The sequence below is a fragment of the Dysidea avara genome, chromosome 2, assembly GCF_963678975.1.
Source record: "Dysidea avara chromosome 2, odDysAvar1.4, whole genome shotgun sequence".
NCBI lineage: Eukaryota > Metazoa > Porifera > Demospongiae > Dictyoceratida > Dysideidae > Dysidea > Dysidea avara.
In genome coordinates, this window is record NC_089273.1 from 37,252,475 (window position 1) to 37,324,563 (window position 72,089).

Here is a 72,089-nt window from a genome sequence, read left to right on the forward strand (position 1 = left end):
TGTCTCAAATACAACATTTGCTCAGGTGTGTATGTGACCAGCATGTACACTGGTTCACATATGGTGTGCATATAGTTGACTATATGCACTACATATGCACTGCTTAGGCCTGAGCCTATTATACTTTTGAAATTGCCTATTATGCTTTTGAGCATTGCTCCAGAATTTTCCCTATTATGCTCCAATTATGCCCAGTTGTGTTCCAAATATGCTCATATAAAATTGTGTCTTGACTGCTCTATTAGAGTACCAAATGCACCTGTGAACGTTCTAATACAATATTTCATTATGCGGTGACTGTTCTATTAGAGTATATCGATCTTTAACTAATCTTTTTTCACAACATGGCTGTAAATCTGATTTTTACCATGTTTGCACACTATCCCACTCTGCATCATGCAAAATAGGCAGAGTTTCAGCTTCTCTGATAATCAATGCACAAACATTTTGCCTATAATGCTGATGCCTTTGGTTACCTATTATGCCCCAAATTATGCTGGCATAATTGGCGCAGGCCTAGCTCTACTGTAGTGCATAGGTGTAAATATATATTTTTTTCGTGGTGCATCTATATGGGTGCATTTGATACCAAAATATTTAATGATCAAATCACAAACTTTATATAGTGCAAATCTACTTGTTGATTATTTTAAGCCATTCTCAATACCTTAAATTACAAGAAAATCATTGAAATATTTTCAAAACTGTGCCCTGCTCTAATTAGCAACCCACTAAATTTAAAATGACAAAGCCACATAACTATAGGGTATTAGGCCACTCCAATTGGTAATAATGTTTCTGGTCCTTTGAAAATCAGTTTTAGGTGCGGGCGGGTGGAATTCAGCAACAAAGCAACAATGAAGTGACTGCTCAGAGAATTTTTGTGATTCATTGACTGTTCTATTAGAGTATATCGATCTGTACTATACACTCTACCCAGGTTTTCACTGATAAGATACGAATTATGACACTTAGATAGTTAAATTTAGCAAACTTGTTGCAGCCCAATTATTTGTTTTTAAAATCCAGGTTTTTCAAAAAGTAGGGACCCGCCAATTATGCTCATAATTTTACCTATTATGCTATGCTGCACTGCTAAAAAATTTACCTATTATGCTAAATTTTTTGCTCAATACTTACCTATTATGCTCAAATTATGCCCAATTATTTATGCCTCAGTTCTCATGCTCTGCTAATAATTTCCAGTTTATGGATAAATAATAAGTGGCCGAAGTACAACCTTACTTGTCAAAATGCATATCACAGAAAAGATCGATATACTCTAATAGAACGGTCAGCTATGTGATTGTTCTATTAGAGTTACTGACTGTTCTATTAGAGTATATCGATCTTTCTGTGATAGCTATTTTTATAAGCAAGAATTCGTACTGTTACAAAATATTCTACCTATTATGCTAACATTATGATCAATGCTTTCAGGTACCTATTATGCTCATAATTATGCCAGCATAATCGGCGGGTCCCTATCGAAAAGCTGATGCGGGCACTTTACCCATGTATTTCTGAAATTTCACATTCTCCAAAAAGGATGCGGGCGGTGGACCAGAAACATAATTACCAATTGGAGTGGCCTTATTATAAGTAAGTTATCTTAATAACAGTCGGTGTCTTTCACTACAGCAGGAAGGTGGCTGTTTGACATCATTTGTGGAACATGTTAATTTTTTTTTTTTTTTTTGCAAATTACAATGCAAACATTATCTGCTTGGACAGTGAGAGTTTATCAGTGAAGCATAGAGATGCTGGATGCATGGTGCTTAATGTTGAACACATTATTATGAACATCGTGGATTGAATTTCCTGACATTGCAGCATGCTAAAATTTGTAAGCATATATATTAAGACTGATGGTTTAGAGTAATATTGGTTAAGCAGTATAAAGCTGTCATTATCATTTGTTTACAAACAAGTCATTTATGATACAAGAAAAATATAGCAGGTACGTATAATGGTTCAAGTCTCAACAACACATTCATTATATTGTAAAACCATTTTATGAAGTGTTTACGATTTATTTTCCATGATTATGTACTGTTGATGCAGATAAGATAAGAAAGTTGTAGATTTCTGCACATCAAAAAATTCAATTTAAGACATGCAAACTTTGTTGCAAATACTAATAATGGTAAGCTCCACCAAACATATTATGTGTTGTCTATCACTCTATCTACTGTTGCATTACACTGATAAAAATGTATGTGTGAAATAACTACCCTATGAACATCTAACTGTATACCTATCCTTTACTGTTTGTATATAGGGATGTAGTAATTAAATAGTGCCATCATTCATCATCAGAATCTGAAGTGTCTGTATCTTCTGAACCAGACTCAGTTTTGAAACAGTGCCCTGATGAACTAGTAGTTTCCAACTGTGGTGTTGATGAAATTCCTGTAATGTATATAACAGCACAATAGTTATGACGTACCTATGCTTAATTTAGGTGTGACACTTTTACTTCGTGATAACTGTGTTGAGCATGTTGTATGTTAATAAATAAAAGTGTAAGCATTGCAAGAAATAAACATCATTCAATTTGGTAGCACTGAATTAGGGGTTGCTTACCACATAACAGTTCTGTATGCATAGCCAAATGTAGACGATTGCATTGTCAAACAAAGTACTATACCTGTGAATTTCACTTCAATCTCATCTGCTAAAGCATTGTGTGCAATGCTTGGTTCTCTCAGTGCTTTAACTAGTTTAACCCAGCTTGCTGTGACATCCATCCGAAGCCACACTCGGAACATTTGTGAACAACAAGCTTCTACATGTTTGCCCTCATCACGTTCAATAATATTCAATCTATCATCACTTATCAGTTGTGCTCCTAGATCACGCCACTGTGCTGCTACTTTAGGTCTCACATGATTATTGAGATCAAGAAGTTCTGGTTTGCCTAAAATACAGTACAGATGCTTTATAGATAGACAAGTATATTATGTAATAATTAAGACACACGATAGTGTGTTATGCAGCCAAGTACAGCCAGTGCTAGCACATTACACACAAGTGCATATTTTACAGGAACCAAGTAAATACTATTTTCATCCATTTGTAGCTCAATAGTGTCTAACCCTTTGTTGCTGGTGGGACTCCCTCAGGCTAGTGCACCTTCTGTTCCAAATTTAAAGGGATTATGCACAAATACAAAAGTGATTTGTTGTCTTGCTTACAGGGTCAACTTCATGAAGGGATAGCTTGAAAATTGATTTGTACATGAAGTAAGGTCATACATACTGTAGTGCAAAGTTTGAAAGAAATAGAATTGATACTCATGGAATTACAACAAAATACTCCAATTAAGTGTTACAGATACAAGCTAGTTTCACGAATGAAAATAATTTGTATCGTCACACCTACTAGACAAACCACTGAAAGGATTGAGCTGAAAACTGGAATACAAGTAAATTAATCACTGTAGAAGAGCCTTGCAGTAGTTCAAAAGAAGTTGTATTAAACACTGTGTTAAATAATGTGAAAGCTAACTACGTGTGACCAGTGTGCAATTAAGATACTCTGATAATGCAGTTAACCTACTAGAGAATGCAGTTTTGTTTAAAGTCATCCTGTAAAGAGTTTAGTTACTTAATCTGCAGAGTTCAGCTACAAAAAAAGTTGCACTAAAGAGTTCAGCTGCGTTACTAGCCACCCTGAAGGTGTTCAACTACATTGCAACTCATCCTGTAGAGAGTTCCGTTATGTTGCAAGTCATCCTGTAGAGAGTTCAACTATGATCAAGTCACACTGTAGAGATTTCAGCTACAAACAATTCACTCTGATGAGAGTCCAGCTTTGCCAAGTACATGTACATAAATTTCAGCAATGTACAATAACCCTGTACAAAATAGTGATCCTGTAGCAAGTTCAGCTATGATACAAGTCACCATGTAGAAAGTTCAGCTATGATACAGTCACCCTGTAGAAAGTTCAGCTACAAACAATTCACCCTTTGCTAAGAGTTCAGCTATGTCATCTATATGTTCTGTTTTACTTCAGCTATGTTATCTATGAAGCTATGAAACTAAGTAACCATTTTACTTCTCAACAATATCACACAGATGTAACTAAATATTCCAAACAGTCCATATAAATCAAATTCTTTTTCTTTTTCCTGTATGATAAGATGGCAAGTAATAAAAAGGAAGTAATAAGAAGAAAGGTACAAAGTGAGCCTATGGCAGGCTTTGGGGTTTATGAATACAGAAAGAAGTAATATGTATACCAAAACAGCTAAGTTGTGGTGTATAGCTCTACCAAAATAGACCAGGATGAAAAAGTTGTGAAATTGAAGGTGCTAGCCAAGAATATTTTAAACATGCTGTAGGACCAGGTGCCATCAGCTTGGTGTTGTAAAACCTTAATAAACAAGTATAATTTTTTGACGCTAACTGTGTTCATTAAAAAATTTGCATCATTTCACCCATTTCAAGGCTTCCAGCTTTGATTTCACAATATTCTTACCAGGACAAGGCCGTAATTAAAAAAAAAAAAAAACTTGACTGTTATAGTATCAATAGTAGTTATTGCATGCAGCATTCAATTTATGTTATGCCATGTGTATTATGAACTGTGGCTGCTGAAAAAGCTGTTGAATTGATAGAGGCCGACCAGGTATATTCATGGGGCTATTGAAAAATCATAAAGTAAAGCACCAACAAATACACAGTTGAATTTGAAACCCAAAATTAACAAAAATTGGTATTTGTATGACTTTAGTGAAATGGTTATAGAAATATATAATTCATATCAATGAATAAGCTGATATCAACACTATCACTAATCTAAGGTAGAAGCTGCATAAGTACACTTTAAATAATAGTTAAACATCGAAACACAGGGTTCTATGGAATTTAGAAACCTGCCGAAAGGCCCTGTGTTGTGTCGCACAAGTAAAGCAAGGGTGCTACTACAGGGCCTGAGGGTTCTTAAATTCCATAGAACACTGTGTTTTGATGTCTAACTAATTTAGACCACAGCTCGTTCATGTACCTTCCTGGCTGCTTGTAACATGAGAAATGTAGCGTTTATGAGTAGAACAAGCCCCTGTAACTTGTAACAGCACTTACTATCCAGTGAAATGCCCATGCATTTTCAATATTACAGGTGTGTAATTGCTGTGTTTTGTATCGCCCCAGAGACATGCAGGGATCTATTGAGACATAAACAAGGGATCTACAGGATTTAGATATTTGTAAGTAGCCAATGAAATTCGAGTATTTCAACTTGCTGTGGTCTACTGACTTCTCATAGCATTAAATTCTCTAATACCAGACAGGTTAACAAGACATTATGGCTTATGAAGAGTGTTGCTACAGCACTTGTTTTGAATTAAGTCAGCTAACAATAAGGTGAAACACTATTGTGGACTTGGAATTCTGTAACTTACAGGTTTCTTATACAGAGATGCTGACAATAACAGCAAAGGAACTTAGTAATATCAAGCTTGAGGTGAATATAAGGTCATATACAAAAAGGTCATGGATATGAGGAAGATCTTCTTAGTAAGCATTGTTGTGTTTTTTTTTGTTGTTTTTTTTCTCTCTTAATTTACTTTAGACCTGTGCCAAAATAGAATAGAACAAAGTACTAAGAATAATATGAAAAGAAACAGTTAATGAAGAGTGTTGGAATTGGGAAGGTCAGGTGGACAATAGGCCCCAACTATTTTGAAAAGTGAATTTTGGTTCGCACATTTTGTGACCAAGTAGCTGACATGAAATTTTAGCCACACACAACATGCAATCATTATACCTCCAACAAGAAACCATACAACAGTTTTGATGGTCACATTGTAAAATGTACTGTATTTAACCTGGCACGTGATATCTGTAGTTAAAATTAATTCTAGGGTCGGTGCTATGAAAAGTTTAAGCAGTGTACCACATCCATATTGTTGAAAAATTTTGCTCAAAGGTGGCAACTGATATAGAAGACAGTCTCGCTGTAGAGTATACAGGAGCTGCTAACAGCTGACGATTAGAAAGATGGTGTTAACACTTTGGTCATGTTAGTAATAGTAGATACTAAACAAGCAAAATGAGAGTCAACAATGGTGAATACAGTGTAGTATTTGCCATAATGGGGAGTACCTACAAGGGAATGCATCATAGAAGTATGATGTCTCGCTCTGTAGATAAAAACTTTAATCCTTGTAATTTACAGTAAAATAGATAAAGAGAAGACCATCACATGATCAATATTTTGCAAGTGATAATATATATTGAGCACATACAGTAGGTCAGAACAACAATGAAGAGATAACCTATGCACTGTAGCTGTATGGCTATAGCTGGTGATACCACTTTACAACATCTTTATATAAACACACATGAATAGTATCCCTATCAATAAGACCCTACTAGTTGTGTACATGCATGAATGTTGATCAGTTTATTGCCAACTTTGGTACCCACACCCCAAACATCATTGCTACGTCCCTGATCAGGCAACCATTAACATGGCCTGGCTGTATTAAAACTGACTATATATGTAACCTGACACATGTTCATGGTTGTTAAACAACCATGGCCACAAAACATTCAAACATATACCAGGTTCAAAAAGCAGATTGAATTATGTGGTGTTGAATTGAATTAAACGCGTGATTTGAGTTTTAAAACTTAGATGTCGCCAAAAGTCTATGGAGGCTTGGTGTTGTATATCAGAAGTTTATCAATTTTTTCAAACAATGACCTAGATAAAGTGACTACACATCATAATGTAATTAACATCATTACGTATTATAAGTACAGTGAATGATCATAATAATAATAGTGAGCAAATTGATCATTCACTTACAATACAGTGTAGAACTAACCTTGTTGACAAAGAAGCTCAGGTTTCTGTGAAACAAAGAATGAAACATGTGACACTTTAATCTAAAACCACGTATAAATTAATTTTGCTACATTTAGAAGGTTTTGGATTATTAAGTCATTTCTGTAATGTGACATTGTACAATATTAGAAATCAAGACACACGTTAGTGTGCCGTGTGGCCGAAGAAGCTGATACACAACAGTTAATACATTGACAGGAAGAAAGAAAATGTGATTTTCACACATATGTAGCTCCATGATCTCTTATTCAACTACCTAGTGTAGTGTAAATTATAGGACTAGGCCAAGTAAAGCGAATGACTTCCATACTTACAGCCAATTCTTCCTTTGTGAAGTAGTCCTGCACAAACTGACTTATTCGTGTGAAACTTGCTGAAAACACTGTTCACTCGATTTGATGGCACTATTTTTTATACAATTCACAATGCTTTGTTTTTTGCTCCAGCAAGCAGCAATATGCTCATAAACAATCTATCATCGGTTCTAGGGATCTGCAATACATATCAATACGGTAATATATATCGATATAGCAAATAAGTATCACGATACGATACTGTACTATTGATACATCGAAATGTTCTAGTAGAAACAGTCAGTGATTGCTCTATTACTGTAACAGTGATCTAGATGCTCAAATAGAAAGCCTCTCTATTTACCTGTGCTATAAAATTCAATGTTACGAGAAGCTATACAAGAAGGGGAGGCATGTAAAATGTCCTTTGGAACTCTATCTTTTGGACCTTGATAACAAAACTATTTGTTTACATGAAAAACAATTAAGTTTAAAGGCTGGATCTAGTATTAGACCAGTACAAAGCCTGCAGCTGTGACATGATAGCCCATTAAAATGCCACATGAAACAAATCGTTTTCTCAGCCTGGCAGTAAACAAAATGATATTTCAAGGAGTTCTATTAAAGTTTTGCATTTCCAATCCACACAGTTCTGTAGAATCATGTACTAGAATCATCCTAATGTGTATTGTTTCTTTATTGAAGGTGTATAACAAGGTTATTGAATGATGAAGTTTTAATTGGTTACAGATGGACATAAAATCATTGGAATATCAGAAGGTATCTTTACAGTACTAACTAGATTTGATCAATATTGCAAAGATAATTGTTTAATTTATGTATATACATAGGGATTTTAATGATTTTGTGTCCATCTGTAATCAATTAAAACTTCACCATTCAATAACTTTTATTATACACCTTTGATAAAGAAATAATACACATCAGGATTATCCTTGTACATGATACTATAGAACTGTGTGTATTGGAAATGCAAAACTTTAATAGAACCCCTTGAAAATAGCATTTTCAGTTATTTTTGTCAACATCCAGGCTGAGAAAACGATTTGTTTCATGTGGAATTTTAATGGGCTATCATGTCACAGCTTCAGGCTTTGTACTGGTCTAATACTAGATCCAGCCTTTAAACTTGATTGTTTTCCATGTAAACAAATAGTTTTGTTGTCAAGGCCCAAAAAGTAGGGTTCCTTCCAAAGGACTTTTTACATGCCTCCCCTTCTAAAATCACTTAGTTCACGTGCTACAAACCACATAAGAAATTTGGTGCTTTTATCAAAAGTGAACGGTTTTGTGGCTTAGGCACTGGATACTTTGGCATTGAATAATTGTTAGAGCTAATGTACCAAAGGAGGGACTTTCCCACTGAGCTATGCTGTAATACTATTATTCATATCTTGCTTCACTACTTTTTATGGCATAGATCCCTACTTCATTTTTAAATCAACAATTTAAAAAAAATACTAGTTTGTTTGGTTTTTGTTTTATAGCACAGCTAACTACAGTGTAACTTGTGACTGTTCTATTAGAATATCATACATGACTGTTGTGTTAAAGTGACTGTTGTATTAGAGTATCTTGAGTCTGCAAAGGAGTGTGCAGCTAGCTAGACCAATAAGTCGTGAGGGAATCTTGTTTATTGTGATGTAAATAGCTAGACTGTTAAGAGGTATGCATGGTCTCCATACTCTATCACTATTAGTTCACCTAGATCTTTATTTGATGGGTGTGACGCCAGCCTGTCGCAATCGGATCCCAATTGCAAGGTTGCAGCTAGTATACCACTTATAGCAGTGTCAGGACTGAAGCACTTCCGAAACCCATTCTGAAATAACTCTGTGGTGTCTAGCTAAATATTCAACTGAAGTAAAGTGTTGATATGGAAAATTAATGCCTCAATATGGTTTTGTTGGATGAAAAAGAAGACAAGCAGCCTGATTGAAGATAAAAGAAAAGACAAGGCGCAGAGGGCCTACACTCATCGGAACCCAAAAAGGCACATCCCACTAGTGAGTTTGTTATTGTGGCATAAAATGGTGGCCATGCACTGCTTCATTTGGCCTCTAGCTTTGTGACTGTAATTACATAGTCAGGCATTCAGTCTAAAACTCAAGTTTTGGTGATTTTTAAAAATTCTATATCATAAGTCTTTTGTTACAATTAATGCTGTATTATACATTATATGGACTAGTAATGCAACACTTACTAAATGTGACCGTCTCAGCAAAAACCCGACTTGTTCGCACAAGGGTTTTACTCTTTTCACCACCTTTCATAACCCTTACGTAATATTAAGCTCAAAAGCATCCAGACTTCCTACTGTAGTTGTTGCTCTCTCTCTTCGACTTTAGGGCACGCATCTAATAGTTGCCGTGAGTAGTCGACTTTAGGGGATGCGTCCAGTAGTTGCCGCGAGTAGTAGACTTTAGGGGAAGCGTCCAGTAGTTGCCACAAGTAGTAGACTTTAGGGGAAGTGTCTAGTAGTGTTAGCGTTAGGGTTAGGGTTAGAGTTCAGCTTTGGTTTCTTCTTCACCTTTAGGGTTAGGTTCTTCTTACTATATACAGCTTATTTCGTTAGTCACATTTATAAGATACAAAAGAAGGGAATCAAGGGAGCTAGCAGCGGTAGCATAATCGGTAGAACACTTGACCATCACACTGGGATCCTGGGTTCGATCCCCTTTCAATATAGCACTTTTTTTTCCACCTTTTTGGTTCACCGTTTTTTGTCTAAGTTCTGTAGGGTTATGAAATAGGGTGAAAAGAGTGATACCCATTCGCACAAGCTTGCGTATTGAGAAAATTGAAATTTGAAAAATAATTCGTAAAATTACGCATGCTACAAAATAAAACTACGCAAGTTTTTATCGGGCCAGTACTTGAAGAAGGAAGACTCAAATCGACTAAAATGATATACCATCTTATTCGCCTGCTCATGGAGAGTTCGAAAAGCTTTGTTTGGTTTCTCTAGCTCAAACGGTATGCGTGTCACGTGCATTTGTTTACGATGCGGTAAACGTAAACAAGATTGTCATCATTTCTTCTACCAAACCGCCTTCATATCCAATATGCGCAAGTATCTACAGACATAATACTATACCTTGGCTGATGTGCGGAGCCATGATGAACATTTTAAGCCAAATTGCAACATTGTAGACTAATTCAAACGGAAGTTATGGCTGCGAACAGGGCCGCCCAGAGAAATTAAGGGGCCCAGGGCAAAGAGTTAAAGTGGGGCCCTTGACCCAAGTTGTAGGGTGAAGACCAAAAAAAAAAAAAAAAAAAGGTCACAACCTGCTGGCAATGACAATAACTACCCATCACCAACCATATCTTCTTATCTATAAGCTTGCTACACTGCTCCTCTGAAGAATACTGTGACTGCTCTATTAGAGTATTTATATCTGACTGCTCTATTAGAGTATATCGATCTTTTAAACAGGTATTCAGGGGGCCCTTCATGGGGCCTCCTGGGGCCCCTTTCAGGCTGGGGCCCGAGGCAAAATGCCCCAGTTGCCCCCCCCCCCCCCCCCCTGTGGGCGGCCCTGGCTGCGAATGTAAGCGCCTGTAGTTTATTTCCAGTATAGTCGCTGTACAAATCGATTACCTTGCTCTTCCTACTGTCTATTGCTATAATTCCAAAACTACACACCACAGAAGGCTCAAACTTTGGTGGTCCATTCCTTGGACAATGCTGATATTGCTGAGTGGATAAAAAAATTTTTTTTAATTGTGAGAACAAGTCGGGTTTTTGCTGAGACGGTCACAAATATCAAATTATATCTTTACATACTGTATAAATGTAGTCACAACACTATGCTAGAAATTATCCACATGTACAAGGTGTGTTGGAACCATTGGTCATAATTGCAATAATATAGGATTCAGACAATAAAGATTAAGTATGGCATGATGAATATCATTTACATAACAAGCATTATACCAAATAAAACTTGTCATTTACCTTCAATTTATCTTCAAACCAAATTTTATGTGATTCGTTCATCGTGGTAAGCTTTTTAAAGACACAACGTGAACAATCATCTTGTGCTGAATTCATCAGTTTAGTCATGTGTTTACTTCCATATTCACACACAGAACACCAAAATCCGTAGCAAAGTGTAGAATTCTTCAAGTCAAATTTCTTACAAACTCTTACCAGTGCCTGAGTTATTTTGCTTCAAATTTGGTAATGGAATGAAGGGTTTGATGGATGCCTCAATTGAATTTCCAAATACAAGATTCTGTCCAGTAGGGTCACGTACTGATTAGAGTCTGTGAGAAAGGTAATCAAACTATCAAATATCTCTTCTTTATTGTTTAAAGGCTCCCATGAAGAGTTGTCTTTTAAAAGTTGAACAACAAGACAGCAAAATACTCCTCTTGGCAGTGTCCCAACTTCAAATTGCACAAGCAATGGATGCACGTTAGTGTTTCCAGTAGATGTCTTTCCATACTGTTGTAGAATTGTCATTTCATTACATTTAATGGCTGGAAGAGTAAATGGCATAAAATAAGCTGCTTTTTTCTTAAGTGTTGCAATGATTCATAAATGTTCCAAAAGGTCCAAAAATGACTCATGTGGTATGTCTTTAGCCTCATCAACACTTATTTCTTTAATTAATTTTTCACTCAATATGCCAGTGGTATTAAATTGCTCTACCAGATCATAATTTCGAAGTACTTTGCTCTTTAATCTACAGCACATTAATTTGGCAAGTGTTATAAACAGCCAGTTTGGATCAGCAATAACATATTTTCTCATGCTCTTCACTTTGTGGAAATACAGCAACATGCCATGATTGTGATGAAATTTTAAGGCAGTTTCAATTTCTTTTTTATCCATCTTCTTACTTCTTGCCATCATCTTATCAGAAACCATCAAAACCTCATCAAAAAGGAGATAACATCTGTTCTGTTGCTTGCACATTGTACGGATCTCTAATTCCAACAGGACCCATGGCAAAGGAACTAAAATTTCATCAACTTCATTTTCAAGGCTGTCGTGAATATTTGAACGAATTTCTTGGACTGGTACCAAACAGTCAGCTTCATTAAGTGCATTGACCTTGAATAAGATTTCACCATTATGGGTCCAAACTTTTAAATGTTTGCTCAAATTCATTTCTTTTATCAGATCATGTATTGCTTTTTCAATTTCATTGATACTTTTGACTTTAGCCTGATCTAAATGTGTCCCCAAAATGCATAACTCAGACTCAAAACAAGATGCTGAGTTTTCTTTGTTAAACTGTAAGCCAGCAAGAAGTGTATCTTTGCTAACTGCTGAATCTTTAAGAACAGAGAGCAAGCATTTAATCAAATGCAAATGCGTATATTGTGTTGTACGTGTCTCATACTCCTTATTACTGTGATGTACTGTAACTAGTTCATTAAGATTATTGCACATATTAAGAACTATAAATGTAACTTTAGACAGTTTGTTGATTGCAGGCAACAGATTAATAAACTCTGGCTGCCCACCTGAGTCCATCAGTGTAAGGACATTCCACGTAGGAGAAACTTGTTCACCAGGTGTAGAGTACACTGGGTCAGTGGAATATAAACAGGCTTCCACTCCCAGTTCACTGTGTTTAGAGTAACGGTGTTCAGAGTAAGTGGATGATGAAAATGTTGCAAATGATGATTCAGACAATGGAAAATGGTGTTCATGAATGGGAACATCTTCACCTTTCTTGAGTAGTTGTAGATGTAAACGAGATCTTAGTTGGCGAATCTCCTCAGTTTCATCGAGTTCTAACCACTTTCTTCCACTGACATCAATTTTGTTAGGTATCACTACTTTTTCTGTAGTAGCAACTTCAGTGGTATGGTACTCAAGTTTTACTTTCTTTCCTTTGAGCAACTGAACAAATGTTGATTTTCCAACTTTTGAAGCTCCAGCAAACAAAATTTTTAAATGCCTTAACCGTACAGAATAACCGCCTCTCTTAGCATCATCAATGTATTTTCTGAAGTCTGTAGCAAAAAACATTGTATGACATGTCTTAGCACAGAACAGTACCACCAAGTTCATTACATCTACTTTAAAATACAAGGTCTGCAATAACTGTGGAATTAGGGTAGAAAAATATCCCATCACATAACGGGTCATATCTCAAAACCGAAACACAATAATATCTATATTCTGTAACTTGTACTGCAAAGCAAAGTAAACATTTTACAAATGTAAAACTTCATGGTCATAGTACAACAGCATGACAACTTGCAAGTCATGAAAATTGAGAAGTGTATGCAATTTTATGTGCTTACATAAAATAAAATAGCCACATTTTGCAGACCTACCACCTGTAGTATAAATATATGTTAATGCCATTAGTGGTATAGCCAAACTTTTAGCCATGCCCGGGCACTGGGCGGGCAAGCCATTCTACTATGTGCAACAAACATACACAGGTCCATCTTCATATTGACATCAATAGACGTTTTAAAATGTGTCATGCATCGCTATCTACATATATACTCTACCTACACTAAGATAATAGCCTTACTAATGGCGAATGCTAGCTACCTATTGTCTTTTTATCACATGCATACAGTAGTGTCTTAATACCAGACAAGCAGGGTATTTGAATGAAGGCACGGAGCGCTTGTAGTAGACTACTCGCATCAAGTGATAACTTTAAACTGGAGATAATCAGTCTACAAACAGGAAAAAGAAATACATGCCAACTATAAACAAGCACTCCATACCACCCAAAATATCAGTCTAACCTTCAGTATGCATACATGAAGCTTGAATGGGTTCCCACATTTCATAGCATCAATTTAAGTTTTCATCAAGGATTTCATTCACATAGTCCACACTTCACCACAAACATGAAGACACACTGTCCCTATCTGTATAGAAATTTTTCTTTCTTTTGTCCTTTTTAACGATGCTGATTGTGTTTTAGTCATGTAATCTCATTCCTATTTATTGCTTTCATTCACCATTAATATCACAATCGAATAACTTACAGTAAAATCCCAGGGGGAAACCCGGTTACTGCTGACCAGCCAGAAAGAAAGCATTAGCGAAGTGGACACACAGTAAATTGTGTTAGCTATTCTTGTTCATCTGTGATTCAGCCCACCTCCTTAATTACCCTGGGTAGCTGATGGTAGGGCAAAGTGACTTAATGCCTGGGTCTGGCTATGCCACTGTGTTACTGCAGTTTATTTAGTACATATTATTTTCTCAGCTGTTGACAGAAGTTAAATATATAGGGGGGGTGGCAGAGGGTGTTCCACTCCCCCATTAATATTAGTGTAAAATACAAAGCCACTTGCTCCAAAGCCAGCTGGATGATCATGTTTCCCATGGTGATGGCAACTAAGCAAAATCTCTATTAGCAAACTTTTGAGGAGAAAATGTGAAAAAGCTAAGAACAATGTGGTAATGATTGATTCAGACTCTGCAGATGAAGAAATGGTATGCGAAGAAAGCTTTTCAATGACAAGTCAATTTCCACTATCAGTGAGCTGCCATGTGAACACTGTTAGCCACCACATGGCAGACACTAGTTTGAATGATTCTATAACAGTAAGTCCATTGTATTAGGTATTAATAAACATAGCTAAATGGCTATTTCTTCGTAGTGTTTCAATGGCAAATTGTATGGAAGCCCTGAGAGTGGACCAACAGAGCCCACAATTGTAACGGCTGAACCCACGCAAACACTGCCAACTACTAGCAACCACTGTGGCCATGTAACTGATAGAGTGACTGATACAAGCGATTCTGAATCTACAGACAGCGACACCATGGAGCCTGTCATGGACTGTGAAAATTTACAAGCCTCACAGAGAACAAGTATAAACAGACCTTTTGAATTAAATTCTCCCTGCAACTACATAGTGTGCACCAAACCAGCCAATCAAAGTAGAAGGTTCTAGAGTTTTGCAACAAGAAAAGCAATCAAAATTTTACAGCAGGAAAATTCAAACTGCTTGGTACAAGAAGTATCAATGGATAACAGTCTGTTCTGTTCATCACAGAATATTTTGTAGATTATGCTGTAGTGCAAAGCAACATAGTTTATTAACTAGACCTGATCGTTACTCTAAATCTTCATTTCTCAATGGCGGGTTTAACAAATTGGAAGAAGGAATTGCAAAAGTTTTCAGAACATGAGTGTAATGATACACATCATGAAGCTACAGACATATTGGCAGCAAAAAATTCAGGCGTGCATATTGGAGCTATTACCAGTGACCTGAAAGCTGCAGAAATGGCATTTCACAGAACCATGCTTATGAACGTTTTGTTAGGCATAAAATATCTAGGGTTAGCATTGTGGGGACATGATGAAAGAGCTGACAGCTTTGAAGGCAATATATATCAACTTTTATTGCTGGAAGCAAAAGGAGATTGCAAAATGAAAGCCTGGCTATAGACAGAAGTGGGTATATCTCACCAGAGGCAATGATACGATCAAACTCATGGGAAAGGCAATATGTGATGAGATATTAGCTGAAATTTAAGGTCCAAGGTAGTATGCAGTTATTGCTGATGAAGCAACGGATATTTCTCACACTGAGCAAATGTCTTATCTATCAGGTGGGTAAATTATATGTACCAGATTATTGAGGATGCTCCAGCTCTTGCGGAGTTGCCAAACACAAAAACCTTAACAATTTACAAGGAAATAAAAGGAATTCTTGGTCAATGTGTCCTACCTCTTTCACAATGTAAAGGACAAGCCTATGATGGTGCAAGTAACATTAGCGGAATCAGAAATGAGTTTCAAGCACTGTTTAAACAAGAAAAGGGTAAGCTTTATCTGCCCACTGTTTGGTGCATAACTTGAATTTATATCTTCAAGGTGCTTCAAGAAAATGCAAAATTCTAAGAAACACCATGGATTTTGTTCATGAGCCTGTTCAGCTAATCAAATTTTCACCAAAGAGGTTACAGATTTTGAAAGATTTAAAAAGGATATAACACTAAGTAGCGGGGAATATACTCCATCTCTTAGTGTGCTGCATCAAACAAGTTGGACTGTGAGGCATGCATCAATATCTAGTATACTATAAAACTACAAGGTGTTGCAGACTACTTTGGGGGAAGTACAGGATGGGCATGATGAATATGCTGCTAAAGCCAGTGGGCTATTCAGTAAATTGGAACAATTTGAAACATATTTGGATTACAGTTGGCCCATGTTTTATTTGCCCCTGCTGAGCAGCTTTCCTTTAATGTCCAGGCTGTAGATATCACTGTAAGAGAGGCAGTTAAGGGTTCTGTGCTGTTGGTATCACATCTGAAATCACTAAGAACAGACACAATGTTTAATCAATTTTATGAAAAAACAATAAGCAAATTTCAGTCATTAACAGATCAGCCAAAGCTTCCCAGAAACCGTAAATTGCCAAAATGGCTAGAGTCTGGAACACCAGCTCATCAATATCAATGTGCAAGAGATTTGCATCATCAGGCTTATTATGAGGCATTGGATTTTGTGTCTGAGGAAGTTAATAGAAGATCTGAACAAGAAGATCTTTTTTAGTCAAGGAAATTGAATTGTTGATGCTGAATGCTGCAAATGGAAATTTTATGGATAGCATTCCTGACAATATCACTAATTTCTTACAGAATCAGTTTGATCTGAATCAATTAAAAGTTCAGCTTTGTATGATACCAGATATGATAAAGACTGCATTTGACAGTTCTGTGAAGAAAGTAATCAATGTAAGAACTATTTCAAGTGCTATCTTACAATCAGGTATTTATCTAATTAGGGTTGTTACATAACTGTTCTGCACAACTGTACTGTATTTGCCCAAGTGTGCTGTATTTGTCCAATTATTTGCATAACTGTACTGTATTTGCCCAAGTGTGCCTTATTTGTCCAATTATTTGCACAACTGTACTGTATTTACCCAATTAGCTGCATACTACAGTTATGCAGCTAATTGACACTATATGGAAAATAGAGCACATGGCGATACTTTGATTCTCCCACACAAGGTACAATAAAGTTACAGATTAAGTTTGTGTGGTGGTAATGTTGAAGTGGGTAAGAATTAAACATTTAAACCTCATTGATGTGTGTCGGGTTGACTGGGTGACACCACATTACCACTGCAGGAGGCAGCAATGAAGGCTTACTGAGGCCTAGCAGGGAAATGTGGTCTGGGTTTAGGTTGCTCTTTGGAGCTACGGTACAGATTTAATCCAACATCGCTATCGCGATGGCATAACTCGAAAGCATGGCACCACTCGATATCAAGTGATTTAGTGCCATGCCCCTCAATGCTCTAGAGTTTTGTCGATTCAAAGGTTTCTAACTCGCTAGAAAAGTGACTTGCACTCGAAGCTCTAGACCTAGCCTAAATTTTGCCGTAGCTCCCTAGTTTAATATTCCTACCATACATGCAGCTGACACTGAACTAGCGTACTAATTAAAACAAGCATACTATTACGTTACTTACTCCTGTTAATTTTTTCTTCATTTTGTAGGTGAACACCCTCAACTGAGAAAGATGCACTGAGGAAAGAACGTGAAACTCTTCAACTACTAACTGCTGATAAACACCGATCCCACCCTAATTCTACAAACTAATTATATGGTGTATGCCAACATATTCATGCAGATTGTTGTAAACTCATTTTATTGTTGTAATATTATTTCAACTTTCTATTACGTATCTGAAAGGTATAAAATATCAAGGCGAGTGTTTTAATGTTTGTAAATATGTACGACATCTTCTGTGGCTTGGCTTTATTTCACTGTCCACTTCGATGGCTTTCAGTCTACACGTCTGACACCACTAGGGCCATGCCTGCAAATAATATACACATCAGCATTCATGTACGTACATCCCTACCACTTACTTAGCAGCGAATTTGAGCGTTTTGTGTTTGCCCAACTATGTTCAGCACCTTTGGCTTTCACGTCGGCTTTTGTTTCGTCTTCAGTGGCTTTCTTAACACATCCAACACTACCAACCAGGCCATTCCTACAATGTCAGCATTCACGTACGCACATAGCAGCAGTTGGCACTTCTTAATTCCACCTGTAGCGAAAATACAAAAGGTTAATATCAGTAATAACGACCTTAAATATTCAGTTCAGTCTTACAGAGTTGGTTTTCTACAGATTTCAGTTCGAATGTAATTGTAGCCTATCAAGCACTCATACAAGTTTAATCGAGTGCTCGATTGACAAAAGCTAGAGTCCTCGAGAAAAAGATCGAGCGAGACTTCACGAGTATTTGAGCAGGATCAATCACACTCGCCTGCGAGTGTGACGTTGGATCAAATCTGTACCGTATATGGTCTCCTGAAACAATCGTGTGGAAAGAAAGAAAGGTCATTTACATTATATATGAACACCTGGTACATATATGTAGGTAGAAGTACGTACATCTGGTCAAGGGAGCATGCAACTCTGTAAATGAAATTATAACATGGCTGTTTTGTACTATAAAAGTACATTTTAAAATTAGGGCATCTTATGGAGGCAGATGTTTGAATACACCGTTTACCAGCACAACAAAGCAAAGTTATGGAGGACAGCCTTTTTACATTTGCTAGTGACATGAATTACTCCGGTGGACTGTTACTTTGGCTCGACAGACATCCTATTGCAGTGCACTTCAGTGTATATCTGTGTTGCATATGTAAGAATGATGTAACAGATGATATCTAATCCAAAACAGCCAAGCTGTGAAAAAGGGTGTGGCTTTGAAAAATATAGGCAATGCTAATGTATCACTACATGTTAAACTGCTATCCACATGGTTTATGTAAGTCAAAGCTACCAAGCTGTGAAAAGGGCCTGGAGTTCCAAAAAGACATGGTGTTTCAAAAGTGGTGGCTAACTGCAATGATCTTCATGTCAATCAATTAAATATGACAGTGTGATTTGACATTCAGTACACACATGTGGTTTTGGGGAGCCACAAAATCCTTTCATAGCTTGGTACCTCTGGTACAATTATCACTTCTTGTTATTTCAAGACTTAAAGCCAGCCTAAAACTCGCTTTGGAGTTCGCCTTTTATCTATATTACTTTGAGCAATTGCAGCTAAGAACATTTGGTAGTTTGCATAACGTTCATATTCAATTTATTGTGTTCCTGTTATCCATTGTACCAGTGTGATCTTCATGAATTTGCGAAGGTGATTGCTCTGTTAGAGTATCTTTATGGTGCTTTTTTTACACTTTTGTAGTATAACACTACAGTTTTGAAATTACAACCACAAAATGTCTAAACTGTGATGGCTATCCATGTACCGATTGTTTATTTTTCACATAAATGGAATACCCTATAGGTGTAGCCAATAATTCATATTGGAGAATCTGTACCATACAATAGACAAATTTCATAATAAATCATGTGACGCCCAGACTGGGCAAGCTCGGTTACATGGCTACCACAAATTGTGGTTTGCAAGGTGGTTTACGAGGTGAATTCCCAGCAACTGAACAGTTTGTACTCCAACTAATTCGTGGACAGTAGAAGCGTTGAAAAAATACTTAAGGGAACACGGTGGTCGTATTAGCGGAAGAAAACACAAACTTTTGGAAAGGTAAGCAGGGACTACTTCTCTTAAAATAAACTGTACGTACTGGCTATTTTTGGTTCCACACAAGTAAGTATGAAAACCGTTACTAAGTAGCAATATTTGTACTCATTAAGGGTAAGGTTCTACCACCATAATGTGGAAGCAGCAAAAGGAAAGTCCAGGACAGCAACACCTTTTGGCAGTGTTGTAGCTAGTCATACTTCTCCACCCGTTTGGCCTGCAACTGGATGGTCCACCTTACCGACAGAATTCCCAATTGTTACAACAAATGTAATCCTGAAATACCTGCTGAAGACTGGAGAAAAAGTTCCTGGTAAAGAATCAATGTATGTTATAAAGTTGTTTTTGAGCTCTTGTAGGTAGTGACAATGTTGTTGTTGTACAGAAACCTCTGAGAAGAGGTTATGATTTCTTTTTCTGTGGCTATTTGCATGAAGTTGAGATCCACAAGGAGGAGGACATGTGGTATGTGCAATCAAAATGTTGGGCATCACAATGAAAATCTGTGAAATATAATCAGAAAGTAATGATATCAAATGAAGGTGTGGAGTACGCAGCCTGTTATTCTTGTCCAGCAGGCAGAAATAGGGGATTTTGCCAACATGTTTTTGCTGTACTACTTGTTCTTGAGAAATACTGTCTCAAGACGACAGAAGTAAGTAATGAATTGCCAGGCCCACAGTCGTGTACATCTGTAAAACAAGTTTGGGGACCAAGGAAGCGTGATGTTGATCCCAAACCAATTATGCAGACAACTGTTGAACATGCAAAGGGTGAAACAGAACGTAAAAAAATGGCTATAAAATGCACATTGTATGAAGCAAGAGATGAAGTGACACAAGAAGTAACTGCTGACGATATCATAACTTTCAAAAACTCATTAGAAACAAGTAGCCGTTTGTTTAGTATTTTGCCAGAAGTAGATACTGATGTTACATTTATCAGGACTTAGTTTGGACTATATAGTACCACAGGGCAGTGTACTGTCATGCCACTTACCTGTAATGTCAACACTATCTGATATTCAACTACCTGAACTAGTTACTGAACAATTATCCTATTCACAACCACAAACAGTCATTGATACTGGCAAGCAGATGTTACCCTTTTGTGACCATGTAAATTGCACACTATTGCCAATGGCAGTAATATCACTCAATGAATAACGTCAAATAGAGCAAGCAACACTAGGACAGCGCATAACTGTGATTTGTGGAATACCATACCATTACTCTTACTTCTTCTAACTTTAAGCGTATTTGTAGCTGAGAAAAATCTATATTCATTTGTGGGTTCTTTACTAAATCCCCCTGACTTGAGTCACTTGCCTGCAATACAGTATGGTAGGTACTATGAAGGTGTGGCAGCTAGTTCATATCTTGCAATGCATGTGAACAATGGAATTCCTATTTCAATGAGAACTTGCGGCCTAGTATTGCATACCAAGTACAAGTTCTTGGGTGCCAGCCCTGACCGTCTAGTCAATGTTAATGGAAGCTAGTAATAAAGTGTCCATATTCAGTCTTTGGACAGACAGTCACACAAGCATGCAGTAATCCTCACTTTTGTTGTAAACTAGTAGAGGAAAGGCCACAGCTGAAGTAAGATCACGAATACATGTACCAGATTCAAGGTCAGCTTGCCATTACTGGAATAGAATGGTGTGACCTTGTATCACCTTTTTTATTACCTACATACAAAGGCAAAATGAGTGAACAAAATACTATCATTTTGACATACATGTAACATAAAGAAACACCCATAGCTTAAGTATCATTGGGTTTACTGCAAAGAAGCAATGATATGATCTTTGCAAGGCTGTTGTCTCATTGCTTGTCTTTTCGTGTTGAAGGGATTTAGTGCCACAGAGACACAATTGGTGAGTTTAACTATACATGTATTTGTGTTGTAAAACTTAATTTTAAAATGGCAATTAGCACATGCCATGCATTTGACCAGTAGAATCTCTCATGATTATTAGACATTGGACCAGGGTAAAAATTTTACTGTTATATTTAGAGGTTGTAGCATTTGTATCTTAGTATCTTAATAAATAATCTTCCATGGTCACTAATCACTAATAGTACAGTGAAAACTAGTCATCATTCAGGTAGGGACAAAATTTTCTGACCTAGCGTATTAAGGAGGTGGCTGCCTTACAATGGTAAGAAGCATGCTGTTCTAACTGGCTATAGAGATGGATTTAGTGTGTGACAGCGTATGAGACAGGGAGTGCGGGGGCAGCCAATCTGTTAGAGCACCAAATGTGCTGCTTTAGATGTAGGCAGTTGGCTGTCAGCCCAAAGTGTAAAAATGTTCACTTTTGGTCCTTATAAGCTCCGGATGAAGAAAGTGATGAAGTCATTATCCATAGGATACATATTTTTCAGAGTAACCGTTTCAGTTCTACTATATAGTAGCCAGGCATAAGATGAACATAACACAGCATTCCAGTGGTTTAGTGGTGACCACAACACTGCCTGAGTTAAACTGTGGTGAGATTTGAGATTACCAGAAACCCTGGAATGCCTTCAACACATGAAATGCCAAATATCTAATGCCTGGCTTTTATCCACAGTGGACCTGTCTTGGTGGCCACTTGTACAGAAGGGAAACAGCTGCCTTATAACCTTGCAAGCGAAACAGTTGCCACACCCATTAATTATCAATTTTTAAAATCTTGAGCAAAATTGTGAGTGCGAGCAAGTGCGATGTTGTGCTTCAGCAGTGCCGTGTATATGGTAGCCATTTCAGATACTGCCTAGTAGTGACACATCATGAGTATTTAAGTCACAATGCATTTCTTTATTATCCATCAAATACAATCCCTGAATGTGGTGTTTTGTGTGCAGAGCAATCTGCCACAAGAAGTGACCTGAGTAAGGTTTCAGTGTATATTGTTAACCATTAATATTGTTCACCATTGTTAACCGTATGTACAGTGAAACCTCACTTAGCGACCACCTCTTTAATAAGACCACCTTGTTATATTGGCCACCTCTAGTAGGTTCCAAATATAGCTAAGCAGAACTTTATGACCTCATTAATAAGGCCACCTTGCTATTCAGACCAAATATTTTAGTCCCAGAGCTGGCCCTATTAATGAGGTTTCACTGTACTTATGTGCATTTTTATTTTTCATAACTTTTCTTCAGGTTTACTAATGGGCATTATGAAGCATTGTTGACTGGTCTGTGCATAATGTGGCGATTTGAAATGCTAAAACAGTACGTAGCATATCTTGCATGTACATGTTGTAATGTGTTGTAAAGTGTCCACACATTTTGATCTTAGAAATAAAGTTGCATTCTCTATAAATACTCAGTTCCATTGTGCCACTAGGTCATTAGTGGGTTGAGTATGCATGATCCAGGACATTTGGGTCACATTTTGTCTTGGCCAAGTGGATCTCATCCACTGACAGAATATACAGGATCAGATCATGTGTATAAATTACGGTGGAACTTGTTTATTGCCACCTTTACTCAATAAGCAGGTAGCAGCGTATAAATTCTCAATTTGGAATTGGCTTTTCAATAGAGGTTGTCTTTCTATACTGGTGGCCATTAAGACAGGTTGTACTGATGGGGGTACACTAGAGATCTAACGATATCCTCCACTTAGTGTCGTTTGATAGTGATGCAATGGAGACTATGTATTGTTGTATTTAAATACTATACTATTATACTACAACTACAGCACATAATTATAACAGAAATGCTTGTTAACTGTTTAGACATACTGGAGCCACACCTACTCATCTGGATTCTACAAAATTAATGGAGTTATACCAGTTTGTTGTCATTGCATGTACTCGTTACTCCCATTATGATTGGATGAATATACATGCCGTCGTGTGAGACTTGCTACCATGGCGGGCCACTGGAGAAAATTTTCATAGCAGTTATATCACAGTCATTATTGTACAATTCTTACATTATTGTTGTGAAAACTGTTTGGTATTCATGTGTCCTCTGTATGTTGTAATTGCATGTGTAATTTTGTGTGGAGGTGCTATAAAATGCATGGTGACAATTGTAAATTACCAAGTGGTTTTGCACACTTCCTTTTAGGCTAGCTACATAATTATGCTAATTACTCACAGCTTGTGTCAACAACTGGTAACTGCAATTGTGCTCTGTGTCATTCTTTAAGCCTCACCCTTAGAGAGCAAATTACGTGGGGGGTGACAAAATTTTAAATTTCAAATCAAACGATGGTATGCAGCACCATAGATTATAGACTACAACCTATGGCAGCACACTTCTTTGTGGCTACATGCACTGATTAACACACAGCGCCAGTTCATCAATAACCAGTGACCACAGTTGTGCTCTACATCATTCTTTAAATTCCAAGTTAAATTCTAACACAGAGTAAATTACATGGGGGCCACTAAATTCAAATTTCAAACTAGCCATTCTTGAAAACATGTTTCAATCTCAATGAAACTTTTAGAACAGTTTAAAAACACATTGCCCTACATGCCAAGTGAGTTTTGCGGAAAACAACAATATGGTTTTTATATTTGGCCTTTAGGTCGACTAAGGACGACTGAAACTTTGTTTGGTGCTGAACTTACTACTGTAGGGTAATGATGTACGATGAAATTGACGATGTGAATCTTGAGGCAATCGAGATAGTACTGAAGCGATAGCAGGGCAATCAATGTTCATAATGCACAAAGGAATGCAAGGCATACACCTATGGTTGTGTCTAACCGCATGCTATAAAAAAATTTAAATGAAACATACCCTTTGATCTAGGCAATCTCAATCACGAAACAATCGGCATGGATTTGTTTCACTACTTGTGTGGAAGATACTAGTGACATGATGAGTTCAACTCTAGAGTTTCAGAGGGATAGCTAAGTGACAGATGAGTTACAGGAAGGCCAAATTTGACATTTGTTCCTGTAAAATCCTCACATGTAGTGGCCGCGTCATTTATTGTCTGCAGCACGCGTTTCTGCTTTACTGGCTGCGCGACTCAATAACGTGAGCCTTGATAGTAGCGTATTAGTGCTGCCATGATATAGAAAAACTCTATATCATAGATCACCAAGGTTTATATCACGATATGAACATATATCACGATATAGAACTAACTATAACATTTGCAAGACAAACATATTCATTGCAAGTTTAAATGTATACCACAAGCAAAAGTACTCTTGTTTATCAGGTTTTAAATGCATCTTGCTACTACTTTACAGTTGAGACAAGTGGCAGGCACTACATAGAAACCTTAGAACCTCCCAGTTTACTTTGGGGTTGGCTTGTTTGCCACACTACACCATCAACACATAACTTAATTAAATGCCAAATACCATATGTCTGGCCTTTCCCACATCATTACACTAAGCGGCGCCACTATTTCACAACCATCGGTATAACTGATTGGTATATCATATCATATCACCACCTTGTTATATCGATACTATCGATGTATCGTGGCAACACTATAGCGTATATAGTTTATAGTCGTTTGCGTGTCAGTTCAATAATGGCAAGCTTGTGACGGAGGTTAAAGAAGAACATCACTTAGTGATGGGGAAGCAAATCTCCCCCCCCCCATGCCTCCCCTTGGCTACACCTCTGAAACCATGGCTGGCTATAGTACTTGTTAAATCATAGATAGATAATACAAATAATAAAGCATTGGCAATGCAGCTGTTAAAACTGTAGTGATGTCACGTACAATTCTTGTTACAGTTGGTCATCCAATTAATTTCCAATTTCACCAGTTGCTAGATGCACAGGCCGCTTCACCATGGCAGAGTACTACTCAATAGAGATGTAAAGCTTACTCCAAATGAACATACAACTACTAATGTGAGTATGATAATCTAAAATAGTAACCCAGCACAAGATAAGACCCTCTGCTTCATGGCTTTTCACACTTTTGGAGTTTTAATGAGGAAACTAAAGTGCTTTTTCTGAACAACGTATAAAGAATTATTTGCAACTGTTAGTAGAGTGTAATGTCTGTAGGTGTACCATTTACCAAAACTATGGTTTGAAGCTGTTTCATTGGGCTGGGTTTTGGAGTTTTGTTGTGGTACCATGTGTAAAAGCATCATGTTATTGCACAAGAGACCTCAATTTTATGGTGGTGTAACACAAATACATGAACTCAAATTCAGATGTGGCATTACCCATCAAAGAGTGTAAAAATCGGATAAAAAGGTGTAGTGTAAAAGTGCTTAACATCAATCAACACAAAACAGCTGGTGGTGGTAAAGAATACAATGACTTCAAGCTTAGACAGGGAATAATGAGCTGATTTGTAAATGTAGCAGCTCACAACAAATATCATCTTAAAACTCTTCAAGTATTGGAAACTGATGTTGTGGACCAATGTCTAGCTAGATTTAAAGTCTCTGGTATGTAGTGCACTTTAGTTATAATAATAATTGATATAACCAATGGAAACACATACATTAGTTATCAGAACTCCAAGGTATCACCTGCAGCTCAGATACCTGAAAATTTTCATAACTAAAGTTTTGTACAAAATCTCCATTAAAAATCTATAAGATATTTGCAAAGTATTAATATACCATATTGTCTCTAATTACGGCCTGGACATTTATTTCTTTCAAGCTACTTTTTACCCCGGCTACTAAATGAGACTATAGGAGACCAGTGTTTATATGCCTCATCAGCATTAACAAGTCAACTTCATACCTTGGGTTGTACTCTCCTGGACTCTCTTTGATGTTTCCCTCAGCATATTTCACAGATTCAAGCTTAAAAGGAACTCTATTAGACATTCTTCACTTCATCGTTTATAAAACTGCTCAGAATTTTTAAAAATAATGACTGCACTAAACGTTTATTTGAGATCCAACCTTTATTTTTGCTATATCCCCAGCAACTAAACAGGAACAGATCTTTATATGAGAACAGCTGCAATTTTAGGCAATATGGTAGTTTTAACTTCTCTAATAGAACACTCACTATTCCAACGAGTTGCTGCCAGACGTTGTAGACTAATCCAAACGGAAGTTATACTGCGAATGTAAGCACCTGTAGTATATTTTCAGTATAGTCGCTGTACAAATCGATTATCTTGCTCTTCCTACTGTCCAGCGTATTACACAGGAGAATGAAGGCCTTTATACAGGAATGGACGTTACCCTGTTATAAATTGAAAATGGTCTGCAAAACGGCTTATGTCATTAACAGGAATTTTCTTTGCACCGATTTAGCAAATATGGGACAGTAAACTTAGCGCCTGTGCTACACATTGAGACGTGATGTTATTGTTAGACTTAAAAGCATACAGTATACAAAGGCACAGCGATAGGAAGAAAGAAGATACAAATGTTAGAGTAACCAAACCGCCTTCGTAACCATATGCGCAGGTATCTACAGGGCTAATACTATACTTTGGCTGATGTGCTGATCCATGGTGAGCGTTTTATTTTGGCATACAAGTTTGGATAACTGGAGATTCCACTGTAAACCTGTACAACATAAGCCAGTAGGACTCACACCCAAGTGTTTAGCATGATATTCAATGAATCCAAGTACCAGTGATAAGGTCAGCAGTATTTAAATCAGATAAAACAGCAGCAACATAAAGCTGAGCGATAGTTGTGATCTATCGATTATCGTGATAGTGAGTAACAATCGTGATTATGATAGTATGCTATCATACTAGTAGTGTTAAATTATGCATATCTGTGTGCTAGTCAAAAATGAAGCAAACATGACATTGTTAAGGTAACTGTGAAAGTCCAGTAGAGCATACATGCACCACAAAGATTACAACTATAATACAGTACAGCTCACAGGTAATGTCGTGAGTATACACATGCGAGTAATGCTCGTATCTTCTCGCGGGATCATTCCTTTGCAAACTGTACAATACCTGTGGAACATCATGTGGATATGCACTAGCCACGCGAGAAACTCGCCAAACATGAGAACACTCGCCACTGAGCTTAGTACCTTCATACAACACTTAAACATTTGTGACTGGTCCCACATGTTTGTGCAAGCCTAGCTAGCTAATTTTACAGTAGAATGCAATAAACGCGTGCTGGCCGGCCCACAGAATGCAATGGATGGAATATTTACAAATCAAAAAGATATGTAAATTCTAAAGTGCTTGTTTCACACTGAAGGAAAGTGATAGCACCAAAAAATTTAGTAGCATCGCAATCCCCAAATCAAGAGGAGTTCCAAGATCTTTGTTTCGTGTCAGTACTCCCAATAAGGCAGAAGATATCAGCGTTTGTCTGCCTTTCATTGGATGAGCGGTTCACTCATCACTTTTTCTCACGTTAGTTTGCCTTCACCAGTTCTCCCTGGTCATAGAAAAGGCCTGGAAGACAAAAGTTATCCGGCAATGGATTTGCTTGCTCATGGACAATTTGATGGTGCAAGTTGCATCTTGGTAGAGGACTGCACTCGTACGTTATGATCGTTTAATTAAGCACCTGTAGTTTATTGTTACTGTACAAATCGGTTGCCAGTTTGTAGCACTGTAACTTCCAAATTTCTTGGCTTCTAGAGTTGAAACTTCGGCTGACTATTCCTTTGGCTATCTAGATAAAGAAAATAAGTTTCGATTGTGGGATTAGTTTTCTTCATTTTGGACAGGCATGTTCTCAACCTGATACCAAGCAAGGGCACCTTAGTCCATTGTTGTTTTCATGTTACAGAACAAGAAAAGCCTTATCACCACTATACAGAGTACTCCAGTTAGATTTTGCTGATTTTGGCAGGAAATATTTAGAATTTCAATCATCTGACTATTTTCAAGCCATAACTACAATGTCTACTAATAAGTCTGCATCGCCAAGAAAGCAAAAAGGTACTAGGGAGAGGAAGAGGCCTGCTGATTTTACTCCATCCAGCTGCGGTAAGAAGTAAAAGGACAAAAGTGAAGAAGACATATCTGAGGACATATGCCAAGTATGTGACACACCAATTGTACAGTACTCATCAACCACTGAAGGAGAAGAGGCTGTGTTCTGTGAGGGACAATGCAATGCCTGGATGCATAGAAAGTGTAGTGGATTAACTTCTGAACTATTTAATATTGTAAGCAAGTTAAATGAACCTTTCCGATGCAGTTACTGCATGCTGACACATCAAAGAAGTGAGATCAACACACTGAAACACCTTGTAGAATCTTTAACTGTAAAAATTTCCAGCCTAGAATCTAAAACAGTTGAGACCAGCACTATAATTAACCCACTACCTCCTCCTAATCAGACACCCAAAGACACACAGTTTTAGTCAACTTCAAATCCAATTCAATCTTTTGACTCTACCTGTCAACACAAGTACATAGCCCCAACTTTTAAGAAGCCAGCTACCCCAGATGACAAGACGTAAAATGATCATAAATTTAACATAGTTGTCTATGGTATAGATGAATGCAGCAAAGGGACTCCAAAGAACGAACGACTCAACCATGATCTGGACAAAGTCACATCCATCATCACTAAAGGAGAAAACAGTATTAGTCCTTTATCCATTCGTGACCTTGTAAGACTTAGGATCTCTGCCAAAAAACATTAGAATAAAACCAGACATGTCTCAAGCTGACAGGCTTGTTGAGTCTCTTCTTCTAAAAGAAAGATGGTCATTAATTCAAAACAGCATTGATCGCAAGGTCAAAAAATTCGAAGCAACAAAATTTTTGTGCACAATAAACTTCATGGCCAAGTTATAAATTCAACTTTTGTCCTACCTCGGTCTCATCAGCTCATTCCAATGGACTCTTCCAGTAGCTAACTGACTATCCCACAAGATTCCTGAATTTTTGTAGCTAACTATATAATCAGTTTAATTATAGTGTATGTATGTATGTAAGTCTTGTTAGGCTGCTGGTACAAGTTACCAGCAGACCATTGGTAGTTCTCTACCATAAAGTTTAAATAAATAAAACAAAAAATAAAATAAACAAAATATGAATTTGAAAAATACACTAACTGGGGTTCTGTCGCATTACTTTGCGACCAATCCATCTAGGTCTATGGTAGCTACTGCTAGCTAAATACTGACTGTAGTACGTGACAGCCCAGTCAGTAGCTAAGTGACCAAGTATTCAGTAGCTACAACACAGGAATTGCAACAGGAGGCCTCACAGCTGCATGGTGGAACTGAGCCAGTGCCAACTCCCAATGACATAACTAAAGACATCAACTCACCACTCCGCCTGTTCGCTGATGATTGCTTGCTTTATAGAGTTATCAATAGTGTAGAAGACATCAACAAACTTCAAGAAGATTTAAATAAACTGTCAGAATGGGCCGATACTTGGCAACTTAAGTTCAATGTTAGTAAATGTACAGTTATACGCTGCACAAGATCCTTATCACCACTCACTCATGACTACACACTTCACAGTCTTATCCTAGATATATCTGATCAACACAATGTACCTAGGAGTCTTAATTCATAAATCACTGTCTTGGTCACCCCACATATCAAATGCTGTCAATAAAGCATCTAGAACACTCAATTTCTTAAAACGCAATCTAAACAAATGTTCAAGGCAAGTTAAAGAATCAGCTTACCTAATAATGGTGAGACCGCAACTAGAGTATGCATCTGCTGTATGGGATCCCTACCAGATTGGAGATATTTCAGAGTTGGAGAAAGTACAATGAAGAGCAGTACGCTGGGTGTTGAATGACTATGGCAGATTCAGTTTGGTTTTGCTAATGTTGGATCAGCTAAAATGGCCTACATTACAAGTTCGTCGGAAATTGTCTAGGTTACAAATATTGCATAAGATACACTACCAACAGTTATCACTCCAAATTCCTCATTATTACTTACCAAAAACACAACCAACAAGACAATACCATCATCTTCACTATATCTTACCTACCTCATCCACCACGGCATACCAAAACAGCTATTTCTCAACAATAAACGACTGGAACATACTACCAACTGATACAATTGAAATTGCAGATACTGATCTATTTATGACTAGACTCCAATCATATTATTGTACTTAATGTATTTGTGTTTATGTGATTCCTGAGCACACCAGCAGGACTGACTGCTCAGTAAAGAATAATAATAATAATAATAATAATAATAATAACACCATAGGTGAGTCATCTTATCTTGTCTTGTGTGGCGCTCTCGAGTAAAATTTGCTATCATGGAGCATTACTGTAGCCTTGCTGTATCCACGCAGGTCACTTGAGCACACCTCATGCGTGTCGTGCATGTACATGCGACATTACCCGTGAGCTATACTGTACATAACAAGTTTTACTGATATAGTTGGTTAGAAAAGCTGATACATGGTGTGTAATTGGATTATTCGTGGTGGGGTTGAGTGTTTTTGATAACTAGTAGTAATATCATGATACTATCGCTTTTGTGATATACAAGTTACTATCACTCATGAATAATGATAGTTGTAGTATCGCTCAGTTCTACAGGAACATCACAGTCCTAGGAATCTCAAATAACATAGGATGCTCATACAGAAAGAAATCTTAAAATCTGGAATCACACAAAATCAGTTATTTTTGCTGCTATTCTTGATTACAAGAACCATGTGTGACAGATACATTCTTTGAAGCTTCCTAGGATGGCTTGGAGTTAGCTAGAAAAGTGACTAATAGATGTTCCATTAATCAATCTGTGTAATTAAAGTACACCTGTATCTCTTTTGAGGCACCTGTGGTCCCGTCAGCCACTTACTAGTAAACTTTTTTCCCGGGCTGGATAAACACCTAGATAAAAAAAATTTATATATTGAAATTCTAATCAAGTATCTAAACATTACACAATTTAGGGATGATTGCAAAGAGGTCCATAACTACCGAAATATTGCTGATCAATTTGTCAAATGCTTAAGGTGGCGCTGAATCGATTAAGTCCAGCCACACAAAACAATTTGTTTCAACCCACGCGCTTAATGAGCTATCTTAGGGTGACCCAAAACTTCGCTAGTGTACAACTTAATCTACGCCTTAAAAGCTGTTGTGATAGCCTGTGATGCTTTAGTTTAGCGTACAAAGTTTCATGAAATAATACGCCTTCATTTTTTGCTTATAAAACTCTGAAGTCTTAACCCGATTTTTTAAATAACTTGGCCAATGAACAACTTAGCGCTAAGCCACTTCAGTTCCAACCAGTTCTCACCTTGTAGAACAATTCTACGCTTTCCTTTTCACTGATAACAACATGGAAAGTAGTGAAAACGCACACCTGTGGGCTACAACATTGACTAACAACTCCATCAAACCCGAATCGCAAAAAATTGAAGCGTACTATTGTAGAGTATCGCTTACCCAATGCCTATACCAAATTTTGATGGTCTGTGGTGCATAATTTTGAAGTTATTTAGTGAGAAAGGAGACGGTGTGGCTAATCAGGGCGCGTTCCGTATAACAGTAATCATGCGATGGCAGCTGGTGCCGTTCGTCAGTGAATTAACCAGAGTTGTGACAAACTAATAGTTTTAAAGTGTGAATAACGTTAGTTGTATCAACAAAAGTAGCTGAGTGGTCTGACAGAGCTTGTTCTGTTAGTCAACTGAGACGCTTTGCTGTGGTCTATGAATTTCCGCGTTTATTTGTGCATTACCACAAACATGCTGTACAATTAACTTTGTGCGGCTGCCCTTAATCGGTTCAGTGCCACCTTAATATTTTATATAGAATAGTTATACCATGGCCACGAGGGATTTGCCAGATACATATGCAAAAGCCTGAGGGCACATATCAGGCAAATCCCAAGTGGCCATGGTACAAGTAATGTATGCCACTTGGGTATGCTCACCTAATAGGTGAAGACACACACACCTACATTCACCATATTACTTTTATACAAAGGTATCTAGATATCGATTGTGGGTTTCAATTTGGACTGCGGTATTCACAAAAAAAAATGATTGTGGGTTTTGCTGGGTTTAGTAGTGCCATTTCTAGCCAAGTAACCCAGTTAAGGATGTCTAAAATAGTCTAAGGTGCTAAAGTAAGTGCTAAAGAGTATAGGTGACTGACCTTGAGAATGTCTAAGCCATCTTGTCACATGGTTGAAATGTGCTGTATAGAAAACTATCCCCAACACTGTGCAAACAATTATTTAGTGGTGTATATATGGTAGCTGATGATTGACTCATTCACTAATTTTTCCTTGAAGAGAATGCTTGGCAGCTAAGCAAATATGCTAAACTCAAACCCACAATGCAAAACTTTAAGCAGCTCATGCCTCAGCGTCAAATGCATTTGTGGTCAGGGCTATATGTGAAATATAACCCTGTGGTTTCTTTTGATCTCAGATGTCAAAGTGGTATATGTTCAACATAACTTAGTATAATAGCCATGCAAAACCATACATGGTTTTTGGAGTACATATGGCCCTTGGTATGGTTTCTTACAAGCAATTAGTCCCAGGTAAATTTTTTTTAATTTCACCATTTAATTTTTTTGTAATTGTGATAGCCAAGTGTCAAGTATTTTCAGAGTGACTGACCGCCGGCATTGGTGACCCCTCGTCACCCACAAAGTATGAAACATACCATGGCCTAATGAAACAACATTACATGTGAACAACTTGAGAAATAGAATAGAGTGTTGAACTCTTATCCTCCACCACTCATACACAAAGCATAAGCCAGAAGCTGTGCATCCAGAAAACCAGCACTGGTATTCCTGTGTACCAGTCAGGCACTTGAGTCTAGTACAGAATCCTTCTGGGACAGGACTAGTAATCCACAGAACTGTCCAGGTCTAGATCTGATCTCACAAGAAGAGGTCACAGAACCCAAAGTGCCACCACGACCCCTATGCCACTAAGTTGAGACAAGAGTGGCTAGAGCACTGGCCTGTAATTGAAAGGTTCCAGATTTGAGGCCTGGTTAAGCAAAATCGTTGTTTCCTTGGGCAAGAAACTATACCCACATTGCTCCCGCTGTATACAGTTAGGGACTGGTGTCAACTGGGGAAGCATCCTGTCCAGCTGTCACAGTAACATCAATGGGTAGCTGTGTTAACTGGTGAAGCAAATGCCAAATACACACACAATTATCCATCACTCCATTCAAAACAACAACATATTGGATATTTCTCCACTGGATACAAAAAGGTAGTTTTGCTACTGAAACTCTAAATGAGCAGACAATTGGCTGTTTACATAGCCCATCCTTAATATGACCTACTGCAGCTGGTTACCAGTAGCACATCAATTCCTTCCATACTCCTGTGCCATGGTAAGACTCCACCCCCATGACTCACTAAGTTGCTGTCAGTACCCACAATCTGCTGGCTGGTACATGTAGATCACTACGATTGATAGTGATTATATGAGTAGTTCCTTCCTAGTTCTGGATAGTGAAATAACAACTCTGGGTAGGACAATGGAAAGCATCCATTCTGTTGGGTAGCCGTATCTATGACAATATATGCACATAGGTTATGTAATAAGCCACACAACCGTAACAAGCATTGCATAATAGTTGCTATGAGCATAGTCTTGATACTTGTCACTACCGATGATGAAATGGAGAAACAGACCACAGAAATTGCAGTGGAAGTTAGTACTACAACTTGGTTGCAAAATTGGTTGATTGTTTAGAAAGATATACCCATGAAGACTGTACAGAAGGGGTTGTTGTGAACAAGGATGATAAGATAGTGTTGATCAATGAGTATTTTTGGGTGTTCAATAATAGGTACCGGTATTTGATAATTCCAGTATGGAAAATCCATAGATAACATGGACAGTTAGTGGAATCTAATATATGAGATTATGACAAAAATTAAAGTTTAACACTACTTTCCTGGAGATATTTATCTAAACCTTACTTGATAATAGGTCACTGGTGCTAGGAGTTCAGTAAACTACATCTCAAAAACAGTCTGTAAACAATGCAGCAGTTTTAAACAAGGTGTATAAAGAACTTTTCCATGATATCCATACTTTCTCATTCATGTTCAACAAACACAGTCACGTCAGTTGCTGTCAACCCACATTATTCAATTTTACAAGTTAGTCTATAATTATAATAAATGCAGTTGTTGGTTTTGTATTGGCAGGAGTGATTAGTAGCCCACCACCTGCTACAGAGGTTTTCAGAAGAATCTGGAAAAATGTATATTTATGGGATAGCATTACGTGTGACCTTACATCATGCGATAGAGTGACAATGTACGACAAACATTGGAAATTGTTTGAAGATGACCTTCAGACTTCTGGACATATGATTTTTTTGTAACTTGACTTGTTAAAGACTTTTAAAAAGAAAAGTGTGAAGGATGAATGTTGGTCAGTATAGTAAACAAAAATTATCCAGTGCTATACCGTAGAGTCAGGTTGTTAAGCGCATGTATCTATTAAGTGCATATTATTTGCTAAGCGCATACACATTTCTTGTAAATAACCATGGATGATAAGCGCACGCGGCAAAATGTGATGATAGAACTACACACAGCAAGAAAAGCTGAATGTACTGAAACATTAATGTCTCCTCAAGCACTTACCCCTCCCTTGAGGTCTCTCTTCACTATGTATACAGCAAATCAGCCATCTCGATAGTGATAATATTGTTTATCACGAAGGATTTCACCCAGAAATGGAGTCAAATATCCTTACATACTGGCATAGTGACCGGCACAACTACTAACTACTCTATTACAGCATAGTGATTCCGTGTTGCACTCACCATTATTTAATAGGCGTAGCTACAGGGTGTATGCGCCCAACAGATAGTATGATTTTTACAAAAAAATTTCTCCGAAAATTATAATCGCATACACTTAACAACCTGACTTTATGGTATTTTGAAGAAACTGTAGTGACTAAGTATACTTTATCACCAAGAAGTTTTTTTTGTCAAATGCAAAAGTCATCTCACCAGTCACAGTTGAGCAGCTTTAGTTACAATACTCCACACACAATATGAGTATAATTCAGTAGCCGATTCGCACTGGTTGTTTTTGGATTTTAATAAAACATCCCATGTTTAAAATGTTCATAGTGACCTAGATTCCATAAAACATTGTGACTACTACATGAGATAACCTCAAACGTAATAGCTGTTCGTAAATGTACGTGTTTTTGGATACCTCTGAAATTGACACTATCCCAAAATTGACATCAGTTGTATCAAGTGCCCTCGTGATTTACTGATATGTACACCCACTCAGTCAGGACTGTGTCCTTCAGGCTTGGTGATACATATCAGGCTAATCACTGGGCACATGTTACAACTATTCAGTATGATGTATTATGTAATATGAGAGAAAGACACTCCTCTTATTTAAACTCTTGATATTAGCATAGTGTAGGAACATCACCTTGTTGTTTGGATTCCTCCGCCTTCTTCAATAGTTCTTTCATATCCTCCTGGAGCCACTGTATGATGATAAACATTATTAATGCAGTTATATTACTAATATAATATAAACACACAATAGTAGAAATGAAACACAAACTATTCACTAATAAGATGGTCTCTTGTCAACACAGCCTCCTTCAATCAGTACTGGACCTTGTTAAATTACAATTGGATAATGGTATTATGTTAGGCCATTAAATGTCAATTATATATTTGTGACCGGATTTGACAAAACCCGGCTTCGACGCACATTTAAAAAAAAAAGTTTTATTGAATAAATCAGGCCTACATAACGTAATGCAACCATGGTTCAAGTTTGAAAACCGTACGATAATGCATTGCTTCAATACAAGCCGTCATACATTGTGTACAATAATAAAAACTTACTTTCAGGCTTTTCCGCATACGTGAAGTTGACAAATCGTTGACAGCCGCTTCGACAAATCGCCATTCATGACTCCGATGAAAACCGTAATTATGCAGAGCTCAGCAACACGTGATTTTGTAACACGTGAGGTAGAAAGAATGCAATTTTGGGCGAAGTGATGAATGAATCGTTCTATCAAGAAGTGTGTGAACACACTACAAGTAAGGGCACTTCACCTTGATGTCCTTAAAGGTTAGGATTATCATGAGTTTATTAATGAAGCCTGTTTTGGACGACGCGCTTTATATAGAAGTTACTTCATTGTGTCTTTCCTGCAACGTGATTGTGAAGTTATATCGCTGTTTTTTTACAGGTGTTTATCTTAATGAGATACAATGGGTGACTACTGTCTATTACAGGAATACAGTGAAAGGTAAATAATACATAAGTGTTACAAGCTATTTTAAGGGAGTACTTGGCTGAGGACACACCAGGTCTCGTGCTTCCTCTGAGCAAAACTCTCTTATTTTGTTGTAGAGGTACCACTGCCGTTCAAGCGAAAGTCCTGGTGGGTCGATCACTGCTGGCAACTGGTATTGTGATGGCTTCCAAGTTTTGTCACTCAGGAGATTGATTTCTTTCTCAACAGTGTCGCTGGAGGTTTTTACAAAAACTGATCCATGATGTTGTGCTGAAAATCTAAAATGATGGAATTTAGTGATGCCCTTCAGTGCCGTCGTCTTGGTATCAAAGAAGCTAGTCCAGTTGTAGAACAATACGGAAGAGGTGCCATCATAACTGCCAACTAGCTGAGGGTGATTGACTGTGGCTGACCGGTGCACAACTCCAGCTATCTCCTCCAAGGTGCTTACCTTCGTCCTTTTAAACAGTCGTTTGAAAAGGCCGAAGCACCAATCGGGTGAGAATTTTGTGTGACCTACAAGCAAGAATGATATGGTTATTTCCACATGTAGCCCCGTCATCACTCTCCACAGTAAATATGCCATCATATACCGATTCTTGTTCTGGCCGCAACAATTATCAGCATGCAAATGTAGGTGGGTCTCACCAAAACTATGTGTCTCAAGGTAATGGTGAAGCATCGAGATGATAGCATTGGACCCCTTACCAACATTGAATGCCTCGTCAATGAGATAGTTAACCTGGTACGAGACATAATTAATCACTGTTGTTTATAATGCTGGTATGTACTTACTTGTCTAGGTATTGCCTCACAGCAGACACCAAATACGGCGCATTTACGGGGAGTGAGAAAATAAATTGGCCCGGGCTGCATAGGATCACTAGGATAATGGACCTGTTTGGAGAATGGTGAGCATTGTTCATACCTAACACCAGTACCTGCTGAGCCATATCAAAACTATAGTGTACTGTTGTTGATAGTAGCAATGGCCTGCTGACTGTCCCAAATGGTGGAGGCTGAAAGTTATCTCCAACAGTATAAAATTCCTTTAAATTTGTGTGAGCTTTTTGGCAGATCTCCTTGTAAAATGTCCTTTCTAATGCAACCAATGTCAGGTGGTTTTCAGCTGTTTTTAATACCTGTTGTGTGTGCAAAGTATACAGTAGGTCACTGTAAGACTAACATTGTGATTTACTCACATTGCTTTTTTCACTGGTAGGTCTGTTTACAGTCTTCAGGATCATGGTGTTATTCTGTTGGCAGGTCCAGCACAAATCGCTCATTGGCTTACCAACAACAATGAATGGAAGCAGTGACCGCCAGTACGCACAAAATGTGGTATATGCCACTACCTGCATTCCAGCTGATCTACATGACTCCTGATAAAACTCCCAGATGGTCTGTGATGTTCAAAATAAACGGGTGAGCAGTTATGTACAGTGGAACCAGCTTTTGGCGGTCACCTGTATAGAAAGACCACCTGTCTAAATTTCAAATTTCAAATCCCAAGAGAGAATTTTATACCCTATCAATCTGTCTAGACAAGCCACCTGCCTATTGCCAAATTTTTTGGTTCAAAGGTAACTGTTTCCATGGTTCCACTGTAATTGACATAAATGACATTTGTGTAAACTTTACCCATACCCGTTTGCTGCGACTTGATGGAAGGAGTTTTATATCGTCTCTTTTATACCCTGGAATCCTTCCTGGAAGTAACAAGGCATTTTCCTCAGCATAGTTTTGTAAAAATTTCACCATGTGCTTCTTTGTTGAATATGGGAATGAATGCTTTGGTGCCCGTTTGGTGTTTTTGTGAACATGTGTCTCTAGTCCATTCTTAATGTAGTGCTGCTTAAGGTTTTGGTGCCGATCTTTACCAACTGCATGTAGGAAGAGGAAAGTTTTCCGACAAATTGTCATACCGTGGTGTTTGTATTTCATTGTTACTCTACTCCTTTCTGTTGTATTACTGTGGCGACCATCAATGACTGTTGATGTCAGTAAGACTGCTGACTCGATTTGCCCCAAGAGGACTAAGTCAAGCTCATCGTGAGTTAAAAAGTTTGCTTGTGCACGTGTTTGTATGTAGTGCTCAATAGGGAACAAAGTGCTGCAAGGACTGCCATCAGGTTCTACCAAGTCGCACTTACAAGTACGTTCAACATACTTCCTACATTTTGCTACGTCACGTGATTCTGTAATGTTGCTAGGTATGGATGGCTCACGATCGATGGCTACAAGTGATGGAGTTTCTTCATTATGAGGTGGAGTTACCACAGCTGTGGTTTCAGCGAGTACTTCATTCACCACCAATGGCACAAGGCTGTCATCATCTTCAAACAATTCTATTAGTATACACGGACTATTATACACTAATCAGTTTTTCCATTACTTATTTACTTGAATTTTAATTATTTTTTTTTGTGTCAATCTTAACTATGTTTTACCTCTGTCGGAGAATGCATTTTCATCATCATTGTACACTGCTTCATTGTATGAAGGTGACATCTGTTTAAGTCTCTCCACCTTTTCATCGGAATTGCTTTCATCACCTAGGAAAATTACAATAATTTACACCTCTCTCTAGTGTTTCCGCTTTACTTTCTGTTTCATCATTATCCGTCACTTCGTCATTTCCGGTGAAATATTCAGCAATAAGCGCCTCCATTTCATTGCTGTCACTGTTCTCTGAGGAAACGTATTCTTCGCTGGTGAGTGCGTGAAGAATAGAAGCGATGCTTCTAGCAGCCATGGCCTATCTTCCCGCCGAGAAGACAAACCGATCGATTTGTTCGCCATCCGTGTTCTTCCGTGTAAGGTACAGCTTATTCTGTTATAACTCGCTCTATGTATGCTTAAATAAGTTGAAACTTCAGAGCAAGATGCGTTTAATAAGTATCAATGCATTGGTGTATTAAAAGGAGTTTTTTTAAAATTGCGATATTTTTGTTTTGCTTTTTACGCAAAATATTAGTTTGTGCGTCGAAGCCGGGTTTTGTCAAATCCGGTCACATTTTATGTTCCTGCTTGTTTCCGTAAATGTTTTGAGCACTGGTTTCAGTGACAGAAGGTGATAACAGCATTAACTTTAATAGCACCAAAATTAAGAGGATTTTGGAAGTATTTGTTTCATGTCAGTACTCCCAAGGAGACAGATGTATGATATAAGCATCAGTCTGTCTTGCAGTGGAAAACCAGTTCAGTATCTTTTTCAAATGTTTTCACCTTTGTCCTAGTCATAGGAAGGTACAGAAAGAAAGCTTACCCCTAGCAATGGATTCTCCAGTTGATGGAGAATCTGATGGTGTAAGTTTGATCAAACAATCTATATATAAAGCTGAAAAGCCATCTGTCTGTCTTACTGTCTACAATTCCGATGGTGTCCAACAATTTTCTCTCCAGCTGATGCACGTATTGAAGCATTTTTTGTGCCAAATGAAGTGCTCATCATCTTCGAATTACCTCGCTTTTAAATGAAGCTTCTAACTGCGGTCCTTCGTCATTTACAGCACTTATGTGCAAGGGTGTAGACAAAAATTTGCTTGAATTCTTTCTGTAAACCGCATGCAAACCGCATGCAAACCGCATGCAAACCGCATGCAAACGGCAAGTAGACACCTATTCCATTTAACTTAAGCATGCCTTTATAAACAACTTTTATAGACACTTTACCCACAAGTGACATTTAGTCAGTGTGGTAGAACATTAGGCTTGAAACTGGTAGGGTGTGAATTCAAATCCCAGTTGTATTACTCTTTTCTTTTCCCAAACCTTTTGGTTACAACTTTTCTTCAACAACCTTTTTTTGCTACAACTTTATTTTCTCATTTTGGCAGCCTTTTTGGCAACAGGTTTTTCTGTTATGTGTTCTTTCATGCTATTTTCTCACTCTACAGTGAAAGCTGTGTATTAGGGACTGACCAAAAGTGTCCTGATTATCAAGGTTTCCTGAATTTTCAGGTCAGTTACATACTAAGAGATACTTTGGGGGCATTACCAAGTGTCCAGATTATGCTGGTGTCCTCATTTTCAAGTGTCCTGATAATAGTTAGTAGTTACTAATTTTACTATACAAAGGTGATGACAATATGTGATAATTGTGAGTAGTAGCTTACTCATACAGTACTGCAAATGTAGGAGTTAGAGGTGACGATAATAGGTATAGGTTGTAGTGTAGTAAAGGGAACAGGAGGGAGTGTTGTAGTATTGTTAACATACAAAGCTCAGCCTGCACCATAGGCATGTACTGCACCCTACATTATCAGTGTGCGGAAAAAATTTTCAGACGTGTCCTGTAGTACTGTCAGGGCATTGTGAAATTTGAGTGGACATCAAGCAATTTGACCGGACATTTTAACTTTTATTGTTTCTCCTTTGCAGTGTTTCCACCACTTGTATGTTGTTTCAAACATTGGGACCACCAATGTACTGTAGAGCTGATTACTTGTCAAACACTCACTGATACTGATAGTACAGCATTTTAAAGAGAGCTACTGGCCACATGAAAGGGATTCTATGGAATCAATTGGGCCTTTGTAGGAAAGGAGTCATAAGGACTTTAGTCAAGGCCTTCTGCTTGCCTTGGAATGATATAGCTACCCTGTATATGGTCAAACTTAGCTTAGGCTTAGAATATATAGTGGCTAATATCAATAGATGCACTGGTGCCTCATTCATTCTAGCTTAAAATCTGGTTGTGCAGGTGATATCATGAATACCACAAGTAAAAGTACTAATGGCAATTAGAAAGCAGCATGAATAATTCTCTTTGATGTTGACACAGTTAATGAGGTCATTAATACCACTTAGAGACCTGAGGTGAGGGCTCTAAGTTTCATTTAGAGACCCCTTGTCACGTGAGACTGTTATGGTAAATTCAACAACACTTCAAAGAGTTTTCTATGTCAATGATTTAATTAGTGGTTGTATGGTTATAGTGAGATTTGGGTTATCAGCCATACCAACACTTGACCAATCTAGCCATCAACCAAAAGAGCCAGCTGTTCGATGCATATCACAGTTACCCCAACAATGTTCACATTCACAACTAGCTAGCCATCAGTGAAACTAATGGTGTTGCGAGTTTACAGCAAGCACATTTGCGTTCGTCTGCTTGTCAGCACTGTCGCCATTAGACCATCAACACACTTCAGCTATGCTATTGCACCTGTTTGTAACATTTGTCACTCTGTGGCCAGTTATAAAGCCTGTAGCTTCGTGGCCAGCTGTTATAAATAAAGCTTTTTGCTTCGTGGCCAGCTGTTATAAAGCTTGTCGCTTCATGGCCAATTGTTATAAAGCTTGTCGCTTTGTGGCCAGTTGTAATACAGTTTGTCGTGTTGTAATAAAGCTTGTCGCTTTGTAATACAGATTGTCGCATTGTAGCTAATAAAGCTTGTCGCTTCGTGGCATCAGTTGTTATAAAGCTTGTCACTTTGTGGCCAGTTGTAATAAAACTTGTTGCTTCGTGGCCAGATGTTATAAAGCTTGTTGCTTCGTGGTCAGTTATAACAAAGCTTGTCGCTTCGTGGCCTACTTGTATTAGCTAGTAAACAAGTCTTGGACTTAAATAACAGCTACTAAAACAACACTAACCTGGCCACTAAGCCAGCGACACAAGCAAACACGCTATAAAGGACATTGCCTAGCGTGACTCTGTGCTTCTTTTGTCAGTGCTGGTAACGAGCTGCCTTCTAAATAGGTTAGATACCCACTGTCGTTTTTTAGTAGGGTTGAAACCCTCGTGCTTGGTTTGGCACCTCGGCAGGCATTAATTAGTTACTAAACCATGCGCTCGGATTGTCAACCCTACTAAAAAACCTCCAGTGGGTATCTAACATACACTCAGATTATAAATACATTTTACTACTGCAATACAGGTGACTGATACAAGTAGGCTGGCACAACATAGTAAACTGTTAACCTCAGAGTAGAGGTGTACCAATATAAGAAAACTAAACCAATCCGATATGAATTAATCATTTTGAAACCGATACGATACCGATCCGATATACCGATCCGATATACCGATCCGATATACCGATCTGATATACCGATCCGATATACCGATCCGATATACCGATCCGATATACCGATCCGAGATACCAATATAACTAAGTGTAGCTATTTATATTTGAGGAACCACATATTCCATGTTCAACTTTATTTTAACTACTGAAGACTGTCTTAGGATTATTGGCTATGCTTGGTTACCCATGATGGTGTGGCCTCTATTGACAGCTCAGACTATAAGGCACCCACAAATATTTTAATACATGCCCCTGCCAAGATTAGTCTGGATTACTCTGCATTTTAATGGCTTGTAGAGATGGCTGGTTGTTTTATGCTGTTCTCTTGGTTCATCTTATTGCTGTTTCTTCAGGCCCACCACTATGAGTGTTTGTTGTATGATTGGTAAGCTTTGTGACAAAAAACAGTAAATATCCATGCACTTAGATGGCTTCATGTAGCGTACTGCTTTTGGACAAGGAAGATAACTACTGTTTCCCGCCCTTGTTAGCTAAATAATAGAGTTTATAATGTGGCTTGATCATTGGACAGTGTCCTCAAGATAGTTCAGTTGTATATTGGTGTATCGTATCGGTTTTTAACAGCAATATCGGCTCCCACCGATATAGTAGAAATGTCTATATCGGCCACTGATACGATATGTATCTGTATATCGGTACAACTTGGGCATGCCTTTGTGGTCAGTACAAGCCAAAAACACATAACTTAATTACATGTCAATACCATCAGGTCTGGCCTCCCTCCTAGCCCAATCCTAACACTATAAACTTTGAAAGGACAGTACTTCCAGACAAATTCAATTAACGGCTGACACCTGGTGTAATTGACCGGAAATTGTCCAGTGACCGAACGATACTTCGCACACTGCAATTTCTTTTTGTTGTCAGTAAGTTAAATGTCATATATATGGTATACATGACAGGTACTATACTAATATCACATAATGTAGTTTGCTCCTGTGTAGTATATTGACATAATATTATAGGTATGCACAGTACTATAATATTACAGTTGTCTTTGCTTATGCAGCTACACACAGCTCTGCTGTTTAAAACTATCTGTATGCTCACACCATTCTAGTGTACCTGCAGGATGGCCAGATGGTTAAAAGTGGCATTCATTATACATGCAACATAGTTACATGAATTTAAATGCATGTGGGTTTCCATTACATTATGTGCCCACAGTAATAATATGTAATATGGCAGCTTCTGCATTGTAGGACAGGTACTACTAGGACCAACCACTCTGTTCACACTTGTGTGTTATAAGCATACACGTTACTACAGTAGTTTAGCTACTGCAGTTCTGCAGGTTCTGGAGTACCTGAATGCTTCCCATGATTTTAGTATACTTTGCAAGATGTTGGTATTAAAAATGATTCCACCATGCATGCTGCAGGGCATGAATGGCACTGACGTTTAATGCTTGGTTGTTATTATAATGTGGTCCCTGCACGTAGGGCAGGTACCAATGCTAGTCTTGAGATAATCAGCATTTCTCATAAGTACAGTATGTCAGATATATTTTTAGCTTCACTTAAAACAAGGCCAGAGGAGACGGTCCGGTTGGTCAGGCCTGAGCCGGACCAATAATCTGGAGTTGGACAAATAGCTGACCAGCTCGAACTATATTACTCATACAATCTCTGGATGATCATATCTATACACGTGCATTTCACAGATGTTATTGAAAATGCATGGCATGAGTAGATACCTTAGTTTCTCAGCCTAAATAAAGCACAAAACTACACGTACAGTATTTCCAATTACCTTACAGTACAGAGTAGCATTCCCATTGTTTTGTACAGAAATGATTGTGGGTTCTACTGTGGCGTATCTCGTGTGCTGACAGTTGGCATTTATCACATGTACGGCAGGTGCCTTTGATTCTAAACCAGCACACTTATATCACAATTCAATCTTCATAAAATAATCATTAGCATTTCTTGGCTTGGCTTCTTTTACTGGGTGAAGGGCTGGCAGTGACAAACTAGGCACCTCATTCTGCGGCACACCCATACATTACATGGCGGCCATCTGGAAGAGATTTTGAGTAGAAATCACTCTACTTCATCTACCCATTCGTCCTATAGAGAAACTGGGCAAACTCTCAATCTAACCCCACATCGTGCCATTTTCGAACAGTGATTGATCTCGTGATTGTCTACCAGTATATTTACATGATGATCCGTTCACTTCACTGCATACAAACCAGTATAGTAAATGGTCTAGTATACTGCATTTTTGTAGCTGTCCTTTTCATTGAATGTAGCTGTGTGAATTCACTGTATACAGTGAGCTGCATAGTTGTAAATACCACCAATATAAATAAATTAATTATAGGCTGTTCGTTCATGCTGCGTGGGTTCCCTGTGAAATTTAGCGGAAAGTTGCAAGTTGCTAGCTAGTTTTACTTTAAAATTTAGCATCAATTTCAAGGCATTTTCAAGCCTGTAAATTACAAGAATTCTGCAGCTCCTGGGGTTTGCACCCCCAGATCACCTTGAGTTCTAATTGTTACTGACTGTACACTAGCTGAGCCATACAGCAAGTGTCCCCTGTATGTGAGGTCTACAATTACCTACCTATTATACATAGTATAGAAAATATGAAGAAAAACAGATAGGCTTGAGATTTATATTGCTAACTAGCAGTGAAATATCACCAAATTGCATATCTGAGTGTCTAATTTTCAAAAATTTCCTGTGGGGGCATGCCCCCAGACCCCTCTAGAATGCTCGTGCTTTGCACTTCGCATATTGTGCAGCAACTCCTCTTATTGGCAACACCATGTATATACGTAGTAGCAATTTCAACATATACAACAGCCTGACCAACCCAATTTTCCCTCCTCCGGTCCTGTAAAAGCATAATGCTCAATGTACGGGTATAATAGCCTCATGACTAATGATTAGTACTCTTCAAGATAACTGTCCATCTTATAGCCGTGTGTTATTATAACAAGCATTGATCAACTTATTGATATTTACCTGTTTTCTCAGCTGGTAACTGGCTAAGCTTCAGCTTCATAAGTTAAGCAGTGTGGGAAACACAGCTCTAGATAGCCAGATGAGCAAAAAATAATTATGTATAGAAGCCGTAGAGAACTAATGTTGTATCGATTCCCACTTTTCAGGAAAAAACCATATCCGATTTTACCCTATTTTACCAATAGTTTACCAATACCTGATTGTAGGTCTCTACAAGTTACTCTTGTGCAAACTCCACTAAAAGTACAACTAGTAAAGCCAATGCTGTGAGGTTGTACACTTACCTTAACTCAAAGTTGCTAGTCAGACAAGTAGGCTAGGGCCTGAACCATCACTGTTTATCATTGTGGTTACCACAAGACATAAACAAATTACCTATGTACAAGCCAGAGCCTTTGACACCAGCTCTCCAGTGGTACCATTGCAGCTGCTGAAGCTGAATAGACAACTGCTCAGATTTTCAATCTTGTTAGCTACAAGTACCAGAAGTGGTCTGAAAGGTAATAAAATGATGTGTCTCTTGTGTGTAAATATCATACACAAGTGTACTAATCTGATTTAAAACTGTTTATCTTGAAATTCAACCACAAATGATGATATGTTTGTGTAATACTGATAGAAGCCACGTAAGTAAATGGTTACTGTGGTGATACATAATCCAAACAATATAAAGCCACAAAAGTGTATAGTGCAAGCATTATTGGCCACTAACATGATTGTCCTTTATATAGTTTTAACATGGTATTGGTTGTCTGTCTAATATGTCTCTACCTCAGGAGGGTAGACATGTCAGGTAGATGTGTAGATGTAACAACCATCATGTGACAATTCAAAGTAATTTTAAAGTACTTTGAAGCTAAAAAGATTAATATTTTTTGATAAGGTTGATCTTTGTCCTTTGAAGTGACTGAATGTATTACAGAGAAACCTCTGGACCTCTATTATCCAGACATCTCCATTGTCCAGACAGCCCAAATTAGTCATGTGGCTTGTGCATAGTTTATTGACCATAATAGAGTTTGGTTTAGATAATAGCACAACGAAAGGGGACATTGGAAACAGTGGAAATTGAAAACTGAAACTGAAAACTGAAAAACTGAAATGGAAAAACTGAAACTGAAAAACTAAAATTGGTCAAAACTTCATATTAATAGATACCTCTTAACAAAGACCACCTATATAATAAGACCGCCTCTAAAATAAGACCACCTCATTATAGTAGTGATGTCAAGTAGGTCCAAAAATATAGCTAAGGTGTACTCATAATGTAATAAAGTATCAATCAATCAGAAGTAATCCAAAGTTGAAATGACAGCTGCAGGATTGTACAAAAGATATACTATCTTATCATGCCAAGACCTAAAGTCCATGGTCATGTCGCAAATAAAAATGGAGCAATTGCATGCATAATTGAATTTGATAATGGATTTCTCATGAATATTATTGTGCATGATTTAGGAGTTGCATAGTTACAAAATCAACATTAATGATTCTTGACTATGTGTCTTAATAATTGTTAGGCACACGTAATAAGCATGCTCGAAGATTTAAAAACCTGAGGTGACATCAGTAATTACCGAGGCGCAGATAATTATTGACAGGTTTATAAATCCTCGAAGACACCTATCACGAGTGTCTAACTATTACCAAGACACAAAGTCCAAGATCATTAATTTAACTATGCAACTCTTAAATCATGCACAATTCATGAGAATTCCATTATCAAATCCAGTATCAGCAGAGTAATTGTGCATGCAATTACCCCATTGTCATTGTGACATGACCATGGACTTTAGGTCTTGGTATAGTAAGATGGTATATCCTTATGTACAATCCTGCAGCTGTCGTTTTAACTTTTAAGTACTGTCTGATTGATTGATACTGTATTACATTATGAGTACACCTAATGGCCTTTTTATTGGACCTACTTGACATGACTACTATAATGAAGTGGTCTTATTAGAGGCGGTCTTATTATACAGGTGGTCTTATTACAGAGGTGGTCTTTGGTTAAGAGGTACCTGTTAATAATTATGAAGTTTTGACCAATTTTAGTTTTTCAGTTTCAGTTTTTCTGTTTCAGTTTTTCAGCTTCAGTTTTCAGTTTTCAATTTTCACTGTTTCCAATGTCCCCAAGGAAAGAGCCTAAAGGTTGCTTTTCACCTCTTTAGTGGCTTGTTTATTCTACTAGTTGCTAGGTGATAATGGATTTTACAGCCCAGGGAATGCAATATCATCATATGTGACCGGGCCTGCGAAAATAGGGCATGTGGGCACAAACTACACCCCATCACACAACATGTCATATCTCAGTATTGGGATAAAATAGTTTCATTCTGTAACTTGTGTTGTAAAGCCAACTAAATCTTTAATAAGTGCTGAAAAGTTCATGGTTACAGAGTCATGGAATACAAAGTTATGATATGTTGAACTTTGAACAAGTAGGCAATTTTTATGTGCCCACATGCCCTATTTTCGCAGGCCCGGTCACATATCGTATTTCAGTAATTTTCTATATTCAGTGTACTTCTACATATTTATGCAATTCTTTGATGGGAGTACTGGTCATATTATATCCAAAAAGTTCTGGTTATGCAATGTATTTTTCAAAAAGTATGTTTGCTATTCCACTTAGTATGAATGTTGTGATATTTAGTAAAATCGTGATGTTTCAATTGGTGATATATCATTAGTAGGATATTGTGATATCACCAGCTCTACTACTCACACTATGTAAAGTATTCAATCTGTATAAGTAATCTATATCATCAAGAGATAGTTTTGATTGTGGGATTCATCACAGTCCCAAATGTAAGCCACAGGAGACCACAATATACAGTCCATTACATTGTTTACTATTGTATTCAGCAGTGAGAAAGAGAGCCATAACCACAGGGAATACTACCAAACATATCACATTCACTATGTACATGTTTCACATTGCATATAAAACCTAATAGCCATAGTGTAGTTGTGATTGTGGAATAAAATTTTTAAACAACATTACAAACAACCGTAACACACTATTTATGACCCACCAAGTAAAAACCAGCTGTTTTCAACACCTTTCTCTAATTGCATTTTATTGTTTCTCTGTTATCTATATATCAAAGGAGTGGACAGCCAAAGTTTAAGGCTTTTGTGAATAGTCTTGGAAGTTACAGCGCTAGACTATTGAAACAGTAATAAACTGTATTTGTATAGCAGCAATATGGCAAATAAAGTACAGGCATTTATTTAATCAATCACAACTCACCGTGAATTAAATTATGAAAATGGGGTTTAGCTCAGTATTTTCACCATGAAATGGTACATCGATCAAAGTATCCCTGTGCATCACCGTATGGACAAAGAAAAAGGCCATTTCAACGATTAAATGACTTTATTTTTACCACATCATACAGTACGATAGTAACTATATAGTAGGGACCACAAAGGAGTAGGCATGGCCCACAAAATAACATCACCCAAAAACCAGCCTCAATTTTCCTGACGATGATGAGATAGTATTGGTGAGGTAAAACTAAGCCCAAAAAAGCTTTCAGATTGACCCGAAACGCTTTCAACAAGTTGCTACGGAATTTTAAATTTTTTTATTCAACGGAATTTTCTACTGACTGAGTAAGTAAGTAACTGACTGATGCCTTCAGACAAGCGTAACTCGATAGTGGCTAAGGCTACGGGATTGATTTTTTCACTGTTCGACATAGCTTCGGCCCGACAGGTGTCTTTTGGCATACTGCAGTACGTACAATGCAATCTTCATGGACTTACCAGTGTCCTATTTTGTGTCCCATCCATGTTTGCTGACAGGGAAAGGTGTCAATTAGGTGCGAGCACATGATGGCTTCCCTTCTAAATGGAAATCATCCGTATTTTTTATAGTGGCTATTTTGATTGCAGAGGTGCTTTTCAAACACTTCTTGATTCGTATTGCTGTGTAATGGGTTGAACATAGCCAACAGTGAAGCGTAATGGATACTTCACTTTTCAGATGATAATTAATAAAATGGGGAATGGCACCATTTCTTTTGGTATTCGTAGATTGTAGAGGTGCATGCTTCTAGAAAAGTTCTTGATTCGAAATGCTGTGTAACAGGTTGAACATAGCTGACAACCAAGCTAATGGATACTTCACTTTTCAGACAATAATTGATATAGCTGGGGTGTGCGGCACCATTTCAGATGCGGTATGCATGGGTTCACCAGTCGTAATAAAATTATTTACAAAAAAAGTTTACAAACAAGTACACGAAAAAATTTGAAATTTTTAACTAGAGTAGGGACCATAGCACATTGATAAAAAGTACTGAAACAAGTTGCAGTAGTCCATGATATTAAATCACAGTAAAACAAAAAGAAATGTTATATCCCTACTGTACATTTCCGTTATGGTATCTTGAGCACAGTAGGGATATAACACTTCTTATCGTTTTACTGCGATTTAATATCATGGACTACTCCAACTTGTTTCAGTACTTTTTATCGATGCGTCATGGTCCCTACTCTAGTTGAAATTTCCAAATTTTTTCGTGTACTTGTCATAAATAATCACCCATAACAGACATACCGTACACTGTATGAACATTTAACAATGATTTTCTGACTCCCAATGAATAGGAGAGAATCTGTTGGTAGATGAGTTCTATTAATTTCAGCTTTCTTCAGTACACAACAAAGCAATTAAAACAGGGACAGTGGAAATTGAAAACTGAAACGGAAAAACTGAAATTGGTCAAAACTTCATATTAACAGGTACCTCTTAACAAAGACCACCTCTGTAATAAGACCACCTGTATAATAAGACCACCTCTAATAAGACCACCTCAGTATAGTAGTCATGTCAAGTAGGTCCAAAAAAAAGGCCATTGGTGTACTCATATTGTAATAAAGTATCAATTAATCAGACAGTACTTAAAAGTTAAAACGACAGCTGCAGGGTTGTACAAAAGGATATACTATCTTACTATACCAAGACCTAAAGTCCATGGTCATCTCACAATGACAATGGAATACAGTAATTGCATACACAATTACTCTGCTGATACTGGATTTGATAATGGATTTCTCATGAATTGTGCATGATTTAAGAGTTGCATAGTTAAATTAATGATCTTGGACTTTGTGTCTTGGTAATAGTTAGACACTCGTGATAGGTGTCTTCGAGGATTTAAAAACCTGTCAATAATTACCTACGCCTTGGTAATTACTGATGTCACCTCAGGTTTTTAAATCTTCGAGGATGCTAATTATGTGTGCCTAACAATTTTTAAGACACAAATTCAAGAATTATTAATGTTGATTTTGTAACTATGCAATTCCTAAACAGGAGCTCATCGAGTCCATAGGACGAGGGAGCATGTAACTCCGTAAATGGCGAAATTCAAACATGGCATCACAATTTATTAATAGTAATTTAAACAGTAACCGTATAAGGATAAACAAATACTGCGCATGCTCGCTAAACCCATTACTACTGGCACAATACTGTAGTCTTCTTGCTCCAGCAGTGAGTGATGAAACTCGATTCCGTCAGTATTTACTGCAGATACTCTGTGCTGCCGCCATGGACTGATAGCCGGCCCACTTACATTACGTGGTAAGCAAGAGTGTTTCCTAGCAGTCTCCAAAACATCTTGTCACTATTTCACTCCATTAGTTAAGCCCTTTCCTTGACGTTTCCTTCCTTGCCATCTCTTTCTTTCACGAATTAATCCAGGCACTGCATATTTGTGGAATGATTATTACGTAATTCTTTACCCTACGATACAACTTTTACTATATAAGGAATATACTATGTTAAAAAAGTCTGCCATGTTTGAATTTTGCTGTTTACGTTGTGAGTATGCGGAGTTACATGCTCCCTCGTCCTACAGACTCGATGAGCTCCTGTCCTAAATCATGTACAACAATATTCATGAGAAATCCATTATCAAATTCAATTATGCATGCAATTACTCCATTTTCATTTGTGACATGACCATGGACTTTAGGTCTTGGCATTATAAGATAGTATATCCTTTTGTACAACCCTGCAGCGGTCATTTCAACTTTTAAGTACTGTCTGATTGGTTGATACTTTATTACATTATGAGTACACCTCAGCTATATTTTTGGACCTACTTGACATAACTACTATAATGAGGTGGTCTTATTTTAGAGGCGATCTTATTATAGAGGTGGTCTTATTATAGAGGTGGTCTTTGTTAAGAGATACCTGTTAATATGAAGTTTTGACCAATTTTAGTTTTTCAGTTTCAGATTTCAATTTCCACTGTTTCCAATGTCCCATTGAAACATGTATAAAATTAATACATGGCATGCGTACTTTATCCAGTTTATTTCAATACCTTTATATATATCCTCAAGTGTTAACATCTCACTTGAGGTATCCCTAGGCTATGTATACAACCAATCACCATTCTAGATTGCAACATTCTTGTTCATAACGAAGGATTTCACCCACAAATGGAGTCAAATATCCTTATACACTAGCATGGTGACTATATAACAATGTAGTGATCCAGTGTTAAGTAACACGGACATGTTACATGACGGTTGGTAACTTGGACGTCAGCTACTTTGGGAGTGTTACATAACACTTGATAGCAACCGCATGTTCGGCATTTACCTGATATGTACACATGATATATCCAAGGCTATGGGAACACACTTGACATCGGCTGTACATTTTAGGCAAACCCCTCAACACCATGTTACAATTAGATTAGATTATCAATTTTGTCAAGACGTGGACATACAGAAGGCATTGCCTGCAAAAAATGCTCCCCACATAACATGTATACCCAAAAATATAATCAGAAATTTATTCTAAATAATGCTCTATTACAAATTGACCATACTATCAGTGTAGCAGTTAATACTGGTAGATGAAATGACATCTATGTTAGTGAGTTCCATTTCTGAAAATTTAGTGGTAAACTTCATGATTTACTAGAACTACACCTCATGTCAAAATGTATAGTATACAATTATCATGATGTCATGTCCTACCTCACTGGTTAGTAACTAGACCAAGAAAGTTGTAAGTTGTGAGTAGTCATGTGAGCTATTGTAGTAGTTATGTGAGCTATTGTGAGTAGTCATGTGAGCTATTGTAGCAGTCATGTGAGCTATTGTAGTAGTCATGTGAGCTATTGTAGTAGTCATGTGAGCTATTGTAGTAGTCGTGTGGGCTATTGTAGTAGTCATGTGAGCTATCAAAGTGAGATGTTTAGTTATAATCAACTCATTGATGTCCAAATTATCAGGAACCACTGGCTGAGTTCTAACCATCCAATATCCACAGAACCAAATGCTCATTACAAACTGAGGAGGTTGATTATGATGTTTTCGTTTACATAATAGTAACCACAATAAAGTTATCAAACAACAAAGTATAAACTTTGGTAAGAACCAGCCTGATCAAACACCCTAATCCCAAATAACTATCTACAATGGCGTATTACACTCCAAAGAACTATCCTATACAGTTGGTTTCTTTGTGATTTGTTCCATTTTGTTGTTGGTCATGGATATATGCACTTGTGTCTGCCACGACACATCCGGGATAAAGCATGTAGCCTACTATTAACTTTACCTGTCTCATTTGATGTTACGCTCTCTTATCAAATAATACTTTTCAACTTTAAGAACAATTTAACTAGCCAATTACAATAGTTTACATGTTATGCTATTACACAACAAACACACACTAGTACAGGAAGGATTTAGATATCTGAGAAATGGGACCATGATGGGTATGTGTATTTCAGTACTAACACATCTTACTATGAAATACATTTTACAAGTTACAGCGATACCCTCCCACTCTGGTATATTGAGTATTGGTGGATGATAAACTATTAATTAAGTTTATATGATCTTACATTAAATATGCAATTACACAACCTCATTATGTTTAACTACATCAAATGTTAATTTGTTAACAGGACATCAAAAATAACACCCACACAATTTATAATCATTAATAAATTACTACAACCATACCTGAGGACACTGTGTGGGGTCCACCCCCACCTCCTTAATCAGGTAGTATACTGCTGCACTACTACCACTGTACACAGCCCTTACCAGTGGAGTCCACCCATCCTATAGTGATACAATACATACAATGATGTGATATAGTACACACTTGGGTGCGTCATACTCCTTACTATTAATAGACATTATTATGTGTCATGTTAATAACAAATGTTCTACAAGATCAAACATTTCCAACAGTTGGAATTGTATACAATCACTGGACTGGACTAGTGGGTGGACTGGACTGATGATCTAAAGTGTTTTTCTTTTTATTAAAAATATCTAGGGAAGGGTAACCGATTGTGTTGTTGGAATTTGTCAGTCACTTACTACTACTCACTGAGGACAATTTAACTTTTGACATACATATAAGCTGTTAAGGATTGATGTTACACTTAGTTGTACTACTAAAGGATATACAGTGTAGCTAAACTGAATGTAGAATATGTGGGGGACCTACTTTACCAGCTGTATTGACTGTTCATTGTTAGAGATAAACACAATTAATAATAACTTCATTATTTTGTTGAACACTTATTGTTTATTAATCAATGTTGAAATATGTACATAATAATTTTTAACATGATATACCAAAGCCAATATGATATACCAATACAAACTGAATAGTCTTTGTCATGGTGGAGCTACATTATACCCTCTGTTATACAGCATACAAGACTGGGGAAACACTAGTTTTCTGAAAAGTAGCACCACTCTACAAGAAGCCATAGAAACACACATGTAGCAAACATTTATTGTTACAATACTTACCAACCATACAACAAATGATCATAGTGTAGAGTTATAAACAGCAACCGTGGGATGAATAAAATAGAAACACAGCATGAAACAACCAACCATCTTTACAAGTTATTAAAATATTGACTCATCTTGGTGGGAGCATGCATTAAAATATTTTGTGGGTGTATCACTGTCTGGGTTGTTAATTGAGGCCACACCACCACAGGCAATCAAATATGTTAGCACTTTTAACTGCTCACTAAGTGTAACTTATGACAAAAAATGTTAAAGTTCCCTAGTATCCTCCAATCTAACTGGATAGCTACACTTTACTATATCAGATTAGTATCGGTGTTCAGTATTGGTTTACCGTAGATTCCCTAAAATTTAGCAGAAATAAATTAATTCTGTTTGTGTCTGGCTGAACAATTAGGAAAAATGTACCAACCCGGTGCTAATGTCAGGGACCTATCCGTAATACAGTCTGCACGCTTCATGGCTATGTTATTTGTGATCTGTTTACTGGTTACTTTCTGGATTTCTTTCTACAGGGAGGAACAGAAACACCTTGTGGCAGAACTGACAAGACTGGCTGCAACACTCACTTGGCTGCAACACTAAATTATATACCATGATTTCCTCATTATCCAGGAGAGATGATTAATGTCATCACTACATCACTTTTGAATACAATCACTCAGATGCAATATTAAGGATTCCAACTAATAAAAGTAGAAACCACAATCAATAATATTACTAAACTATCTGGTGATAATTAATTAAATGTCGCTATCAGATGCTACATGAAGTGTTCCATGACATAACAGAGCATTATCTGAGGGTGTATCATGTTTGTGGGTTTCAGGAGAGATGTTATTTGTGAACAGAAACGAACAATGTTCTGCGGTAGCTGTGATGTCACACGATGATATCGGTGGGCATGTTCCCTGAACAATTTCACACTTGGTGCTTCATCTACCATCGAGGTAGCATATTGTGTAAGGTCACGGGGAATCCCCAGTACTCAAGAGACTTTTGTCAACTAGTACTCCAAGTGCCAAAAAATTAGTGCACCTATAATTAGAAACATTCCTGACGCTTGCCAAAATTTAGAGCACATTGCATTCTAAGAACGGGGAGTACCGAATATTTAAAGATGCCGAAATTTTAGGGAATCTACGGTACATCGGATCGGTTCAAATTTCTCTATCAGTACACCTCTAGAGTCAACACACGGCATACCTCACTAATGATCACTGATGTGTTGAGGAACCTTACAGATCTTACAATTGATCACTAATCTACTATGCCTCCCTCAGGAGGCAGAGCAGATCAGTGAGCTTCCTTTTATCGATACAATGTTATAACTAATTGTGGGTTTACATTGTGTGCAAGATATGATACATTATGATTTGTTCAATTCATGCAGAGCTTATGATAACGTCCAGATACCGGACAAAATCCAGTCAAATTGCAGATGTCTTACCATAATGCAGGTTGTCCAGACACAGTGTCCCATCAAAGCACAGAGAGAGCGTAAGGGCTAAGCTGGCATGCTATCAACAATAATGGGTAAGTAGAATTCTAAGAAAATGGGAACGGGATGGGAACGGAAAGCGGAAATGGGAATGACCAACGGAAAATGCCTGATAAAGGTCATCATGCAATATGCAGGTTGGAAAGGTTGTGATTTTACAGCACAATGTTTCTTTGCAGAATTATTTGAATCCTTTTGCTAAAACGAGCGAAATACTCTAATAGAGCAGTCAAGAATGTTTTGTTAACTATCCCACCAGGGACCCACATTGATATCCTGTGAATTGGTGGGCTTTATAGCTGTCATAAATTAGGTATATAGACTAGCTAAGTTATCAATATTTAAAGTTAACTACTCCCCTGAAACCTTACACATGATTCTAATTAACTGACAGTACCTGCATTTAGATGCGGGTAGTTGTACCTGCAATCTCAGGAATAAGTCACATGATGGGTATGTGGTAATTAGAGCACATTTATAGGTGCTTGGCTCCAATGAGGAGACTAAGGACAATACGAACAGTCATCCATGGGGACTCCTCTTGGAGCCACTTCACTTTACAAGCATATTAGAGCTGCATACATACTCCCATCATATGACTTCTTATCTGGAAGCAGTAGTGTGAAGTTTTCAAAGCCTATAATAGGCACTGTCAGTTAACTAAAATACTTTGTGAATCTCAGTTTTCATCAGTATTAATTTAATTTCAAGTTAGTGTTTAGTATTTTAAAATATTATGCCAGGTTTTCAAAGAAGTAGATACAGTAAGTTTCAATATTGATGACTTAGCTATAGCCTATCTATGACAGCTATAATCCATTAATTCACAGGCCATCAATGTGGGTCCTGGTGGGAGATAGTTAATAAACCATTCTTGACTGCTCTATTAGAGTATTTCAATGCAGGTGACTGCTCTATTAGAGTGTTTCGATCATTATAGCGAAAGGATCTAAACAATGCTGCAAAGGAACATTGTTCAGCAAAATTCAACTTGTCCAACTTGTGTTATTGCATAATGATCTTTATCAGGCATTTTCTGTGGGTAGTTTCATTTTCCGTTCTCTGTTCCCATTTTCCTCAAATTCTACTTACCCAACAATAACAGTCACTTGGTTGCTAGGAGATAGTATACATTCTTACAACCCAAGGTAGTGACCACAAATGTACCATTTCCACCCCCGTTTGGTGTACTCTAACCACATAACAGCTACAGTAAGGCATGTGACATCTTACCACTATAATGTTCATTTACTATGCTATAGTTGACATATTGAGCATCATCTCCACATGTCCAGTCAATTTTGGCAACTGTCCTGCCAATTCTGGTTTGCCAGGACATTGTGGCAGGACAACAGAGAATTTTTATCATAAGCTTTGCCATAATCAAAACAATCCTATGAGAGAATGTCCATTCATATCTTTATAGTCACAGAGCAAAATTTTAAATGCCTATCAATACTTTTTGAGAAGGCCCCAAAACCAATCTAGCAGTGTGAAAAGAATAAAATGAATATGAAGCCCTTCAAGTTCATTGTTTTTGTTTTAATACAGCTATAGTGTAGTTTGAGGCAGGTGGAACAATGGAACACTACAAGTTGTTATAGCAACACAGCCCATACATTGCTCATGCTCCAGCTGTCACTAACATGTTTTTCAGCCACCAAATGCAGCAAAAGCTGTAGACTCTATGGGGCATAGTGATACTGTATATTAAATCTGTGAAGTGTTGTTGTTGTTTTTCTCCCAATGACAGAGATACAAGCCATTAAAGCATGTTTCACTTGAAGAAACTACAAAAATTACAATAAAATGTCTTCACAAACAGCAACTTATAAATCATTTCCACATGACCTAGATATTATAGTTGTTTAGTTATTTGTATTGAAATTATAAAGATTCAGTGATCTGTTAGTTTGGTTTTTGGTGGTGTGTTTTGTAAAACATCACTTTATCATGGACCACACAGCCAGGAACAAGTTGTTATTCTGCAGTAAAAACAAACAAGTATAAATACTTGTATGAGTGAGTGAAACAGGTGCCACGCCCTGTAATTAGTGAGTTTTTATTTGTTTATACTCCAACAAGACGACATGACATTTGAGTGGTAGTGAAGTGTAATAAATAAATGTTTTGGTAGCAGCCATACAAGTACATGTTACATAATGATTCCACTAATGGAAACACACACAAAATAAAACCATAAAAGTTTTGGTGTGAAGTATGAACTATAAATCTTGGTGACTAACATTGTTGTTGTTTAATAGCTGATCTGTCATCAGGTAGACATGTACATGGTACAGCTATAATGACACTTTAAAGTTCTTTTAAACTTTTTAAGTGCCTTTATTTCAAAACATTTGATGTCTTAACTTTTACATTAAATCCTTTGATGTAGTTCAGAATGTATCTGATGTGGTCTGGTATTTGTTCAGGTTGTAAACATATATGGAAGTTTCAAATTAGGCCAGTCCCAATTATACCAGCATAATTGGGGCATAACAGGTAGCCAAAAGCATTCAGCATAATGCCAGAATAATTGTGACCAGATCTGCAAAAAAGGGACATAATCGCACAAGCCTAAATTTACAGTATAAATCATTGAATACATTGGGTGAAATACTTGCGTATTATTGAAAAAATTCTGTAAATTATTTTAACCTCTCTTTCTTAGTGAAGGAAAGGACTAATAATAAACACCTGGATATCATCTTATTCGCCTGCTCAAGAGGAGTTAGAAAATCTTTGTTTTGTTACAGTAGCCCCAAGGATACGTAAGTTATGAGTGTTTGTTTACGTCATGTCAAAATGATCATACACGATCAATATTTCTTCATGAATTGTGCCTTGTATGCAGTGAAGAAGGGTGAGTAAAGGAAAAACTTACCCAGTAATTGATTCCCCTGTTCATGGAGAACACGATGGTGAGCAGTTTAGTTCTGTACCTCAATCCGTTGATAAATTACAGCAGTTTTTGTAAGTGCCTGCAATATATTTTCCCTATACTAGCTGTACAAATCAATTTTTCTGTTGTTGCTACTTTGTAGGGCTGTAACTCCGACAGTTATTGGCATATGAGGTCAAAACTTTGTCAGAGGGTACACTGGGCTAGATAGATTATAAATAGTTAATAACAAGAATTCAAAAAATATGCTATTATGTCCTGTTTTTGCAGATCCGGTCACAATTGGTTATCATAGAAGCTGAAACTCTGCATATTTACATAACACAGAATGGGATAGTGTGCAAACTCAGTAAAAATAAGATTTACAGCTACATTGTGAAAAAAGATCAATTGAAGATCAATATACTATAACAGTCACCACAGGTTGAAATATCCTAATAGAACGTTCACATATGCATCAGATACTCTAATAGAGGAGTCAAGACACAGTTTTATATGAGTACATTTGCAGCATATTTGGAGCACAACTGGGCATAATTGGAGCATAATAGTGGAAATTTTGGAGCATTGTTTAAAAGCATAATAGGCTCAAACCTATTTCAAATTAATTCCTAGTACTCACTGTGTAAGGTTGTCAATTTGTATAAGTAACCTATATCACCAAGAGATAGTTGTGATTGTGGGATTCAGTTAGTCTCAATTAAGAGCCACTGTAGTCTCAATTGTAAGCCACAGGAGATCACAATATAAAGGACATCGTGTTTATCATCCTCATTTATCACATTGTCCTCTTCCATGTTTGTGAAGTGATAAAGAACACTGTAAGATTCCTTGTTTGAGCAGGCTGCTTGCACTGCTATCTCCTGCTCATACAGGATTGTTAATTCTAGAGCCTCCCCGGACTGAGATGTAACAGTTTGTACAAACTAAACTTTTCTGCATGGTATAATTATTATTATTGTATTGTAATTTAATAGTGTAAGTCTTGCCAGGGCTCCTGTACTGTCCACCCAGTACATGGTACCCCTGAGTCTAGACCCCTACAGTTAAGTGATATATGTGACTGGGCCTGCGAAAATAGGGCATGTGGGCACATGATTTTTGCCTACTTTTTCAAACTTTCATCACTCATAACTTTTTGTACCATTTTGCTATGGCAATGATATTTTCTGCTCTTGTTAAGCATTTAATTGGCTTTATGATGCAAGTTATAGAATTCAAATATTCTGTTCCAGTACTGAAGTATGAGTTGAAGAGTGACGGAGTGTAGTTTGTGCCCACATGCCCTGTTTTCGCAGGCCCGGTCACATATTGTCTTAACAAAATAAATGTCTCTCTCTTTTTACTACTGTATTCAATAGTAAGAAAGTAGTGTATGTTAGAGATATAGCATAAGAATCTTTATGGATTTAAAAAACCAAGCGAAGCGAGATTTTTAAATCCACGAAGATCCGAGGACATGGTCTCTAACCAACTTAGAAAATGTTATGTGCATATAGGTGGAGTCATTGTGGGTTTGGGTTATATGTCCTAATTGTCATACAATGTTAAAATAATCACGGAAGACTGAACTTGCTTTTTTCGAAGCATTGAAAAAATCAAAGCTTGCACTGCTTCCTTTTACTAGTTAGACTTGGATCTGGCACAGCTGGGAAACAGCAGTGATCAATAATAATGTATAGCTGGTTAGTGGTAGCCAGTTCCCATGGCATCACAGCAGTGTAAAGAACAACTGTGTCGAAGAAGCAGTTTATGTGGATTTATACAATGGGAGCGAGTTATCACAAGTTGTGCCTTCAGTGGTGCCACAGTAACATGAAAAATGGTTTCGAATGAGGTTTTGAATATGGACACGCCCACATTACACGTAGCACAAAATAACATTTCTACAATGAAGCTTACACATTAGGTCTTAGTAGCGTCCATTCATAGTAACAGAAGACAAAAACAGTCTTAAAACACTTTAGAAATAGATGGGCACTAAACAGAATTTTCCGTGATATTTCTGGACTGCTTTGTTCATCACAACAAACATGCGTACATAGTTAAATTGTATATCCCATAATCAAATTCTTTTAGGTATGCCTATAAACTGAATAGAGTGGTTAACCACGCGTTGGGCTGGGTGACTGGTCACCCACTGCTGGTTATCAGCCTGAATATGCTTGGAGGGAGCTTTGAAAATCAATGATCGAACGTGAGATTTGTGATGCTTGAGGTCTTTCCTGCTAGCAGGTTCATAACCATTTTATGAACCCGCTAGCAGGTCTCTTAAAGACCTCATTATCCTCCAAATATCAAAGCATATTATGCATACCATTTTCTAATTATAACTAGAGCCCTAACCACAGGGAATTATGTGAGATATTATACAGACAATGTCCTCACTGTAAAAATATGTATACCAAATATCACTTTGATCTACACACACAAAGTGTTACGTATAAGGTAAGTGTAATAAAATGATGATACTAACAGTGGAAGTCATATTGATGATTGAGTTGAGCAAGATCAAAAAATAACTGTTGAAGCCATAAGTGGATGTGATAGCATAAATCACAAGTGCCAGAAGCCATACAACTAAACTGTTGTGATAGAAGCCATATAAACTATTTTGTGAATGACCATGTTAGTCAAGGATAACAAAGTCATGTTAGTAGCTGTGCTGAGTAAAGCCATATAAATGTGTATTCATAGTGATGGATGAAGCCATACAGATCATAACTAGTCAAGCCATACAGATCATAACTAGTCAAGCCATACAATATATTATCAATTACACTAGCTCACCACATCCTTCATATTAACATCTGCTCCATGTGATATCAGTAGTGACATCACTGGTGGATGATTACGTAGTGCAGCATGGTGGAGTGGTGTCCTCTTGTTCCTCTGTATAATACAAGTGATGTTATATGGTTTCACCAGTACATACACAAACAACACATCACCTCTATTATTGGTAGGGATTATGATTAGGTACACTAACACATGAGTTATATGGCTTCACCATTACTACGTACATGTTAGGCTAATACATGTGTTTTGTTGAGATGTTTAATTTCTGTGAATTATAACTTTACACAATTATATATTTGTGGACAACTATATGACATTTATAGTGACACATTAGTGTATTTTAATATATTCAATTTTCACCATTACAATTTCATAAAGGTCATTGTACTTGTGGAATTTGTGAAATCAAAATTTCCTAAAATGACATGTATAGAATATTATGATGTATCCACACTGGATCACATGATCACAATAAATATTCATTAATATGAGTCATGTAAATGTAAGATTTAGCCAATCAAATTACAGTAAGATACAATATTAATAATATCACTGTTCAGTTGATGTTACAAGAACTTGTAGTGAACATCAACATGTTTGGAGAAGCCATACAACTCATTCTACCACACACAACCTACACTGGTACACCACATAATTGACTCACCCTAGTAACAGCATTCACCTCAGCTCCCCAATTGAGGAGTGCTACTGCTACATCATATCTACCATACCATGCTGCATAGTGTAGTCCAGTCCACCCATCCTGTAGGAAGACACAACTACACTAACACACTGACACTGCTCCCTCAACAACATCAATTATTTACTGTACATGTTATCATAGGATAATAATGGTAGGGTACTAGTGTTAACTATGGGATATAACATTTTGTAAAACATTTGTGGTATGTGTCATGTTACCGTGGTAACTGATAAATTTAAAAAAAGCTGTTTCTATAACTTGACTACCATGAAATAGATAATGTTAAGCTACAATACAACACTTTCACACCTCACTTCAAAGGAAAGAGAAGATGTACAAATGTCATACAACATTACTATCAGTGTTCAGTAATGTATTAATGAGAAATGTATATCCTCCTAGGAGGGAGTATATTTTATATACTACCACCACTTGTCATTATTGTATCTCAGACATTCTCTGAATAAATTAATTTCTTTGATGATACTGTAATATCTCCTCTGCTTTAATATAGTGACACTTCACAGGATTGATTGTGGGTTATAGTTCTGTAAAGCTGAGTCACAGTTACCCTGTGGACTTGGAGAAGAAGATAGTTCATAAATGAAGAAGGTCACACAGGTTAGTGTTTAGATTGATTATATACACCAGGTGTGATGTCATGTGTAGTAGTGGGTGTGGCACTTGATTAATCACATTTCGGCTTTTTGTGTTTAATTGCATACCCACAAATAAAGCTGTTTACATGACGTATCGATACACTAACATTTGTCCTCACACCTTGTTGTTGTTACGTATGTTATCCACAATGAAACTTCACATGATCCCATATAATACGCTTGTGAAGTATTCCTACAGTTTCCCACACTTGTAGGTGAGTCAGTCAAGTGGAATATATTAGTTGTAACATGGACACTTGTGGTTTCCCTGCTTGTGATCATGTTATAACTGTTACTTATACCTCCTTACACCATAAACAACACTACAAATCAGTGGTTATATTTCTCACCTGAAGGTGTAACTCTACCCTAAACCATCAAAGTGTGTTACTGTTTTATTGTTACAATACTTACCAATCATACAACACACAATCAGTGTTGAGCCTGGGAAGTAGTAATAAGATGAACCAAACAGCACAAACAACCAGCCATTTTTACAAGGACAATTGGAAACAGTGGAAACGGAAACAGTAAATGTACCCTAGAGTAAAACTCTTGTTTAGTCTCTCATATAAGTAAAACTACATGAGTAAAACTCATATAACAGTACTCTAGTTAACTGACAGCGCCTATTAAACTGCACTTAATGCTTCCAGATAATTAAGAAATCATATGATGTGAGTATGCATGCAGCACTGATAGCTATGCTTGTCAATTCTTGACTGTTCCATTAGAGTATTTTTAATGCAGGTGACTGTTCTATTAGAGTGTTTCAATCATTTATGGAAGAATCCAAACAATGCTGCAAAGAAACATTGTGCTGCAAAATCAAACCTGTCCAACCTGTATATTGCACGATGACCTTTATCAGGCGTTTTCCGTGGGTCTTTCCCATTTCTGCTTTCCATTCCTGTCCCGTTCCCGTTTTCCTTGAATTCTACTAACCCTACAACCTGCTGTATCAACAAAAAATGAGGTCTCATAAGGAGATGATGACCTTAAAAGCCTTGCCTTTTTAGCTGACCTAGCTATTTTGATAGTCATAAAATAGATGTTTGGAACCTGTAGCTATTACAGTGAAACCTCACTTAGTGGCCACCTCAGTAATGAGGCCACCTCATTATAGTGGCCAGGTCCAGCAAGTCCAAATGTATTTTCTATTATATTACATTTATTAAATTTTCATTAATAGGACCACCTCATTATTAAGGCCAGTAGCAGGACCAAACTGGCAAAACTAATACAATGTTACCTCAGTAAAGACGCCAGTTCAGCAGGCAGTCAAAGCACAAAAGTTGCTGCTCTTATAGGTGCACATTTTAACTCCTCAAAGCTGTACCCATTATTCTGACAGTATACTTCACACTTTCCAACCATTATGTCTCTAAATAATTGGTACAGTGTATGTTCCTGTGATAAACTCTGTTTAGATCAATTGTAATAATTATTGTTGTCATAGCAACTAGGCAGATGATGGTATGTTGAAAACCTCAATAATAAGGTCATTTTGTTTTATGGCCACATTAATGAGGGTTTCAGTAATAGGGTCACCTCGCTAATTGGGCCGCATAACATGGGTCCCATTGGTGACCCTATTAATGAGGTTTCACTGCATTACAAAGAGAAGAGATGGTCTTTGTAAAGAGGGTGGTCTTTATAAAAAGTGACCATGAAACGGTCTTATAAGGTCAGTATGCATTAGCCATATTTTGAAATCTAATGACAATGTGGTCTTTGTATGGAGGTGATCTTTATAAGAAGGTGGTCTTTAAGAGGTGGCCACTAAACAGCATTTTATTCCTAGACGACGACTTGACGTTTTCTGTTTTCTATTTCCACTGTTTCCAATTGCACTCTTTACAAGCCATTAAAACGCGGAGTAATCTGGAATAACCTTGTCCAGATTGCATTAAAATAATAACTGGTCCCTTATTATATCAGTTGTTAATAGAGACCACACCCCATGGTAACCAAGTATAACTAGTGACTGTCTTCACTAGTTGAACATCCTAATATGGTTACTACTATCATATAGGATTTATTTCATATTATATTCTTATAATGATATACCACTAATTCAAGTATCAGTTTCTGTTTATTGAAGTGATTTTTAAGTTATACAAAAGAGTCGGGTTGTTAACCCTTAAACCTGCATAATCCAGAAAACTGGATTTCAACTTAATAAATACACATGCCTTGCACAAAGCGCTGTAACTTTTGAAGTGTCCATCCTGTGGCTATGCAATTTACATCATTCTACTTGTGATGTAACAAGGATTAACCCTTTAAGGACCACAGAAATTTATACAGTGCCTACCCTGAAAACCCACAAGCATTTCTACCCTGTAAACCCACAAGTTTTATGAAAATCATTTTATTATATATTTGACAAGTTTGTAGTGTTAGTAAAACTCCAGGAAGTTGTAAAATCTATTAAAAATTATTGTGGACAAGTCACCTATCAATAACAAACATCGCTATCTCACTTAAAGCTGTGTAGAACGTACCATTTTCAAGTAACAGGTTGATCTTTCATGAACGGTGACGATCTTTCTTCTTCGTAATGCAGTTCTTTTTAAATTGCTCGTCCATCTTTGTATAAAGTGCTGTATTACGTGATCTCTTACACCAAAATATTCTGCTCTAATTAAGGAACACTATGAACATTTGATAAATTAAAATCAGATCATCAGAGAGGAAGATACAAGGTGGATTCTACAACGTTAATTTTGTTGTGTAAATACAATATTGTCTTTATTATAAAGCGGTTTCTAACTAGCTTACTTTCACCCAACACTTTATCATTGTGTATCAACAAAATCATCTACTAATGACGAACAAAATAATCTTTATGTAAAAGCCCATACCTTCTACTACTGTAAAGACATAGGTCTTTGTTTACTGCCTATTCACTTGGACGTACATGTAGGACGGTGGGCTTCTGCATGAAGCTATATTTGGATGTACATGTACGGTGCTGGTCCCTAAAGGGTTAAAAAGATACCTAGGGTTTTACCCTAATGCTAGGCCAAAACAATAGTATGTTCAAATTTAGCTGAATCCTGAAAAACAGTTAAAAATTAAAAGTGGATTTTTTTCTCAACAGAGTTAATATTTCAGCCAACCAGATGATTACTGGTAACAGCAAACGTGTCAACAACAGACAGGTACGGTTTGGCTCCATTACAAGTTTGGGAAAGGGCTGTATTGGATACTGTACTTATATGGCTTCCCACAGGAAATGTATTGTGAAAATTTGGCCATAAATATTGTGCTGAACATTTGAACAAGATTTTGAAATATGTTTAGCGGGTCAAGCAGTACTACAACTGAACCAAATTTCAAGATTGTGTGTAATTGCATCATCCATGAGTTATTAAATGTTTTTGAGGATTCAGCTCAACGTGAACATACTACAGCAATGAAAATAACTTTAAAGAAACACGCAAACCCTTTACATACCTTTATAAAATGGTTGATAACTCGATGGTAGATGCTCCTATCACATAGCAACAACTTCCACTCGATTCGTACTAGTAATAGCATGGGTAGCAGTGAAATTTGGGATAAATACCACGATTGTTGTATTGGAAATGGTAGATTTCACTCGGCTTCTCCATTTCCAATACAACAATCGTGAAAATATATAAAACTTTCTGTAAAAATAATACTATCTGTTAGGCGCATAAGTCTAATTAATAATTATGGTGTGTTTAACACTGAATCACTATGTTTTAATAGAGTAGTTTGTGGTCACCACACCAGTGTATAAGAATATTTGACTACATTTCTGGGTGAAATCCTTTATGATGAACAAGAATATCACAATATATAATCTAGAAGGTTGAGGAGACATCAAGGGAGACAGTAAGTACTCCAGGAGAAATAACTTTTCCAGTATTTCCAGCATGTGTAGCTTCGTCATGTGTAAGCCTCACATTGGACCATGTGCTCTTATCAGTCATGGTTAATAATAAAAAATATGTAAGAACTTAACAAATAATATCAGCTTAATAGACACATGTGCTTAACAACCTGACTCTATGGTAGTTAAATCCCAGTAGGAGGGTAATAACTAAGATATTTCCTGAGGGTACTGAAATATAACTAGTTTATATCCCAGTGTGGATCATAGCCTAAAAGCCAACATTAAAAGCCAACATTAAACTGATTTTAGCACCAGTATTCTAATTAATTCATTTGTCATGAAGCAACTCGTTCAGCACAAACATACATCACGGCTGCTATAAATAACATTAAGCAAATGTATCAATCTTACTGGTCCACCTCTCCCTACTCATGTAACATGACTGGCTTTGTAGCTTGACCACATGTACTGACTGACAAACCACACACTGGGTGATAAGTTAGTTATCACCCAACACAACACTTTGACACTCCCACACACTGGGATAAAACATTAGTTATTGATCAATGGGATATATCTCAAAAACATAATTATGTGAACTAATTGGTCAGCAGGTTAGTGAACCTGATTTGTTGACACTTTATGACATTTTTGTTGTCTATGGAGAAAGGATGGCTGTAACAAGTTTCAGCTTGTCTAGTAAAAACTTATAACAGCAAATAATATATTTATACAGTGTCTATATATAATGGAAAAAAAAGAGGTGCTCATTAATTAATTTACTTAATTAAAACCCTTTCACTGCTGAATTTTCCATAGGGTCCAATCAATGAGCTATATGCCACTATATCTTACAAACCATATAACATAATCCCAGAAACCTGTATGCAATAATGCACCATGAAACCACCTAACTTCAAAGGAGAATTTCAGGGTACATATCTCATAAACCCTGGCTGGCCTTGGTACATTTAAGGGGGCACGCTACTAATTCATATGGCTTCACATGCAAAATCTTGGTTTTCATTGATCTGTGCTTGCTTTCCATCCCCTTTTGCATCAGTTATGTTTGTGGTAATTAAAAATCACCATCTCCAGTTAGAAGTACTGACTTTATGACTCAGTTTAGCATTTTAGACCGGCCTAAAGAATGAGAATTCGACAAATTTTGGATCTAGTCTCACAGTTTCAATTCTACGCTTCTTAAACTTTGTCATCTGCTACCTAAGTATGCTTGTAACAAAAGTATGGAAGTAATTTTTTGGAGTATTTTATCAATTGAGCTATTGAACTCTTTAAATTTTCTATGAAAAACAGTTATCTAAACCATAGTAGTCATTCCTAAAAATATGTTTCCATACTTTCAAAGATAATGTTATTACAAGCCACTGCAAGAATTTTTGGGGAGTTTCACAATTAGCTGTAGGAGGAGAGTTGATTTTAGTGTTAAAATTACAGTGTTTTATAACCACGCCATAATTTGTACATACTTCAGAGGATTTCACTCAGATTTGCACTAAACAGAAGTTCAATGTCTCAACTACAACATATGTTATTCATCAGGTGGAGAACAGTATCTGTGTTGGCTTTACAGCTTCATATAAAACACATAATTTTATTTACGGAAGCCATAGGACATAGTTGCTTGCCCCCTTAAGTTAAACCATGGCTGGCCATGGTTTAACTTAAATGTACCATGGCCTTGATATATCTGATGAGGTAACGTTGTTTGTTTTTATAAGAATCCTGGCAGTATTCAATTGTGAGAGTTTATTATTGCTCACGTGATGAAAACCATGAACCCAATTTTGCATTTTACAGCGCTCAGACAGAGGCGATTCGACACCCTTACCACCCTATGAGTTGACAAACGGAAGTTTAAAGTGAGAACAAGTGTTATGGTTAATTCACAATTGCGTGTCCGTGTGTTTGATAATGTACCACGCCCACTTTTTGTATATCACGAGGTAACCACTCTACAGTGAAGTCTACCCCTCTAGATGTTTAGAAAATGTTGTAAACAGTGGTTAAATGATGTAGCAACTTTGAAACACTTGTTAAATCACAAAATTGAGTGTTTCTGTGATGTTCATAGGATTTGCCCGTTTATGTTAACAAACGTAACTGCAACGTTACTTGCTGCTGACCCATAATCAAATATTACAAGACTGTCTATATAATAAATCCAGTGTGTTGCCTCGTATTGGCTTGGGTGATTAGTCGCCCACCACAGTAGGCTATTAGCCTACATGGTACATATCAGTTGTATCACGTGCCCTCGTGAGTTGCCTGATATGTACACCCACGCTCTCGAGCATAACGGTTCTCGAGCTTGGGTGTATATATAATGTCTCTCGAGCTTGAGTGTACATATCAGGCAACTCACTCGGGTACATGATACAACTATTGCTTAATCACCATTAACCAGCAAATCCATTTATGGTAAAATGATTTACTTAATGGTAACCCCTACACAGTTATGTGTTCACAAAGTTAAAAAATCAGCTGATCTTTGCAAACCAGCAAATTAACACAAACTAACAGTCTCACAGTGTTTATAACAATACAAAGAAAAAAATGGAAGCAATTCACTGGAAGTCTGGATTTCAGGTGATTTGGCAACTATGCATGCCCATAACCACACCAGGCCACAAATCGGTGAGGTGAAAATCAACCTGTGAAGCATTATAATACATCTAATCTGCTTCCTTACCACTTCACTTCTTATATACCATTATTATCACTCTGAGGTAAGCCCTAGAACGATCGCTTCACTCGACCACAACTTCACTGATTATGTAACCTTATGTGCATTAGCATTAGTGCGTGAATATCCGTTTATCCCTCTTCATGTTTATGTAAGTGCATGATCTTTTCAGAATAGGTGCACTACCTACAAAATGCACAGCAGTGTTGATAACGAGTCAAAAATATTATCACTGTGAATGTTATACTTCGTGGTGCCATATGGCGCCTGCGGCGGTGGAAGTAAAGAAAAGGATTTCTGGGAGTGTCAACCAGAAAGATAAATATGTGATGATTGAGAAGCTAAAAGACAAAAATAAAATTGTACAATGGTTTGTGCTGTTTAGCATAGTGTATCATAAAAGTATCAAGGATCTTGTGTGTAAACTGTAGGACTAGTTCTAGTATAAAGGGAGAAACTGTAACTCATGTTCTAAAGCAAATTTAGCAGTTGGGTTTGGACTATTAACTGTATACTAGTGCTAGCTTATATCCAGTAAAAAAGTACAGAACATTTGTGACCGGATCTGTGAAAATGGGACATAATCGCACAAGTCTAAATTCACAATATAAAACATTGAATATATTGGGTGAAATACTTGGGTATCATTGGAATATTTCATAAAATTTTTAACCCCTCTTTCTTCGTGAAGGAAGGGACTAACCATTAAAAACCTGGATATCATCTTATTCATCTGCTCAAGAGGAATTGGAAAATCTTGGTTCATTGCAGTAGACCCAAGGATACGTAAGTTATGAGCATTTGTTTACGTCATGTTGAAACGATCGTATGCAATCAATTTTTCTTCATGAATTTCGCCTTTGCATGCAGTGAAGAAGGGTGAGTAAAGGAAAAACTTATCCAGTAATTGATTCCCCTGTTCATGGCGAACACTATGGTGAAAAGTAGAATTGTACTGATTAAATCGGATCAGTAGAAGCCGATAATTTGCTGTTTTTACCATAATTGGAAATCCATTGTAATGGGTTGTGGCCAGTGGATTATTAGTAGTGGGACAGCTAAGCCATATGATCGTTCACTTTGTGATAAAAGCACCAAATTTGGTGTGGTGATGCTTTACTTCATGCATTTTCATTTTAGGATGGGTACCATTAAAAATTACAATGATAAAACCACCATAATTAACATTTTTGAAAAGCTCTGAACCAAGGAAACCTTACAAACGTACACGCCTTAGCTCTACATGTATGCAACATATAAATGAACATGAAAACATGTTTGTGTGTAGCAAGAACATGTTTATAGTAAATTGTCTGTATTTTTCAGTATAATCATGGCCACAGACTGTATGGACCATTATAAGAAGAGCTGCACTTTACCTGAAATGCATTGCAGCCAAAATTTTAACAGTTACATTGGTACTCTGAATCGATTAACACCATGTTTTTTCTTGTTGTGGATCATCATACAGTACAATAGTACTGTGTAGTAGGGACCACAAAGCTTTGGGCATGGCCCATGAAAAAACATCACCCAGGAACCACCCTCACTTTTCCCTGACGACAAGGAGGCAGTATTGGTTAGGTAATACTATAATAGCCTACAGATCAATCCGAAACAAGTTGCTTTGGAATTTTTGAAAAATTATTAAATAGAATTTTCTAGTGGCTGACTTAGTGACTAACTGAATGACTGATTGATGCCTTCATACAAGCATAACTCGATAACGGCTAAAGCTACCTGCTTGATTTTTTCACTGTTCAAGGTTGTACATACAATGCATTCTTCATGGACTTACCAGTGTTCTCCTTTGCGTCCCATCCATCTTTGCTAACAGCACAAGGTGTTGATTCAGAGGTAGAGCATGATGGCTTCCTTTGCGGAAATTTTATGTATTTTCCATAGAGGCTGCTTTAATTTCAGGGACATTCTTCTAACAGATCTTGTCTCGTAATGCTGTGTAATGGGCTGAAGATAGCTGACAATGCAGCGTAATGGATACTTCACTTTTCAGACGACAATTTATAGCTGGACCATTCCTTCTTTGATGCGATAAGCAATATAAGAATTTTAAATTTGAGTAGGGACCACAGCAAAAAGAAAAGGTAATGAAACCAGGGGAGTTGCCTATACATGTAACCATACTAGTGAAAATTTGTCCGTACTATATTTGATTCAGGTAGCTTCAGCTATAACCATGACTAAAGTAGGGATACATTTGCACTAGTATGGTTACATGTGTAGGCAACCTCCCTTGTTTCATTGCTTTTTCT

At 37.2% G+C, this 72,089-nt stretch overlaps 1 protein-coding gene, 3 long non-coding RNA genes and 1 pseudogene across 8 annotated transcripts; 2 read left to right on the forward strand and 3 right to left on the reverse strand.

Moving 5' to 3' along the window:
* Positions 1–1,996: 1,996 nt before the first annotated feature.
* Positions 1,997–13,134, reverse strand: LOC136247237 (uncharacterized). The gene is made up of 4 exons (XM_066038871.1): positions 11,137–13,134; positions 6,842–6,866; positions 2,651–2,920; positions 1,997–2,412 (listed from the first exon to the last, which is right to left on the reverse strand). The coding sequence occupies exons 1-4, from the start codon at positions 11,242–11,244 to the stop codon at positions 2,306–2,308; spliced, it is 510 nt and encodes a 169-aa protein (XP_065894943.1). The 5' UTR covers positions 11,245–13,134; the 3' UTR covers positions 1,997–2,305.
* LOC136244787 (uncharacterized) lies at positions 4,954–5,834 on the forward strand. The gene is made up of 3 exons (XR_010695573.1): positions 4,954–5,215; positions 5,275–5,372; positions 5,426–5,834. It is a non-coding gene; the product is annotated as an uncharacterized lncRNA (long non-coding RNA).
* LOC136248062 (uncharacterized) lies at positions 11,353–13,287 on the reverse strand (annotated as a pseudogene).
* Positions 13,288–36,253: 22,966 nt separating this feature from the next.
* Positions 36,254–39,848, reverse strand: LOC136247240 (uncharacterized). The gene is made up of 3 exons (XR_010697218.1): positions 39,434–39,848; positions 38,032–39,384; positions 36,254–37,971 (listed from the first exon to the last, which is right to left on the reverse strand). It is a non-coding gene; the product is annotated as an uncharacterized lncRNA (long non-coding RNA).
* Positions 36,396–39,337, forward strand: LOC136247238 (uncharacterized). 5 transcript variants are annotated; one of them, XR_010697216.1, is made up of 10 exons: positions 36,403–36,629; positions 36,782–36,841; positions 36,946–37,001; positions 37,058–37,327; positions 37,383–37,574; positions 37,633–37,740; positions 38,052–38,254; positions 38,723–38,881; positions 38,932–38,984; positions 39,043–39,337. It is a non-coding gene; the product is annotated as an uncharacterized lncRNA (long non-coding RNA). The 5 variants fall into 5 exon arrangements; XR_010697217.1 differs by having other exon boundaries at positions 36,396–36,629; positions 38,096–38,881; XR_010697214.1 differs by having other exon boundaries at positions 36,400–36,660; positions 38,052–38,881.
* Positions 39,849–72,089: the final 32,241 nt, after the last annotated feature.

Coding starts and splice junctions, on each gene's coding strand:
- LOC136247237 (XM_066038871.1), bottom strand. CDS start 11,244: ATGACTAAACTGATGAATTCAGCACAAGATGATTGTTCACGTTGTGTC. Junction 2,921..6,841: donor TGAGCTTCTTTGTCAACAAG/GTTAGTTCTACA, acceptor ACTGTATTTTAG/GCAAACCAGAACTTCTTGAT. Junction 2,413..2,650: donor GATTGAAGTGAAATTCACAG/GTATAGTACTTT, acceptor TATACATTACAG/GAATTTCATCAACACCACAG.